Below are 72,089 nucleotides of genomic sequence, written 5' to 3'. Positions count from 1 at the left end.
TTCTGAGACCAAAACCAGTGACTATCCTAGAAAGCTGGGCTGCCAGCAGGATTCAGTCACTGGACATTGAAGAGGACCCCATATCAAAAGACTCACCATGTCCATTTGCTACTATGTTTTCATGGCAAAGAAACTACACACACAAAAAAAAAAATACAAAAAAATGGAGCCAGACTTTCTGCACAGATTGTGGGGCTTCCTGGGGCAAAATATGTGAATCTGTATTATACTGTAAGCAAAAGTAACAGTTTCAGGTGTAAAGATAAATCTCATTTTTTTCAAAAGCTGAATAAAACTAAAATTACTTGCTTACTTAAAAATCCAGTCAGACTGAAGGAGGGAGAAAGGACAGAACCCAGATTGAGTGGGGCCATGCTATGTCCAATGTGTGCCTTTTCTAATTTCCCTGGACATGAACAACAACCAACAGACTGGGGTAGAGGAAGAAGAATGCTTTATATGAGCCATATCAGAATGAGATGCCCCTTGCTTCTGCTCACATGCCCCTGAGTGTACACATTTCCATGGCTGACCTAGCTGCAAGAGACAGTGGAACTGCTGGGGATCATCTCCAAAGAATTAAAAGAATCATACCACAGTGATATATGTGCACCCATGTTCATAGCAGCACAGTTTGTAATAGCTAAAACTTGGAAACAGCCCAAATGCCCATCAACTGGAGACTGGATAAAGAAAATGTGGTGTTTTTATAAAATGGAGTACTACTCAGCCATACAAAATGAGAAATTAGAGACATTTATAGCTAAGTGGTGCACACTGAGGCGATACTCTTAAGTGAAATAAATAGGACACACATGTGTAAATACCAAATAGTTTCTCTGGTGTGAGAACCTGAAAGTGTAAATAAGGACTAAATGTATAATAGGTAATGTGAAATAGGAAGAAAAGGGGCAAAGGGGAAGGAAGTGGGAGGGCTAGGGGAAAGGCTAGAAGGGAATGGGATTAATATGAGAAAATGGAAAAATAGGAACAAAATCTTTGTAAATAGGGAGGGCTGGGGGGGTTGAAGGGAGGGCTGGGCAAGGGTGAAAAAATAAGAACCAAGAGAGACTATGTAAAGGTGCAAATTTCCACTGATGAATGTCATTCTATTGTATACCTAAAATGTACCAATGATTAGAATGAATAATCGATAATGTAAAATAGGAAGAAAAGGTCCAAAGGGATAGGGGTAGTGGGAGGGGCAGGGGAAAGGAAAGAAGGGAAAGGAAAAATGATGAGAAATGGAAAAAATGGAAATAAAGTCTTTGTAAATAGGGAAGGGTGGAGGGCGTGAAGGGAGGGCTAGGAATGGGGAAAAAATAAGAACCAAGATGCATTATGTAAAGGTACAATTCCCAATGAGAAATGTAATTGTGTTGTATACCTACAATGTACCAATAAAAGAATTTAATACAAAAAAAAAAAAAAGAGACAGTGGGAAGTGGAACTTGCTCTTTCTTCACCCATGATAAAGCTTATTTTAAAAAGTAGGTTCATTCAATAGGAAGGAGCATCCCAATTATCTTTTTCATATAACTGGAGCTTGTCCTTAAAATATTTTTAAATTTTATACACTTTGATAAAACTTCTCCTAAAATGCATAGTAATTTTCTTGCTTGAACAGGATGGCTCAGGATCATCACTAAGAATATTGGCTCTGTTACTAGTATTATCTTCAGGAACTTTCTGTGCGTGTGTGTGTGTCTGTGTGTGTGTGTGTGTGTGTGTGTGTGTGTGTGAAGCCAGGGCCTTTGCACTGAGCTACAGAACTCCCAGACTGTTTTTTATTTTGAGACAGAGTCTTGCTAAGTCACTAAATTGCCCAGACTGGGCTCAAACTTGCAATCCTCCTACCTCAGCCTCCTAGAATGCTGGGATTACAGATGTTCAACACCATTCCCTACAAGAAACTCTTGAGGAATTATTTGTTCTTTACCTCTCTACTAATGGATCTCTCTCTCTCTCTCTCTCTCTCTCTCTCTCTCTCTCTCTCTCTCTCTCTCTCTCTCTCTCTCTCATAGACCTTAGGAAATGGTTTATTCTGAATCCTTCTTTCCAGACTGGCATCTGTCACTTCAATTCCTTTCCCCCTCTATGTTTTGCTTCAACTGAAGGTTTATAGTAAGGTACAAAAACTGTGTCTAAAAGGTTGCAAAAATTTGGCCAGGATTGAGCCCACTTCTGAGCAAAGAATTTCTTTTGTAAGCCAGATATTTAGTAGTTTGGTTACTGCATGTTCCTCATAGTTTTGTTTTTGCAGTTCTAGGAATTGAATCCAGGGCCTCATGCATACTAGGTAAGTGCTCTACTACTAAGCTACACTCCCAGTTTCCTAAGAAGATGGATTTTTATCATCTGTAGTGTCTTTAGTTTAATAGCTATTTTGGTTATCAAATATAATTTTACAACTGTTTCAGCAGTTGTAAATAAACAATTATTTTATGATATGATCCTAGAAAAAAATTAAATTATGTCTCACAGAGAATCACTTTATATACAGTTTTATCTGTGAAGAAAATAAGAAAACCAAAAATAGAATATTGACTGTCAAGGAAAAGAGTCTGCAATATATTTACATAGAAAAAAATCAAAAGGCAACCTATAAAATGTCTATCAGGTAATCCATTTTTAAAAAAAAATACATGTTTATATACACATAGAAAAATCTGATGGAACTAGGAGTAGTTATTTCTGAGGTGAAAAAATATGGCCAGCCGTGGTGGTCCATGCCTGTAATCCCAGCACTTGGGAGGCTGAGGCAGGAGGATTGCCACAAATTCAAGGCCAGCCTAGACTACATAGTGAGTTCAAGGGCAGCCTGAGCTACACTGTGAGACCCTGTCTCAAAATAACAAAATAAAAGGCTGGGATTTAGCTCAGTGGTGCCACCGCCTGCCTCATAAGCACAAGGTCCCGAGTTCAATCCTCAGTACTAAAAAAATAAAAAATAAATAACAAAATTAAAAAATTTTAAAACCAGGAATACTGAGAACTTTTACTTACAGAATCATTTACTTACGTAATATTGGGCCAGGGATTTAGCTCAGTGGTTCTGCCGCCTGCCTCATAAGCACAAGGTCCCGAGTTCAATCCCCGGTACCAAAAAAAAAAAAAAAAAAAAAAAAGAATTTATTTATGTAATATTTTACTATTTTATAAGAAGCAGGTATCTGTAGACATAAAAACAATAAAATCTGAAAACAGTTCATGCTATCTTCTCAGAACATAAGCTTCTGTAAGTCATGAATGACAAATGAGCACTCCTCTATATACTGCCACATATAAGGAGCCTCTAATAAACACTGATCTTTCTAGACCAAAACAATATAGAATTCAACTCAAAGTCAACTCATAAACAAGGTAAGTTCCAGAAAAAGGATTGATAGCTTCTCACTTGGAATCCTTCTGTCTGGAAATCTGCTGGATACCATGTTTAGCAAAGTTTCAAGAACCAATCAAAGTCCTGGAAAGCTTATGATAACTACACCCACATTCTAACCTATGCTAGAATTACTGTACATTGAAAATGTACTTAGCTGGGAAGAATTCTGGCAACTATACTGTGTTATAAAAGCTCTTTAGAATCTACTTCATTTTCTAATGAAAACATTGATGATTCAATATGTGAAACCAACAGGCATTTATTAAGGTTTTTAGCTTCCAGAAGGGGATCCCACAAGACACCATTTACCTAGCATTTTCTCTCTACTCTGCATGGATCTTCATAAAACATTCACATAGTTTAAGGCATGAACTTCACACTACCCCAGTGTAAATGAAAATGCACTCACTGATTAAGTAACATATTGATTAAACATTACCACAAAAATGCTGCTTAACAGATTATCCTAAATTGAATTAAGTATTTATTTGCATGTTCATAAGTCAGCACGTCTGTCTGGAACAGCTCAGCTTCACACTACAGGTGTATGTGAATTATTTGGGAAGCTCTCCCCATGCTACTCAGTCTTCTGAAAATAGCAGAGAGTTGGAATATGTTCATAGAATACAGAACAGGAGGGCAAGACAAAACCCATAAACGTCCACTGATATCACGTTGGCCAGAGCATCTTACATGGCCAGTATTAACATCAGTGGGACAGGGAAATATACTGTCTCTAAGGAGAAGAACAACAAAGTCACATGGCAAAGTCACATGAGGAAACCAGAAGGGCTGAGAGTTGGGAACAATAATACAGCCTTCCAAAACTAGCATTAACTTGCTGTTATGCAATAACATGGTAACATTTTTGTTTTTCTATTTAACTGGTCTTAAAAGAAAGACTAAAGGAAGAGGATAGAAAGAAGGGGGAAAGTAAGATATAGAAATGTGTAGCATTTTTGGACATTACCTAGGAAGGAAGGGAAGAAGGAAAGGCTAAGGGAAGTGCCACTGTGGAGGTCCCTGGAAGAGAACACCATAAAGTAGAGCACCCTTGTGAATGAAACTCATTGATGAAACTTCAAAAATGAGAAAAAACAAGACAGCAGAAGATATAGATGCGTGAAAGAAAAACCCTGAGAACGACTTTAAGAAAGCTGTGCAGAGAAATGAAACTGTTCAGGCATAATGTATTTCTTCATTTGAAATTGGAATTTCTTATATGACCATCATGACTCTCTTATCTGTAGTTTATGATTTATAACCTCAAAGTGGCTGTGAACCCCTATGAGAATCTTTATACAAGAAAAAAAAGAAGTAAGTGCATATGTGCGTGGGTAAATCTTTTTTCTTCCTTGAACCAGACAGATCAGTGACTCCCTGGAATTTGAAACTTGAACCCAAAGAGACAAAACTAAATATGGTTGCCTGGAGGGGCTGTCCCATGATCACTGTCCCTCCAGATTCTCAGAATTGCTTCATATTCCTAATCCCTATGAAGTCATTACTTTCACATTTCCTTCAGCTCTGTGAATGTCTTTCACAGGTATACATGTTTGCCTAAATGAGCCAAAATTGATTTCTGCTGCCATTAATCAAAAAATTGCATCAAGTAAGGTCCCTTTATTTTCTTTGAGAGAGAGAGAGACAGAGACAGAGACAGAGTCAGAGACAGAAAGACAGAGACAGAGAGAGAAAAGGAAAGAAAGAAAAAGGTTGATAGATATAAAGTGTTATTATTACCTAATTTGCACTTCTCTTGCTACTGAGTATGTGCATTTTTTCTGTGTTAAGGGGGCATCTGTAATTTGCCTATCTGTGAATTGCCTATCTTTGCCCATTTTTTAAATTAGGTTATCTTTTGCTTGTCAGTTTGTAAGAATTCTTTATATATTATAAAGATTAATCCTGTAACTGTGTTACACATTTTTCCATAGCCATCAATTATTTCTTTTGTTTATATTCTCTTTGGGCGTACTGTACAAATGGTTTAAATTTTAATCAAATTTTTCTTAATAGCTTCTGGGATTCTGGTCTCAATTACAACCTCCTCTACCCTTGGCAGGAACAGTATATCCCTCAATTTTATTCTAGGATATTTTGCTTTCTTCTTTTAAAGCACACATTTTAACATTTTTTTTCTACATGGAACCTATTTTCATTAATGAGGTGAGATGCAGTCAAATTTTCAGATAGTTGTGCAAGGACTACTGGATATATAAAGCACAATTTTTCCAATTAAATACTACTTTTTACATGTTCAATTTCATATATACATCATTTTGTCCACAAGTCTTTTCTTAAGTTAATACAATATTTGTTGGAATTACAGTAGTGTCACAGTATGTTCTAAACCTAAGAATATATGCCCTCCTCACCATTACTCTTTCATAATTTTCTCAGGTATTTACTCTCCGATATGAAATTTAGGATATTATTCAGCTCCAAAACATATCCTCTGAGAATTAGAATTTGAAGCTACATTAAATTTATAAACTAATTAGGAAACACTTGACACATTAGTATACTCTTCAAAGAACGTGGTGTCTCTCCACTTGTTCAGGTAACATTTATAAATTTCATTGAGCTTTTACAGCTTTATTTAAATAGGTCTTATATTTTATTAAATTTACTGGCTTGATTTCTGAAATCCTTTTCAAAGTACTCTAGTAGAGAAAGGTGAAGGGGAGAAGACAAAAAAACCAACAATGGCAGAACACTGACAACTGTTGAAGGTGGATGATGGGTACTTTATTCTATGTGTTTTTGTGTATGTTTTGCTATTTTGAAATTATACTCCAAAGTATTTTAAGCTTTTATACTTATTGTAAATAAAATAATTTTCTAATTTCTACTTCTTCCTAAGTATCACTTATAGTTCCCTACAGGAAGATTAAGATAAGATGATAAAAGGTAAGATATATAAAGGATTTATTAAGAAGGCTTACAACGGCCACCTGTGGAATCAGGGATGGAAAAATCCAAAATCATAATGTGTGCTGGAAAGTTAAATGATCCACTCAAAAGTCAAAGGCCTGGGCTGGGGATTTAGTTCAGTGGTTTCGCCACCTGCTGTGCAAGCACAAGGACCCGAGTTCGATCCCCAGTACCAAAACTAAAATTAAATTAAAAAAAAAAAAAAGGCAAAGGCCTGAAGCTCACTGCAGAGCCCATGTGAGAAAAGCCAAATGTCAGAAAAAGCCCAATGTCAGAAAGTCAATATGTCAATATGTCAGAAAAGCCCAATGTCAGAAAGCCAAAGGGTCTGCGTTAGAAGGCTGAAAGAACTGGAGACAAACATCCAAAGGTGATGGCAAAGACCAGAGCTTCTCTGAAGAAGCAAAAAAGACTTCCTTCTTCTTTCCCTTTTTATTCCAGCCAGGCTATAAGCCTATTGATTGGTGCCACTGACATCCAGAGTGGGTCTTCCCTCCTCAGTTTGGCCTCCTTGTCCATCCTCCACAGACACACCCAGAACTGTGCTCCACCAATCCACTAGGTGTTTCTTAATCCACTGAAATTGACTTCACGGTGAACTATCACACACATACTGTTACTATCAGGAGAATGTGCTGCTAATAATCTTTGGGGAGAATATACTGTTAATATCGTTTTTGTATATTTATCTTGTATCTGTGTACTCCACCAAATCACCGTAATTCTTTTTTTTTTATACCGGAGATCAAACTCGGAACCTTGCACTTGCAAGGCAGGCACTGGAACCACTGAGCTAAATCCCCAGCCCTGTACTGTAGTTCTTAAAGTTTGTTGCTAGTTTCTCTGAGTTTTCTAGGTAAATAATCAAGTCATAGGCAAAAATAGTTTAATATCTTTATTTTCAAAGTTTATATCAACTATTTTATTATCTTATCTTACTAGACATTTATGACAATGTAGCATGATAATGCAAGTAGATATCTCTGTCCTAGTGTTTTGCTATTTAAAATAATAGTTGCTGTTGTGTTTGGAAGTATAGTCTTTATCTTAGATAAGTAGATTCTTTATATTCTTACTTAACTTTGAATTTTTATTAGGAATATACTGCAAACATAGGCTAATAAAAATTAAAACAAATTTATTAGGAATGGCTGTTAAGTTTTATCAAATGTTTCTTCAGTATATAATGATAGGATCACATGGGATTTGTTAATACTAGTGTAATAAATTACAGTGATACATGTCTTGTTTTGGGGGTTTTTGTTTTGTTTTGTTGGTGCCAGGGATTGAACTCAGGATGTTGCACTTGCAAGGCAGGCACAGTGCCACTGAACTAAATCCCCAGCCCAGTAATACATGTCTTGATGGTGAACCAGCTTCCGTTCCCTGAAATATACAGTACCTTCTTATCAGTGTATAATTCTTTTGCTATACAACTTAAATTTTTATATTTTATTTATATTTTTCCATCTATATTGTAAATGTAAGGGTATATAAAAAACTAAAGTATTTCTCCTATACTCAATTCCCACACAGTCACTCAACACTTCTGACACCAGATATGTGGGGGTTTTTCCAATAAACACACACACACACACACACACCAAGCAATTACAGAGATGATTCTACAGTAAACCTCAGCTGAGCATCCTCTAATTCAATTAAATTCTGACACTATCTACCTGAAGATAGCATCAGATCCCACTGGTTGGGGTCTCGGTCCTATAAGACTACCTCCATTTTAGATGTCAGAAAAAAAGCAAAGGTTATGGCCTGGCTTCTGGCCAACCTGCTATAAATCAATGTTCCCATGGCCTCCTCCTTGGGTTCAATTAATTTACTATAACTGCTCCCAGGACTCTGGGAAACAGTTACTTATGTTTACCTATCTATTAAAAAAGATATTACAAATGATATACAAAAACAGCTAGATGAGAAACATGCATGCAGCAAGGCATATGGGAAGGGATGTGGAGCTTCCAAACCCCTTCTTAAGAAGGTTTGGAAGTTCCATGTGCTCACCTATCAGGAAGCTCTTCCAAACCTTGGATTTTTATAATTTATTTCTCAGGCATGGCTGATTACATGATAAACTACTGATGATTAATTCAACCTTTACCCCCTCTCCATTCCAAAGAGGTTAGGAGGGAGGTGTCTCAACCTTCTAATTGTGTCTTTAGGTGACCAGCCCCATTCTGAAGCTAGTGAGGGATTCCCAGATACCAGTCACCTAACTAACATACAAACTGCACTCTTAGGCTACTAACATTCTGTTACGTCCAGCAAGAGAGAACCAACCAGAGACCGATACTAAATCCACACAGGAGTTTATTACCAGCTGGGACCCGAGCCAAGAATCGGACTCGAGCCTCAGCCTCGACTGGGGGAAGACAAACATGTTTTATACACCTTTGAGGCCAACAATTTCTAGGCCCTTCTATGGGATAGAACTAGTAAAGCAAGCAAAAGGTACAGAAGCGGAAAGTCCTGCTGTTAGAACATTTGTAAAACAATAGTTGATTAATTGTTATTTCTAAAGAGACTTTCTAAGGGGAGGAGGTTTTTAAGCTTCCTCCTTCTGAGTTCATCTAAAGGGCAAGCAGGTGGGTCAAGCAGCAATATGGAGTCTGTCTTGCTAACTAGGGTCCTTCAATTCAAAGGGTTTTAAGATCTTTATCAGTAAACAGAGGAGGAAGACAAATATGGCAATACATAATCTCAGAAAACCACAGACCTCTGATTTGTTCACTTCCATATTCCTTGACCCTGGAATGATAACCAATACCCCATAATAGTTCTCAGTAAGGGTTTTCTGCATACATATGCAAGGGAAATTGGTTTTTGTTCCCCTTTCTTTGCCTTGTGTTTCTTTGCATTCAGTAGGAAAGCTCCAATGGCTTCGTTAAATGAATCAAGGAGATATCCATCTTGTTCGTTTGCCACTCAAAGGGTATGGACCAATAACATCAGCATCATTTGGCAGCTTATGAGAAATAGAAAATATCAGATTTCATCCTGGACCCTTGAATTATAATCTACCTTTAACAAGATCCTCAGGTGATTCCTATTACAGTTTGAGATTCCTGTTATGGTTTGGTTTAAATAACATTGTATCATCTGTTTTTTAGTATATGTGCTGCTGAAGCGACCACATGTGTCATCTGTTTTTGAAAAGTCAGGTCTGAGATGCAAAATCATCTGATACTAGCTCTTTTTAATGATGCTGAAGAAGGACTTAAATAAAAACAAATTCTTCCCAGCCTTAGGCAGTCCCTCCCCACCTGCCCCAGCTCTTAGATCACCACCTCCCTCTCCTAAAGCTATAATTCCTTGTTCTGGTACAGATAAAATTGACAACTGTGTCCTGTAAACAAAGTTTATGACACTCTGTTCTCATATGATTCATAGGCTCTATCTTCTCTCAAGGCTAAGTTACAAAACCGGCTGTCCTTGTCCTATTTCTGTAAGCTCACTTGCTACATCACTAAAAACATCAACCCCCTTAACCCAAGCTAGAACTTCTCTTTTGTCCTCTGCTCTTCCTTTGGACATTCGTCTGTTGAGCTGGTGTTCATGTAAAATAAAGTCCTCCTGTTTCCCTTGGTCTCTCCTTTCTCTTGGATTCTGCAACATTTCTGGCAAACAAAAAGGGATTGGAAACAGAGTTGCTGTCTCCTTTGCCTGTAGGACCGAGAGGAGCCCAAGCTGCAGGAATTCTGAGACATCTAGTGTGACTGAGTGAGACTTCAGCTAGGAGAGGAAATCAGCCCTCCCCCAACCCAGAGGAACACCTCTCTTGACCAGCACAATGGAACTTGTTAGGATTCAGGATGATTCTGGAACAACAGCATGCTACAGGACCACAGGAAAGTTTTGGAGCCCAGGAAACAATCCATTCCTTTAGGACAGAAGGGGAGGTTGATCACTTCCCAGGGTGTACCAAGTAATCTGATGTGGATGGAGTCAGACAAACCTACAACCCCAAGAGGAACAAAAAAGCCCCATAGTGAGAGTGACTCCCAAAAAGGGTATGCCAAGTAATCAGGCTCAAGGGGAATCAAACAAAACCCACACCCAGGTTGAAATAAAAAAAACTGGAATGAAGTGCATGAGTATGTGTAAATAAATGAAATGAAAAGAGCTAGGAAAGCTCCAGAAAGTGCAAAATGAGATGAGAGGGGCATTCCCAGCTTCAGGAGCCCCAAGGCCAGCACTTGCTCAGCATCACCAGCCTGGTACTGCCTTCAGGCATCTAAAAGCCAGAGTAACTCCAGCCTGGAGCTAAATGGTCAAAGTTGAGGAGCTAGGACTGCATCCTGTGAAGCCTAAGTGAATATTATAGGAGAAATCAAATTACAAATTTTGGCTAATTGATAAATGTACTTTTGGTTTCCAATTCAAGTTGATATTTTTGTTTAATTGGTGTTCTTAAAGCATTTCTTGTACAATAAAAATTCTTAAATTATAATTACAGGGTTAACTTACTCTGCTCTCTGTTGGTTTAAGATAAGAACACTGATTCAAGGTTACTTCGATGTCTGTGGCAGGCAGTAAAATTTAAAATGTAATAATCTGAGAACAAAAAAAGGAAGAAAAGGATAATTTAAAACCCAAGCAGCTGCAACCAAATTTGTTATAAAAGGTTTATAGTGAGATGGAGAAAATATTAAAGCTGTAAGTATAAGAGATACACTTTTGATTTGAGAGAATTTTGTACGATAAAAGTTTTGTCCTGTTAGAAAGATAAAAAAAGAGACAATGACAAGACTGGAAAGCGTACATATGTCAAGGGACAGCTTGTGGAAGTAGTTTATCAAAGGAAATAGGTATTGGGCCAGAGATCTAGCTCAGTGGCACTGCACCTGCCTGGCAAGCACAACATCCTAAGTTTGATTCCCGGTACCAAAAAAGAGAAAAGAAATAGGTATGTTTGTTTGTTGGTTTGGTGAAAGCCCATGTGTTCCTTCTAAAAGCTCATTATTGCTCAAAAGACTCAAAAAATATGTTTGGTTGCTTGTTAGTTTGATGAAGCTCAGGTTGTTCCTAAAGCAAAAGTGCTTGAGAGAATGATTTGCATCACAACAGAGTAGATATGGGAAGCATCAAATCCCACCCCATGAGAATGTATGTTGGAACTATTTAAAAAGCTATATGGGGGGCTACTGAGTAAAGCTGACTCCCCAGAGGTTGAGAACTCTCCATGAAATAGATTGGGCCTCCTTTGGTGTTGGGTGGCCGGCCAAGGGGACAATTGACAGGGGACAATTGAACATGTACATAAGGTGATAACTGGGGACCAAGGATGACCAACATACCCAGACCAATTTCCCTACATTGATTCCTAGTTAAATATAGTCCAGACTCTACCAGCACTGCTTGGAGACATATTATAAGATACTCATAGCCTGAGCCAAGCCTGAAACAAAAGAGAGAGGGGGAATTAGCCTTACTGGGAGGCTCAACAACAGCAAAGACAAATGGGGACAATAAATACGGAAAAGATCTCAAAAATACTCCAGGGAGCAGATGAAAGTCCCAACCACTTTTATGAGAGACTGTGAAGCATTCTGGTCTATACCCCATTTAGCCTTGAGGCCAAGAGTATCAACACATGATAAATGCTGCCTTCATAGGGTAAGCCCAAGGAGATTTCAGACACAAACTACAAAAGTTAGAAGGTTTTACCGATATGAATGCAACCCAGCTCTCACAGGTGGCCACCAGGGTGTATATTAACAGACACCAGGAGGCAAAATGAAAGGCTAACCAGAGGCTGAAAAAGAAAACAGATTTGTTGGTGACAATACTCATGGAGAAAAAGACAAAGACCACTAAGGGGCAAAAGCACAGATACGGGCAAAACAGAAGCCAAACCAAGGCAGGATCTGCCAGTCAACCAAAGTTAGATTGAAATCTATGTATGCAATGTAAAAAGTATGAGCACTGGAAAAATGAATAACCAGAAAATGATGACAGGGATGATAAAAATTCTAAAACTAGGAGGCTGCCCTTTAAAGGCCATCACCTCCCAGGAGGAACCAGATGCTGGCCTCATTGGACTTATAAGAACTAAAGGTTATGAAGATTAGGCCAGACTGAGCTTCATCTCCTTAGGCCCCAAGAGCCCATTATCACAATGAATGTAGGGGGCTAATTGATGGACTTTATGGTAGACAGTGGAGCCAGGAACTTGATGATGATACAACCTATTGGGGCATTATCCAAGAAAAATGTGACTATTGTAAGAGGCACTGAAGTTCCAGAAGAGTAGCCTTTATGCCTGCCTAAAAGATGTGCTATAGGAGGACAAGAAGTCCAACATGAGTTCCTGTATCTCCCAAACTGCCCAGTTCCCTTGTTAGGGAGAGACTTACTCCAGAAGGTACAGGCTCAAATCACCTTTGGGCCACAGGAGATATGACTTTAAGCCTGGCTCGACCAAGAACCATGGTGTTAACCCTTTCTGTCCCACAGGGAAAAGAATGGAAACTGTATTCTGATAAGTCACAAAAGCCAAGAATAAATGAGCTACATAGACGGGAACATAAGATTCCCAAGGTGTGGACTGAAGACAACCCACCCAAGCTAACTGTAAATCAAACACCAATGATAAACGTAAAGCTGGGGCAACTCCAGTTCAAGCTCACCAATACTCCTTCCCCCAAGAAACCATACAAGGCATTCAAGAACATTTAAAGAGGCTCTTAAAACATGAAATCCTGGGGGCAGGAAGATGTTGGAGTGGTGAGTACCAGGAACACAGCTTCTCCAAGACAAAGTGCCCTGACTCTGGAAATCAACAGCCCAGAGAGGAAACAAAGTGAGTGAAGGGCACATGGGAACCACGAAGGAACTGATGGAGGAGAAAAAGAAGATAGGATCCATTACTACAGAAGAAATAGCTCACTGCTGCACATGAGACCAAGAGGTGCAGTGTAGCCATACTGTGGGGGAGAGAGGAGGGGCAGACTTGGATTAGAAGAATTTTATGTAATTAGAGGCACTAGTGAGAACACAAGACACTTTCCCGAGTGGCCCCTCCCAGAGTCAACAATTGGTGAATGAGGAAGAACAGAGTTCTGACACATCAGTCCTGCAGAGCAGCAGTGGTTGGGCGGGGTCGCCATCTTATTTCAAAAAGCTCCGGACTTGAACTCTAAATAGCCACAGGGACACTTCACTGCCAATGCCCCAGAGTGGAAGGAGAGAAGAGCTCTCTCACAGTAGACTGCCGACAGCTGGACACCAGGCTGGGAGAAATGCTGCTGAGAAGCAGGAACTGGAACTATTCAGATTAGCCCTAACCACTGAAGACCAGAGGTGTCCCCCTGCTGAGCCTAGAGGCTAGGGTAGGGCAAGTGCATTGGCAGGCGATGGGAAGGGGACACTCTCGCCCTACCCTGTGACCAGCAGCTCAAGTAGGCAAGCAACTTTAGCCAGCCACAGGACAAGGGCTTCCCTGCCCCGCCCCACAACGATGTGTGAAACTAATCAGCAGAGTGGAACAGAGGAAACCACAAGGTCCAGGAGGGGTTAACTGTGTACCAACCTAGGAGCAGCCTCAGGCTGGCTCCACCAGAGGGTGCCACAACAGCTGGGAGAGCTACGTGGAGATAACCTCAGTGGGGAGACATGGGTAAGCCGCCCAAGTGGTATCTGGAAAATTGCTGGCTGAAGAATGTCCACGGCCCCCACATCTGGAGGACAAAATCAGCTCTGTACTCAGCATTAACTGTAGTCATGGCTGGGTTACATAGCAAATTTTTGGGCTCTGTCAAGGACCCTAACAGAACTGTGGATACTAGAGGAATTTTATTATTTTTTGTGTGTGTTTGCTTGATTCACTCTCCTTTATCTGTCTGGTTGGGGTTTTGCGGGGGGGGGGGGGGCAGATAGGTTGGGATAGGTTTTTTACCTTTATTTTTGTTCCATTCTGTTTGTCCTTTTTCTCTCTTTTCCCAGCTATCTGTCTTGATTTTATATTTGCATGTGAATGAATAGTGTCTCTTGTCTCTGGTTTGCTTCAATATTCTTTTGCTTTCTCCTTCACTCTTTCTTTCCTGCTCTCTTCTCCAGTCTCTCAAAGCCTAGGTGTTCATCCTGTGTCCTCCAGCCTTGCTTCTGCTATATTTCTCTTCATTTATCTCTCTGTTTTGTCCCCTATCCCTCTTAAATTCACACACACACAGGGTAAAATCACTCACTAAGAGGAAACTCATTACATACAAGTACCTGGTTTATACTGGATTTTGTTATATAATGGTAGAGCTTGCTTATTTGGCTAAAGGTACAAAACTAATAATTACCACAGTTTGTCAGTTGCTAGGTTTATGTCTTTTTTTTCTTTTTCTTTTTTGGTACTAGGGATAGAACTTAGGACCTTGAGCTTTCAAGGCAGGCAGTGGTACCACTGAGCTAAATCCCTGGCCTGTCAGTTGCTAGGTTATGCTTGATGTTATTGTTATTTCTTTTTTTTCCAGAAGATATAACTGTATTCGAATAAATGTAGATTTTTATACATGAATAAATATAGATTGCTGTGCATGAAAAAAATCAGACAGCCCTTCTGGAGCAAATTAATATAAGACCGAGTCTTATTTTCAAGGAAGTATGGTATCCAGGACACATGGAAGCTTGTCTTATGGAATGAGGATGGTCGTTAGATGACAGAAAATTGATCACTGGGGTAAAAGCAAAACCCAGGAGCTTCATGTTATTGTTATCTCAAACTGTATTACTTTAGCCAGGATGTCATACCTGTTGTAATCAGTTGTTTTCCTTTATATGAGAACACTCTGATTGTCTGGGGTCACAACCATCACCATAGTCCAGTACCAAAGGACTAGGTGCTGGGCTAAATAGATAACCTTGAATCCTTAACAAATGGGAAGGTAGGATCATGGAATAGGCACAAAAATCAAGAACCACTTACACCTAGAAGACATCTCTGAGGAATAGACATTTCCTAGAGAACCCTCCATACTAGTGATAAAGCTATCTACCATAAGAAATCTACAAATAACAACTCAGAAAACAAAATTTTTTTAAAAAAACTAGAACGTGACAAGACACAGAAGCAAAATGCAATCCCAGACCTCCAGCCCACCAAGGATAAGTTCAGGGGACAATGAAATAGAGGAAATCAGAAGCTGTTACCTGAACTTTCTGAAATGATAGCAACAGAAGTAAAAAAAATAGATAGATGAAGCTATAGAGAAAATAATCTTTAAGGTAAAAAAAGAAAGGACAATCAAAATGAAGGACATACTCAATGAAGCTAGAGTAGACACATTTTAAAAAAAAAAATAGAAGAGCTTAGGAAAATGACAGAAACCATGAATGCCCAACATAGGGAAAAAAATGGAGTCCATGAAACAGATTCAAACAGATATCCAGGAGATTTAAAATGCCATACAAAGTTTTCACAGTCGTTTGAACCAAGGTGAGAATGGAATATCATCAGATCTGGAAAACGGGACTGTGGTTACTGACCATGAAAAGATAGACTTCTTAAAAATAGCAGGAGACTATGAAAAATTAATTCAACAATTGCAAGATGATACAAAGAAAAATAATATAAGATTGATCAGAGTCAATGAGAATGCCTGAAGCAGTCCAAACACCATACAAAGAAAAAATGGCAGAAAACTTCCCAAACATGAAAACAGAATTTGACATACAAATAAGTGAGGCATATAGAACTCCAAATAGCCATGACCAAAATAAATCCACACCAAGGCATATAATAATCAAGATTCCAGAAATTCAGCACAAGAACAGGATATTAAAAAATGTTAGAGAAAAGAAACAAATCACATATAAAGGAAAACCCATCAGAATCACAGCAGACTTCTCAATGCAAACCCTCAAGGCAAGAAGAGCTTGGAGTGACGTATTCCAAGCCCTAAAGGAAAACAACCTCCAACAAAGATTGACGTACCCTGCAAATTTTATTTTTCAAAATCAATGGGAGAAATAAAATACTTTCATGACAAAGAACAACTGAAGAAATTCACCAACAAACCAGCTTTACGAAGTGTTCTGAATAGCATTTTAGAAAGAGATAATGAAAATCACGATTCCAAGAACACCAGTAGAAGGAAGTCACCAGGCAGGGCAAGCAATTAAACAGAGAGGAAAGACAGGGAACCAACAGCAGGAAAACAATATAACAAGGATAACCCACTATTTATCAGCTATAACCATCAATGTAAATGGTCTCAGTCCACCAATCAAAAGAAACAGACTGTCAGAATGGATCAAGAAACAAGATCCAACAATACACGAGACACATTTAACTCAAAAAGAAATTCATAGACTGAAAGTCAAAGGATGGAAAACAAATGTTCCATGTGACAGGAACCCAGAAAAAAGCAGGGGTAGCTATAACTATTTGCAGACAATGTGAACTTCAGGCCAAGACTGATCAAAAGAGACAAAGAAGGTCACTACATACTTCTTAAGGGAAAACTTCAAGAAGAGATAACAATTTTAAATACATATGCACCAAATATCAGTCCACCCAATTATATAAAACAAATATTGAAGGACATGAAAAATCTAATAAGCATTAACATAATTGTAATGGGGGACCTTAATATCCCATTATCACAAATAGACAGATCAACTAGGAAAAAATCAACAAAGAAATATTAGAATTGAACCAAATTTGTGAACAAATGAACTTAGTAGGTGTCTACAGAGTGTTCCACCCTACAACAGCAAAATGCACATTCTTCTCATCTGTACATGGGATGTCCTCCAAAACTGATGACATATTAGCCCATAGAACATGCTTAGGTAAATGCAAATAAACTGAAATTATCCTATGCATATTATCTGACCATAATGCAATGAAATTGGAAGTCAACAGCAAAAAAAACCACAAGAACTTCATAAACACATGGAAATTAAATAACAGCCTCCTGAACAACCAATGGGTCACAGATGAAATTAAAGAAGAACTTAAACAGTATCTACAATTAAATGATAATACTGATACAACATACAGCAACTTATGGGATGTAATAAAAGCAGTCCTAAGGGGGAAAATTATAGCAGTGAATTCTCACATTAGGAAAACAGAATGACCTCAAATATCTCAAGCCTCTAGAAAAAGAACAACTCATGCCCAAAGTTCATACAAGGGAGGAAATTATAAGGATCAGAGCAGATATTAATGAAATTGAGATCAAAAAAAAAAAAATACAAGGAATCAATGAATTGAAGAGTTGGTTCTTTGAAAGATTAAATAAAATCAATAAACCCTTAGCCAACCTTATCAAAGAAAGACTCAAATTCATGCAATTAGGAATGAAAAGGATGAAATCATAACAGATGCTGAAGAAACCTTCTAGAACCTGTATTCTAATAAGATGGAAAACACAGAAGAAATGAACAGACTCCTAGATAAATATAAATTACCAAAGCTGAAATAAGAAGATACTAAAAATCTAAACAACCTGATATCAATGAAATTGAAAAGGTAATTAAAAACTTACCAACGAAGAAAAGCCCAGGTCCTGATAGCTTCACTGCTGAATTCTACAAGAAATTTAGAGAAGAACTAATGCCATGACTTCTCAAACTTTTTAATGAAATTGAAAGGGAATCAATACTCCCAAATTCATTCCTGGAAGCAAGCATTACCTTGATTCCAAAAGCAGAGAAAGACTCAACAGAAAAAGAAAACTACAGGCTGGGTGGCCGGGGATTTAGCTCAGTGGTTTCATCGCCTGCTGTGCAAGCGCAAGAACCAGAGTTCGATCCCTGGTACCAAAAAAAAAAAGAAAGAAAGAAAACTACAGGCCAATCTCCCTAATGAACATAGATGCAAAAATCCTCAATAAGACACTGACAAGCAAAATGCAGCAAATCATCAAAAAGATTATACACCGTGATCAAGTAGGATTCATCCCAGGGTTGCAGATGGGTCAGAATATGAAAATCAATAAATGTAGTACACCATATCAACAGAGCCAAAGACAAAAATCACAAGATTATCTTAATAGATGCAGAGAAAGCATCTGACAAAGTTCAAAACCTATTCAAGATAAAAACCCTACAGAAAATTGGAATAGATGGTCTTTATCTCAAATGATAATAGCCATCTATGACAAACCAACAGCCAACATTGTACTAAATGGACGAAAACTAAAAGCTTTTGCTCTAAAATCAGGAATAATACAAGGATGTCCACTGTCACCATTCTTATTCAATATAGTTCTGGAAACATTAGCCAGAGCAATTAGACAAGAGAGAGAAATAAAAGGAATAAGGATAGGAAAGGAAGAAGTTAAATTATCATTATTTGCAGATGACATGATACTCTACACAGAAGATTCCAAAAACTCCACCAAAAGACTTCTAGATTTAATAATCAAATGCAGTAACATAGCTGGATACAAAGTCAACACTCAAAAATCAATAACATTCCTGTACACAAATAACAAATTCACTAAGAGAGAAATCAGGGAAACAACACCTTTCACAATAGCATCCAAAAAAAATGAAATACCTAGGAATCAACCTAATGAAGGAAGTAAAAGACTTTTACATTGAAAACCACACTACTCTGAAAAAGAAGATTGAAGAGGATATCAGAAAGTGGAAAGATATCCCTGTTCTTGGGTAGGAAGAACCAGTATAGTGAAAACAGGCTGTCTGTGCCTTTCCAGCCCTAACCACCTGGCACTAAGTAAGAGTTTCTGGGGACAATAGGATTCTACCATATCTGGATCCCAAATTTCTCACTTATGGCTAAGCCCCTATATAAAGCTACAAAGCAGGGGGGAGCCCTTCCTCTAAAAAGCTGACTAAGACAGAGCCTTTAAACAATCAAAAAAGCTTTGACTCAGGCCCCAAATTTAAGACTGCCAAATATAACCTAGCCTTTCTTCCTATATGTCCATAAACAAAAGGAAATGGCTATGAGTCCTAACCCAGGTCATGGGATTCTGGGATCATCTGGTGGCATACTTGTCAAAACAACTAGACTCTATGGCACTAGGATGGCCTCCATGCTTCAGGGCACCTACTGCCTCTGCCTTGCTAATGCAGGAGGCTGACAACCTGACCTTGAGACAACAACTGACCTTTTGAGTACCATCCTCACTTATAACCTTGATGGAACAGGGAGGGCACCATTAGTTATCAAACTCAATAATGACCCAGAATCAAGAGCTCCTATGTAAAAATCCCCCCCATAACTCCAGAGACAATAAAAACACAATCCTGCTACCTTGCTCCCAGTCAAACTGGGAACCTCCTTCATGATTATGTGGAAATCATGGATTCTCAAGCCAGGCCAATCTCACAGATTACTCTCAGAGACCCAGATGTTGAATATTTCACAGATAAAAATAGTTTTGTGCTGGAAGGAGTCCAGTGGGCAAGATATACAATGGTGACATTGGACTCTGTAGTAGAGGCTCAGCCTTTGCCTACTGGAACCTCACCCCAAAAGATAGAGATAATAGCCTGACAAGAGCTCTTTTGCTAACAAAGGACAAAGAAGCTAACATCTATACTGATTCCAAATATGCCTTTGCAACATTCTATGTACATTGGGGCATATATTAAAAAAGAGGACTCTTGAGTGCTGGAAAAAAAAAATAAAACAAAATACAAAGAGGAAATTTTATAGCTGCTAGATGCAGTATGGGCCCCAGAAAAAAATCCTGTTATACACTACAGAGGACACCAAAAGACTGGGATGTTGGAAGCCAGAAGGAACCAAAAGGCATACAGAAAAACAAAACAGGCTGTTATGATGACTCCACAACCCAAAAGAGGGGGCCTAGCCATGCCCCTCATCCTGGAACCCCCTCTCTCAGAGATTCCAAATCACTTTCCAAATGAGAACGCCTGATTTGTTATAAATGTTCCCAAGAAGCTGGAACATATATAAAGGGGGGGGTGATAAAAGTTTGCTGATATCTCCAAAATGCTGGGAATGGCTACCCTAGTTTTTAAAACAATTCCATCGGGGGTCTCACATGAAAAAGACAGTATTAAAAATACATTGCAAATAGGGAAGGGTGGAGGGGGTGAAGGGAAGGCAGGGGAAGGGGGAAAAAATAAGAACCAACATACTCATGTAAAGATACAAGATCCCAATGATGAATGTGACTGTATTTTATACCTAAAATGTACCAATAAACTTAATGAGGGGGAACATTACTGGGCCAACATTTCTATGTGCCACAGCTCACTACCATCGCTCAAGCTGTTTGTAAGCAATGCCTAACCTGTGCCCAACATAACCCAAGCCAACAGCCCAGCCGGCCACTGGGTATCCAGGAAACAGGAGCTGCCCCATGTAAAACTTGCTTATGAACTTTACTAAACTGCCTCAAGCAGGTGTCTATCGAGATATGTTGGTGCTGGTCTGCACCTTCTCAAGATGGGTTGAGAGCTACCTCACCCGAACAGAAAAGGCACAAGAAGTGACCAAGATGCTGTTAAGAGACATCATCCCAGACAATAGACCAGTATTCATAGCCAAGATAGTCCAGCAGCTCACACAGATGTTAAAGATAAAATAAAAGCTTCACATGGCCACACAGCTCAATACTGGAAAAAAAAGTGATTTGTTTTATCAAGTTTGTTTTATTTGGTCCTAAGCTATAGTTGGTATCAGCAAAACGACTCTTTTAAGCCTGCTCATTGTTGTGTGGTAGTTCCTTAGGATGGAAAAGAAACCAAGAATTCAGATGAATAAACAGATTAAACCAACTCCACAGGAAAGTTGCCTTTGAAGAACAATTCATTGCCACCATCATATTTATTCCATGACCATCTGCCAAGAGCTTTACCCTCTTCCTTTCATTTAATGTTCACAGTAATCCTACAAGGTAGATAGTATTATGGTGTTTATTTTACAGGTGAAAAATCGGTGTTCAGAAAAGTTATTAAGCAACAGTCAGGCATGGGCTCACCTGTAATCCTAGCACTCTGAGAGGCTGAGGCAGGAGGATTACAACTTGCAGCCTGGACTGAGCTACTCTGCCACTTAGTGAAACCCTGTCTTAAAATTTTAAAAGGGCTGGGGATGTAGCTCAGTGCAAAGGCCCTGGGTTCGATCCACAGTTTGAGAAAAGTAAAAAGAGAAAAAAAAAAGAAAGAAAGAAAGAAAAGTTAAACAACTTACTCAGTTGTCTCAACGCTGCTAGGTGGATTTGAATCCAATGACTTCTAGTGTGCCCATCACCTGTAGTCGTTTTGTTTAACATGAAAAACAGGAAAATCAAGACTGGTCAGTAAAGGTAGAAAAGACGCATATAATTCCAAAGGAAATTCACTTTTAGGCTGGCTGCCTTAGAAGCCCTAGGAAATGATGGGTCTTTTTGTTCAGGCCCAGCTCGGGAGCACCAGCTCCTGTCTGTCAGCTGCGCTCCTCCCAGCTGACCAGCCAAGCCGGCTGTCGGTCAGCATTGTTGATCTGGTGGCGCCAGGATCGGCCCGCGGAAAGGTCTCCACACTTGCGCCCAGCTTTCCAGGGGACAGGAACCACTGTCAGGGTACAGTGCACCTGCTCCCTGCACCCTCCTGGCACCTTCCCAGGCAGGGGCATTCCCCCCACTTCACTCATTTTAGAGAGAGGAGGAAATCAAGCCCACGAGGCCAGGACCTGTGCTGGGTAGTTTTTAGATACTTTATTTCATCTACTTCTTGCAATATTAACCCAAGATCTTTACACTGACAGAAACTGAGATTTAGGAAAGCCACCAGAGCAAGGAAAATCCCCAAAGCTAAAGCTGCCCTACGTTCTTCTGCTCAACGGTGGCAAAGACTTTGATGGTGTGAGTCTGGTTTTATCTATACTTCGTCCTTTCTTTGTTAACATGGTTAAAACAGGACCACCACCTTCTGGAAAGAGGACGGTGCGCCTGGGCGCCACCGGTGCTTACGAGAGGGGCTAAGGAAAGAAGCTTGTTTTCCAAATAGCATGCGCAGCTATCAGTTACTCCTTTTGTGATGGAAATTCAAGGCGAGGTCACCAATTCAAAGGTACAACAGGGGGCGCCTGCATGTGGGAAGCATCCATCTCTGACTGCCAGATCCCCCACCTCCTACACAACCACTGAGTTGTAAATTCCTCAAGCAAAGTAAGGTATTTTGACCTTACTGCCAGGGTTGGTGACTGGCATAAAGGGAGCTCCAGTGCTGCTTAGTGACTTAATACCTGGCAGACTGTATTTCCTAGGGAGGGAGGGAAAAATTCATCTTCCAAGTTTCTATTTCTCTTGGCAGATGGAAGACGGTAGTTATTTTTATCCCCCAAAGAGCCCCTATCTCATTGTTCACCCTTATATCTGGGAGCCTACTACTCTTCATGTCCTCTCCCTTCCAGGAATGAGTTCCACCTCTTTCTCCAAACACAGGTAGGGCTCTGGTATTCCTTCTAGCTTTAACTGAGAAACAAACTGCCTACAGAGCATTGTGTTCAGCACGTCAGTCTAGCTCCTGCAAATGCAAAGCAGAGTTTTAAAAAGCTTACTGGAAGATTTGAGGTGTTTTGGAGAGTGCCTCTGGGCAGATCACACACTGTGACAAGTTCTTTCCAAACTGAGACAATTTAATCATGCCTTCTATGAAGGATGGACTTTTCACAGGGTAGCTGCCCTTGCTCATTTTCCCAAAAATCTCAAAGTGGGTTTAAGATTAAAACGCTGAAACAAATGCACAGCCCTCTGAACACTGCTCCCATTTCTGTGTAGCTTATACCCTGATAGCATGCATAGGCAGAAGACAAGGAGCCTCTGCTGTGTTGGTCAGCTTCCCACCATGTACTGTAAGAAATACCTGAGATAAACCAACTTATAAAAAAGAAAGACTTATTTTGGCTCATGGTTTTGTGGGTTTCAGTCCATGATTGCTAAATCCTGTTGCCTTGGGACAGTGGCAAGGCAGTATATCCTGGTAGCAGTATGTGATGAAACAAAGCTGCTCATCTCATGATAGCCAGGAAACAGATAGGCAGAGTCTAGGGTCCCAATATCCCCCTTTAAGGGCATGGGCATGTACCAATGACCAGATTTCCTCCCACTGGGCCCCACCTCTTAAAGGTTCTATCATCTCCTAATAGCACCACAAGCTAGCCACCAAGCCTTTCAAACATTTAAAGTTTTTAAACATTTAAAACATTTAAAATTTTTATATTTATTGTACATGTTTCCAGTACATAATAATTGCACTCATCATGGGGAGTTGGTACCTATACATAACACATCTTAATTCTTTTTACTTTCTCGTCCCCTTCTCTCCTACCCCCTTCCCTGCATCTCTTGGTTTCCTTCCCATTTGCAAAAGATCTGTCTCCTATTATCTCTTTTATTTTGCTCTTTAATTTATTTGTACTTTGGGTTTCTCATTTTTGCTTACACTATTTAAGCTTGCAATATTTAAGCTTGTGTATCTGATTTATTTCACTTAACATTATGGTCTCTTTCTGGAGTAAGACAGAATCTCAGTGTTGTTTTAATTTGTAGTTCTCTAATGGCCAGAAATGTTGAACATTTTTGCAGGTATTTATTGGCTATCTGTATTTCTTCTTCTGAGAAATGTCTATTCAATTTAGTTCACTATTATTTGAGTGGGTCTTTTATTTTGGTGGGGTCTAATTTTTCAAGTTCTTCATGTATTCTAGATATTAGTCCTCTAAAAGGTGTCAGGCAAAATTTTTTCCCTTTCTGTCAGTTGTTTTTTCACTCTGTTGGTTGTTTCTTTTGCTGTGCAGAAGCTTTTTTATTTGATATAATTTGATTCTTGATGTTACTTCTTATGCAATTGAAGTTCTGTTCAGAAAGTCTTTCCCTATGCCTATGTCTTTGAGAGTTTTACCTATTTTATCTTCAAGCAGATTGTTTTGTTTTAATATTTAGATCTTTGATCCACTTTGATTTTAGTTTAATATATGATGAGACATATGGGTCTAGAGTCAACCTTCTGCATGTGTATAGCCAGTCTTCCCAGCACTGTTTGTTAAAGAGGCTATCTCTCCTCCAGCACATATTTTTGTTCCCTTGTCAGAAGCAGATGGCTGAATGTGCCTGGAATTCTTTCTGCATTCTCTATTCTGTTCTAGTGATCCACAAATCTGTTTCTGTGTCCATACCATGATGTTTTTATTGCTATAGCTTTGTAATATAACTTGAAATTCAGGATTGTGATGCCTCCTACTTTGTTTTTGTTATCCAGGACTGCTTTTGCTATTCTGGATCTCTTCTGGTTCCATATAACACATGGGACTTTGAGGGACATTTAGCTAAACCATAATAGCTCCCTTGAAGTAAGAAGCCATTTGACACATCCTGCCCAGAGAAGGCAAGGGATCTGTAACCCTACCTCACTGCCAGCCATCAGAGGAAGAAAAACAGCTGAAGTATTGGAGGAGGTCTCAGACTCTAGTCTACCTAGTGTGCCTGGCTTTCTGCTACCAATTGTGTTATTTTCCCTTGAAAGTCTTTAATAGCAGATTTTCACTGTCAGGGAAATGGAACATTAATAGAGGAGGAAAACAATTCATGTTACAAAATTTTCCCATGGGGGTAATGCTTAATAAAAAGTGGACATTCACAAAGATGAACCTAGACACAGAATGGACCCCAGAACTAAATGTAAAATGCAAAGCTGTAAAACTACTAGAAGATAACATAGAAAAAAACCTAGAAGACCTTGAGGTTGGCAATGATTTTATAACACCACAAGCATCATTCAGGAAAGAAAAATTTGATAAGTAAGACTTCATTAAAACTTTTAGTTGAATCATTTAATTGAAGACAAAGCTTTTTGTTGTACAAATACAGCTGAAATGCAAATTCTGTCTGGAAGAGGTACTATTGAGATATAAAGTCGTACAACTCCCCACAATGAATGTAATCATTATATATTGCAAATATGTACTGATAAAAATTAAAATTAAACAATATCAATTATTTCAATCTATGAAAAAATCATACTAAGGTAAAAAAAAAAAAAGACTAATGGGATACCCTTGCCTAGGTTAGATTATTCCATAGTTGTGGTGGGGTTAGCAGAAGAGAAAATAAGGGTAGCATTCTAATACACATATAAAAAAATAGGAAGAAAAATGTTTGTGAAATGTGCAAGGAACTAACCTACCCTAAGAGTAAACATGCCATTTCCACTTTAGCATTTTAACATGTGACTTCTCTGATGGACACAAAGAAACTTGATGGTTCAGGTCATAAAACTAGAGTAAATGTATCTTTGTTGAAGACAGCCAAGGCAGTCCCTGTAAGTCTCAGGTCCAACCCAGCATTCAATTTACAATCTTAAATCTGTCTATCTATTTATCTTTTCTTCCTTTCCTTCCTTCTTTCTTTCTTTCCTTCTTTCTTTCTTTGACATTGGGGCCAGATCATTTCTTTATTTTTTTTCTTTTTTAACTGGGGATTGAACTCAGGACCTTGTGCTTGCAAGGTAGGCACAGTGCCACTGAACTAAATCCCCAGCCCTCATTTATTTTTTAAAAATAAAGTCTTTAATAAAAAAAGATAATGTTAAAGTATGTTAACTCAGTGTTTGCCTCAAATACTTAGAAAAATAATAAAGCAAGAGGAAAGAAATAAAGTCAAAAATAATTACAAAGACAACCATGAAAGTAACTAATAAATCTACTTTTCTGAAAAATAACATCTTATAAGCAAATATTCAGCAAATAAAATTTTAAAAAGAAAGATAAAAGGCATGAAATGTGGGAATAATAGCAATAGAAATCAAGTCGTCCCCCCCAATATAATCTTTTCTTGCACCTCTCAAAAAAAAAAAGGTAAGAGATTCAGATCATACCCAAGAGAACAACTCTTCTAGAAACTCCCCCTTCCTCTTTTCCCTAACTCTTCTGGAGCACCCCACCCCTCATTCTTCCCAGATGCCCCATGGCTTCCCCCAAACCTTCACCTCTTATACCTTTTCTAGTCTTTTTCCTCCCTCCTTCTTCATCATGTGTAGGAACCAGCCTATGAGTTTATATCCCCAACCCAGGGGGTGAACAAGGATTAAAGACAAAAGACACAAAGATAGTTTGGAAGAGGAGGACCAGGGGACTCTCTGCCTCTAGTCAACAAAGAGCACAGGGAGTCTGGAAAGTCTTGTTTTTATTAATAGAACAAGGCAATGTAGCAAATGTGTGATTCAAGGAAGAAAGAACTGCAGATGATTACCAAGGAATATAACAACCCCATACCCAGGTATGTAATTTTCTTTGTTTAGCCCTCAACTGATGTTGTTCTGCCCTGGAGGTATTGCAGGGGTCAGCATCCCTGTACACAAACAAGGGAGGAGGCAGCCTCCCACCCTCTCTCCTATCCCTGGGAGAGGTCAACAAGTCCTCGGTATATATAGCTGGTCACAGAGCCCTGTCTCCCACAGTCATGTACAATGGTTTAGTATCTGACTTCTTTTTGTTTCCTTTCCACTTCTCCCATTACTTCATTTCTCTATCACAAAAGATATACTGGGAACTGATCCAGTAAGCCAAAATTCTAACCATTTTTCAGATTTTCAAGCTGCATCTGTTCTTTTCTGTCTTCTGATATTGATGTCAGAACCTGGTGACTGTATACAAAAAACAACTCAAAATGGATTAAAGACTCAAACAGGAGGTCTGAAAGTATAAAATAACTAGAAGGAAACATACAGGAAACACTTCAGGACATTGGAATTAGAAAGACTTTTGGGAGTAAGACCCCAAAAGCATAGACAACAACAGTAAAAAAGAGAAAAAAAAGGAATTACATCTAACTAAAAAGCTTCTATACAGCAAAAGAAAGAATCAAGAGAATGAAAGAAAAGCCTATATAATGGAATAAAATATTTGCAAATTATTCACTGACAAGAAATTAATCCCAAGAATATATAAGGAACTCAACTCCACAGCCAAAACAATGAATAAGCTGACTTTAAAATGGGCAACAGACCTAAATAGACATCTCTCAGAAGAAGTCATATAAATGGCCAAGCAGTATATGAAAAAACACTTACAATTGCTAATCATTAAGGAAATATAAGTCAAACCTACAATGAGATATCACCTTGCACCTGTTAGCATAGCTATTACAAAAAAAAGAGTGTTGAAAAGAATGTGAAAAAAGGGAACCCTTGCACACTGTTGCTGGGAATGTAAATGAATAGAGTTACTATAGAAAACAATATGAAGAATCTGCAAAAAAATTAAAACTAGAGCTACTATATGATCTAGTAATACCACTACTGGGTATAGATCCAAAGAAATGAAATCAGTATATCAAAAGGACATCTGCATTTCTATGTTATGTGCAACACTATTCACAAGAGCCAAAAAATGGAATCGACCTAAGTCCCCATCAACTGATGAATGAATAAAAAAATATGGTACATCTATGCAATGGAATATTACTAAGCCGTAAGAAAGGGTGAAATCTTGTCATGTGAAACAACAGGAATGGAACTGGAGGACATTGTGTTAAATGAAATAATCCAGACACAGAAAGACAAATACCATACAATCTCATTCATGTAGAATCTAAAAATTTATCTTATAGAAGATGAAAGTGGGGCTGGGGATTTAGCTCAGTGGTTCTGCCGCCTGTCTTGAAAGCACAAGGTCCTGAGTTCGATCCCTGGAACAAAAAAAAAAGATGAAAGTAGAATAATAGTTACCACAGACTGGGGCTAGGGGTGAAGGTAGGGGAGAAAGTATGGGGAAAAGTTGGTCAATGGGAACTAAAAACAATGTACTACTACTGTGTATTTCAAAAAAGCTAAAGAATAGATTTTGAATGCTTTCACCACAAAAAGGACAAATATTTAGAGAATTAAATATGCTTACCCCAATTAGAATATTATACATTGTATCCATGTATCACTCCATAAATATGTATAAATTTTATGTCAATTTTTTAAAGTAAAAAAAATCTGGGGACCAGAATAAAGCATTCACATATAAACCAGCCTACATATTTTATCCATCCTCCTTACCCCATCACAAATGTTTGAAAGAGTCAAAGTCAACATTGAAGGAGTAACCCTAAGGAACCAAAAGGGCTTATCCACAGAAATTAATGGAGGTTTAATATTTAGAAACATTGTAAAATGTCACATCAACATAACACACAAGGAAAATCAGTGTTCCAAAGGGTACTGTCTTAGTTACTTTTCTTGTTGCTGAGACAAAATACCTAACACCCAAAGTTAAAGGAAGAAAGGTTTATTTCAACTCACAATTTGTAGAGTTTTCAGTCCATAATTGGCTGGTTCCAAAGCAGGGTGGCATGGCAGAGGGGCATCACAGAGGAGAAACAGTTCATTGAAGGCAGAAGGCAGCAAAAGCTGCAAGTGACAAACAGCGATAACAGCAGCACTCTTTCTGCCCCTTATATTCTATCCAGGCTACCTGCCCTTAGGGTGGGTAGCACTCACATCCTACCCTTAATGGTGGGGCACCCTTAATCCTAGCATTGCACAATGAATCAATCCCAGCATCACATCCTTAATCCCAGCATAACCACTCTAGATCCAGCCACCTTTGAAAGGCCCCACCTATGACCCCATGAGGCTTTGAGGGGACATCTAGATATAAGTCATAACAGGTGCTGAAAGGCATTTGTAACTCCAATAGGATATTGCTATGGATAACAATTTTGAATAACTGAAATGTATTTAGTATCTCTAAGAAACAGGCAAAGATTAAGGTTAGAAGAAACAGAAAATCTACTAGTTTTCTAGATCTAGTGATAGGAAAATCAGATGCAAGATATGAATTATTATCTTCATGTGTGTCAGACTTCATTAGATTTGGCCTTGAAATTTGGTTGTCAGATGATTGACTCTAGAGAGTGGTCATGAATGGAACTGACATGACTTACACAAATTACTACCCACTTTTTGTTAATCAGTTATTAGAATTAATAACTGTTAACTGAATGTTAATTGCATTCCTTTGTGATCTATTACTTCTTCAATAAAACTTGGGAGTTTTTTCACATTCCCAAATATGTATTCACTATAGCTAACTTAGAAATATGCACAATATAACAAAATTTAAATTATATTCTATCTAGAGAGGTTCACTAACGTTTTAGGATACTTTCTTTCAGCATGAAATTTGGAATGTAAGCACATTTGATGCTTAATAGGGATAAAAGTTTGTTGCTCTATTATAACAACCACTTCTATGTTCCTTCCTCAAAGGGTATTAGTTGCTACTAGAATTTTGACAGATTCTCCAAGCAAGAGACTAAATATTTGTCACAATTCTCTGGGGATGATACCTTGCCACTGGTAGCAGAACAATTTTCTGTGTGTGGTTTAGAAAAAATGCCCTACTAGTTTATTCAAAATAATCAGGCCCTATGGAATATACACACACACTCACACACTAGTTGAGTACCTGCCTACAATGTCCATGGATAATTCATCTTTGTGGTGCTTCCTTTGAAATTACATGCAAACTGTATGGGGATAAGGTCTATAGTTTTCACCAAATCCACACGATTTATGACTTCCTCAAATTGTCAGGAGCTCTAGTGTATAAAGTCCTGTCCTGCTTTAATATTCTGGTACTATATAGGATTGGGACATTTATTCTTCCTGCTTTGAAAACAGAAGACATCTATGCAGGACAGAGACAAAGGCAAGTTATTCTATCAAAAGGAAGGTTTGTGGAGAGCTGGGGATGTAGCTCAGCAGCACAGCACCTGCCTGGCAAGCGTGAGGTCTTGAGTTCAATCCCCAGTACCAGAAAAAAAAAAAAGGATGATTTGTGAGGAACTGGCCTATGGAAAATACAGACACACCCCTCTACTTTCTCCATGTATCATTTGTGTTGCTTTGACAGTGCTTTCAGTAATATCTGCTTATTACCAATTTAACAGCAAATATATCTACAGAAAAGTTGTACCAATTTTCAAGAACATACCTGGGAGAAGTATCTTCTCCCAGTGCTATTCTCAGGTATTCTTGGGATGGAAAAAAGCATCTCTAACTTGGGGCCAAAGCAAAAAAAAGGGGGGGAATGACCCAGCATACTTTCAATGCTTATCCTACATGTGACATGCCCCCAAAGGTCCTCATCTAGTGAATGCCAGAATCAAGCCTCAACTCTAGCTCTCAGCAACTTTAAAGTCCATTTACCTCCCTGCAAAATTGCCACCCCTATCATTCAAATGTGTATGCTCTGTATTCTTATCTACACATTGGTTTTGCCTCAAACTTCTATCTCAATATATCAGTTAAATTACATCAGCCTTATTTAAATCCCCTCTTAAGTATTTTATTTTGAAGCACTGATTCTAAAATGTAAAAGAGTTATATAAAAGATCTTCCAAAAAAAAAAAAAGCTTTGGACAAAATAAAACAAAACAAAAAAAGCTTTGGATTAGAAAATAAATTAAAACTTTATTGTTCAAATGCTGCCATCTGGTGGTCAAATATGTCAAATCCCAAATTAGACCTTTCATAGAAAACTCCCAGGCCAAGAGTTGTTTCCTAAATGCTTCAAAAGTATGATGCACAGATTCATTCATACAATAATATTTTATTGGGCTCCTATTATGTTCCAGATACTCTGAATTTCATTAACTACATGATGGAAAACCAAAAACACTATCTTTCCTAAAAAACATTTGAGAAACAACCCCCACCTTGCCCCACAAGGTTGTGAAGTTGTGCTCTGTATGGGCCTCAGCTTCAGAAAAGCATAAGCTAAAAGCTCCTGCCTGTAGGGGCACCTTTTTCTCCTCACATAAGTGGAACATACAGACTACCATCTTCGAAGGGGGCAACTCAAGCAGATGCAGAACTGGGGCCTCTGTCCAAAATTTGGGATTTCTTCCCAAGATTTTTCCCTGGCCAGCTGGAAGGACTGCATTATACCATTTGACCTATTTCTTCTGGCTCTGCCATGGCCATTTTTTCTTTGTCCTGTTTCATCTTTTTTTTTGGTAGTGCTAGTGACTGAACTTAGGGATTCTCTACCATTGAACTACTTCACTACTTAACTACTTCCCTAGACTTTTTTTTTGAGACAGAGTCTCACTAACTTCCCTAGTGTCTGAAATTACAGGTGTACACTACCATATCTGCCACCCTTTATGGGTTCTTGAGGTAGAAAATAATTGTTTCCAATTCCTAGTCATTGACCAATGTATTTGTAACATAGAGAATGCCTGTGACAGTGCAAATGCTGTCAGTAGTTATAAGAATCCACCTGCTCAGCTAGCTCTTCAGGTATTCCCAGAAGCCTCCTCTCCCCTGGGCTGGTTGCAAAGGCTGGTAGTCTGCTGGTGACCATGACATATAGAGGTGTCTCATGACCATGGCAACTCCAAGCAGCATCCTAAGAATACCTCCTATAATTTCCATAGACTTTCTGCAAAAAGTCCTTGGCCAGAGGCCAGATGTGATGGTGCACACCTGTAATCCCAGCATTTGGGAGGCCAGCCTAGTGCAAGGCCAGCCTGAACTACATACTGAGACTCTGTCTCAAAAAAAAAAAAAAGTCCTTGGCCAATAACTAATCATTTGAATAAATGATAACCGTCTGTCCTCTAACCAATCTCAAACAGTACAGGCTAGGGCCAGAGGCAATGAAATGTGTCAACTTTCAACTTGTAGCTACCAGAAGTACAAGGTGGCTGTTTGTCTTCTTTCCCTTAGATCCTATGACACCAGCACGAGGCCAAGGGCACTATCAGTATCTTGTGATCATTATGCGTGCAGTCCACGTAAGTTGTGAACAGCCATTGTTCTGAAAACCACTCCTCCTTGCTCTGTGTAATTCTAGTGGGGCCACAAATCACATAATCCTCCCTACTGTACTTCAAGATTGTCCTGTTACTCAAGATGGCCAGATTATGCTGTCCTCCTAAGAGACACAGGGATTAGTTCAGAGATGCATGTGTGGCCATGAGGAACAAGGGTAAGAGAAGTGGGGAGAAAGGATTGTGCTCTCTCTCTCTCTCTCTCTCTCTGAGGCCCCTATTTTTGCTACCTTGCAGAGAGCCAACACAGGAGATAGAAAGAGTCCTAATGATGTCACCTCCAAATTCAACTATGCCCTTCATTCCCCACCAGGAGTCCAGAGTCAGCATAAAGAGGGGCAGATGGCTCATCTATGGCTCCGCTTCCCAGATAATACCGGGCTTGTATTTAAAAACCGTGTTGCTTTTGATGTTTTGTTTGCTTGGTTGTGATACTGGGGGTGGAACCAGGGCCTCAACTTGAGCTCCATCCCCAGCCTTTTTTAATTTTTTATTTGAATTAGGGTCTCACTAAGTTGCTAAGTTGCCCAGGCTGGGCTTATACTTGCGGTCCTCCTGCCTCAGCCTCCCAAAGTGTTTGGATTACAGGATGCACCACCATGCCCAGGTTGCACTTTTGATCCCGTGAGCTGAAGATTTTAGGCAGCCTTGGAGTGGGCAGTGGCCTTGATGGTTCAGTTCAGCTGGCCTGGATTATATATTTCCTTTCATGCTACATTAAAATAATTCAACTTATTTTAATAAAACTGCAGTGATACCTGACCACAACGGGGCAGTTATAAAGGGTAGCCCCCAATCGAGGAAATAGTATGAATTGATATCCCAAACATGTTTACTTGCTTTTGGTCTACCTTTTCACATTAGTACTCCCTACAACTTCAAAAGATTCCACCCAATCAATTGTAATGCAGTAATAAATCTGGGTTAAATAGGTGCAGAAAAGATAATTTTTTTCTAGTGATAATAGCCCATGTAGGAGAGGGGATTATGGTACATATACCATATACCAGATCTCTCACTTCCTTCTTCTGGACCTTCAAGTCCTTATTCACATTTTTTTCTTCTAAAAACATCTATTTTTCAAGGTCACCGAGTAGCCAGGCTTAACAAAGAATGCAGAGGTGGTCACCTCACTCAAATTTTCCTTCATTACATCTCACTTATCACACTGTCTGATACAGTGTCTTTGGTTGCAGTTTCTAATTATTCATTTTAACTTTAATATTGATATGCTAAACTATTTAGCATTGTTAATAAAGTGGCAATTAAATTTAATGTTCTTACAATATCTATTTTTAAAAGGCACATTCGGAGAACTTTATCTGAAGTTTGATTAAATTTGTTCTGTAATTCTCAAGAGCATTGGCTGGGGCCTCAGTTAAAATCTCTGCCTTAAGCTACACACTGCTATAAGCTGTCTTCAGTACAGTTTGTGCTTAACATACTGTACCCAAGTACTGCCACTCCCACTGTCCTGAGTCACAGTGCAGCTGATTGTATCTGTGCAGATGACGGATAATTGTTTTCCCCTTCACATTCATCCTCCTAAAGACTGAATGCCTTTATAAACACTTTATGAAGGGTCTTCCAGCCAGGGTTTCTGAATCCCTCAGATCCACTGAGGATTTCCTTGGGTCCCAAAACTCCTTTTGACTGTGGAGGATACACTGGAGCCAGCATACTGGACCTCCATCTTCAACTGAACCCACAAGTTGTCCACACATTAAAGGGCTGAGAGAGGAGCACCAAGATCAAAGAGCATCCCAGAAACATCCTGAAGGTGAGATCTATCCCGTCACCCATCATGACCCCAAATGCCCTGAACATCCAAATTTACAGTGATGACCCTTTTCTCTAGAGCTTTTTTGAGGTTCACAGACCCAAGGAGTCTATGGAAGCACCTCAATGACTTAATAAACTCCCTAATATATACAAAATGTAAATATACATTATTCTGGAAAGCAGGCTTCAAGGCTTTCACTATGTTCTTTAAAAATTTAGTTTATGGTAGAGTCTTCTGAACTCTGTGAAAGTCTCCAAGAGCTGTGGGGAGCACAGAGAAGCAGTCCAACTCTGACAGGTAAGTTCTGAATCTCTGATATTCAGCCATGTCCAGTGTGAGACTGAATGCCAGATGGCAGCCTCTAGGGAATGTCCCTGAAACTACAGAGTTCTTTAATGATTGTCTCAAGTTTGATCTGATCCCTACAAGAACCATTTGTACCTGAAAACCTGAGAGACAGACCCAGAAGAGGAAAAATTGCTTATGCTGAGCCTAAAGCTGGCAGCGTTCATTATAGGTCCCAGGCTCAGCCACTGGACTGATCTCTGGTCATGAAGAAAGAATGAGAGCCATGGAGAGGAGCAATCATTGGTCCAGACCTGGCCCTCAAGCGCCTGGGATCTCAGGAGCTCCCCCTAACCCTTGCAGAAAGGAAGTGCCAGTCCCTATACTCAGGCTGAGATGACCCTGCAGAGTGAAGAAAAGCTTGCAACTGGTCCAGGCAGACAACCAGACAATGGCATGTGTCCAGGTAAGCCACAGACAAATCTGAAAGTTTCAGAAGTCCAAGGCTTTTAGAAGCCAAGGGTTCACTGATGTTTTTCTCAAATCATCCTCAATGCTTTAAAATGTATATTCCTAGGCCCTTGAGATTGTAACTCAGCAGTTCTAGGGTAGATCCCAGATGTTTACATTTTTTTAAAGGGAAATCAATAATTTTATTTTCAGGAATTCATATATGTGTAGAAAGTTTCTAGGGTACTAAAGAATCAGATATAGAAAAACAGTAGGTAAACCTTCCTTCCCAACTGCCACCAAAATAAAAGCAGAGGCTCCCGGTTACCATTTATAGTGTCCTTCTCTATACCAGATACTCTACACTAAACCCTACATGGATTATTTTTAACCCTTATAGCCCAACTCTGTTATGTCCATTTCCATATGTGAATACTGAAGTTCAGAGAAAATAAGTCACTCTTCCCCAAGATTTCTCAGCTCTGAGCAGCACAGCCAGGGCTGGGACCCAGCTCTGAATCCAGATCTGTTCTTAATTAATCTGCCTATGATTTGACTTGGTGCTAACAAAGGAGAGACTATGAACCCACATGCCCTCTGCAGCTGGGCTAAGGAAGAGACCCACAGGCCACAGGGTAAGTGGATAGCCACTGCAAGAGAGGCTCAAAGGTACAGGGTCAACCCAGAGAGAAGAAGCTATGGACAGATGGGCTGATGAGGGAAAGATGACATTCCTGGAGTACAGAAGGGACAATGGACAGATATGAAAGATGGTGGGTAATGAGAAATGGACAAGAAGGGCTTTGAAGGAAGCAGCTGGCCTCAGGGAAATCAATAAAATGCTATAAAAGCTTTTGACTAACACAAGCCCAAGGCCCTCAGTTCTATGATACCTAATGACTAGTCCTTCACTTTATATGTTGAACTCACAGAGAAAACAATGAATGGATGTATCAGAACCAAGACCCTTTGGAGACCAGTACCATTAACAGAATATTAGATCCTTATTCGTTAAAGGGGCTTAACAATAGTACCTATCTCACAGTTATGTTTTCTTTTCTTGTTTTTGGGGTTTTTTTGGTACCGGAGATCAAACTCAGGTCCTTGTGCTTGCAAGGCAGGCGCTGGAACCACTGCGCTAAATCCCCGGCCCAATCTCACAGTTATGTACAGTGAGAATTACATAATTTAACTGGCTGAACTCTTAAGAATTGGTAAATAGCAGCTCTACAATCATTAAGTACTACTAATTACTACTGTACCCAAGCTCAGCAAGCAACCTCTGTGGCATTTTGTGACAGACAATGAGGTCAAATGGGTCTCTATGGATTGAGGTTTTCTCTCCAGAGAGGTTAAGGTTCTTTTTATTTAAGAGCTCACAAGTGAAAATCAAGGTCAGAGGTGGCAGTAAACAGTTGTAGTCCCAAGTTATTTGGAAAGCTAAGGCAGGAGGACACAAGGTTGAAGGCAGCCTAGGCAACTTTACAAGACCCTGTCTCAAAATAAATTTTTTTTAAAAGGCTAAGGTTGTAACTCAGTGGGAGAGTGCTTGCCCAGCACGCATGAAGCCCTGCTTGGTTCAAACCCCAGGATCACAGGGGGAAACAAAGTGAAAATCATCCCCAAATACATCAACAATATAATCAAAAACAACCTTTATTTTTCCCTTTACCTTTAGTTTGATATTGCCAAAACAACCAACTTGATACAGCTGTTTGATTCAAATTTGTTCTTTTTTTTTTTCAGTGCTAGGGAGTGAACCCAGGGCTTCATGCCAAGTGCTAAACAAGTGCTTTACCACAAAGCTACACCTCCTAGCACATCCAAATGTGTTCTCAGTGAAAAATAAACCTGTAGTTCTGTACATTTTCATGCATCAAAACCAACCCTGTTACTGTCAACTGAACTTCATTTTCAACTACTTTGGCAAGATGCCTCAAACAAATGGACTTTATTAGATCCAAGCAGGCCTCACCAGCCATGACGATAATGGAACAAAACTCCACCTTCCAAAGTCTCATCTAGCCTTAGTGCCCACAGTGAAGAACTGACTAGAACTAACTTCCTAAGAAAGCATTTAGGTCATCCTGGATGGTAAGAAAAGGGACAGAATAAACCAAGCCTCCCTATGAAAGAGTGAAGAAGACTATTACAGAATATATTAAGATCAGAGAACTTTAGGCCCTCAGAGCCTTCAGGATAAACAAGAGACCATTCTAGCCACTTTGATAAAAAGATATCACATGCCTCTGAAGAAGGAGGATAAACATAAAGAACAAAAGTATATAACAAAAAAAAGAGAAATTTTTGCTTTTATTTTTGTTGAAATTACTTATTAAAGGCAAACTTTCAAAAACCAAAAACAACATATAATATATATATAAAACATATATAGCTCGCTGCTTCTATATCCTGCACTATCAGGTGAGTCTGAATGTGGCCTTACTTCCCCTCCCATTAGACCTGACATGGGTCCTGGACATGGTGCTCAGGTATGTCCCTGCCACCCTTATCAGAGAACACATCCATGGAAAATCCAAATTCCTAATTCCTGAGTTATTCTGAGTCACCCTACATTGTGGACACTTAAGAATAAACTTTGTTTAAAAAAAAACAAAAACAGCTGCATGTTTTAATTCAGGAAATGAGTAGACATTCACAAGCAACCCAGAATGGATGCCAGCAGTTCACTCCAATTGGCTATGCTTGTGGCATTAGTTCAGGCTCTGCAGAGTCACTTCATCCAGTGCTTCCTGAGATGCTCTTTCAGCTGAGGAATGGAAGGCAGCAGCTGCTGGCACTCATGACAATGAAGGGGCAACTTCAAGAGCTCAGATGTCCCTTCTCTGACAGTCACTCTGCCAGCCTCTTGTACCATCTGGATCACAGCTGCAAGAAAAGAAGAAAAGCTCAGATCGTAGCTACTTCAGAAAGCCAATGTAAGATAATCAAAAAGAGAAGACATGACTCCAATTAATATGCCATTTATCCTAAAGCTAGTAAGCTACAGGTTAGACTTCATATTAGGAACATGGGCTTGATAAGATTCTAAATCTGAGCAACATATCTCTGAGATAATAACATTCGGGACACACTCTATATTACTTTGTCAGGGCTTATCACAGTACTTCACCCCTTGTTGGCCATTAGTAAATAGCAGCTGCCATCATTAACATCTCAGCACTAAGTTCCACAGTTTACACACCAGGAAATGCTTCCTCTAATTATAAACAGATGTCCTCTGTTCATTACCCACCCCCAAGATGAGACAGCCCCCAAGCTCTGCCCAACCAACAGCAGAGGAGACAAAGAATTGCTCGCGCCTTCTCATGACAACCTTTAGGTCTCCTGTTGCCACAATGAAATACAGTACCTTTTATCCCTAACATAATAGCTTACTAGGTCCTTCAAGAAGGGTGCTCAGAGCAGTGGCAATCATACTACAAGCCAAATATTCCAGTTTCTTTTAATAATGCTCTCTTTAAAGGGAATACAAAGTTATAGGTGGGTTTTTGAGGCCACGTTGTTATTTAGGGAAATAAATGAATTAAGTATAAGAACAGCTGAGAAAACAAAGCAAATGTGAAAATCAAAGAATACAGTTTACCTTGTGATTCTAGGAAGTATTCTGTATTGAAAGAATTCCAATGCTTTTTGCTTTTAAGGCAAGGAGAATCAAAATCCTGACTGATTACATGAAGGTGTACATGACTAGTTGAAAGAAAAAAATTGAACATTAAACTCATTAAAAACTATAGCTCAGCCAAAATGACAAAGTATTGGTGCACACAATATTGCTAGTATGTCCATTTAATTCAATGCATTCACTTATTAATAAATGAAGGAAAATGGATGGATCTTAAGACCACAATACTAAGTGAAATAAGTCAGACACAGAAGATTAACTATCACACGGTTTCTCTTATTTGAGAAACCCAAAATATAAATAAAAAGCAAAATAAAGGAGAGATGGTAGGAAACAAGAGATAGATTTTTTTTGCAGATGAGAAAGGGGATCAGAGAAAGGGGAAGAAGAGTAATGAGAGGAGAAAGGGGATCAAAAATGCACATATATATTTTCCCCCTAAGTTGAATGTAATTATTATGTATCAAAAACATATACCAAGGGCTGGGGATTTACCTCAGTGGTTCCACCACCTGCCTCACAAGCACAAGGACCTGAGTTCGATCCCCGGTACAAAAAAAAAAAAATACACACACACACACACACACACACACACACAAATAAAAAAGAACATTTAATGCTCAGTAAATACTAGGGTCAAGTACTGTTCTAGGTACTGGGAATTTAGCAGTGAACAAAATGGGAAAGGCTTTGCCCTTATAGAAATTACAGACTAATGAGGAAAAACAAATAATAAACAAACAAGGAAAATTCAAATAGTTAAAATTGCTAAGAAAAAAAAAAGAGGAAAATGGGATAGAGAGGCTACCTCTTTAATTAAGCGTTCAAGGATGGGTCTACCAGGCAGTGATTTAAGCTGAGAAAACAGCCAGGCAAATGGACTGGACATTGATTTAGGACAGTGCCACTTACTAAGATGAAGAAAATTAAGGGAAAAGCAACATAGAGGAATAAAATCAGATGTTCTCACTGGGTATAGTGGCACACACCTGTAATCCCAGCACTCTGGGAGGATGAGACAGGAGGGACTGCAAGTTTGAGCCCAGCCTGGGCAACTTAGTGACTTAGCAACACCTTGTCTCAAAATTTAAAATTAAAAAAGGGGCTTGAGGTATAGCTCAGTGTGATGATCCCAGGTTCATTTCCCAGTACTGGGGGTGGGGAGGCGGAATTAGGATTTTTGACTTGTTAAAACAAATAGAATGCCTTTTTATTACCTTTCACTTTTAGATCACTAATATTTCATCTTCCCCAATAAATAATCAAAATCAATCAGTATATGCAGAGAATCCAAAATGGAAAAATAAGTAGCAAAAACCAAATATACTTGTATTACAAATGTATACAACAACTACACTTTGGAAAACAATATTTTGACTAAATATTATAAAGCTAAGGACAAAAAAACTATATACAAAATTATACACTAACTGGTAACTGTCTTTCTGACAGGAGATGGGTTAGCAACTCTATAAGCATTTTATATGAATACTACAACTAAACAAGTAAGCAATTTATTGTAACTACTAAAAGTTAGGTTGCTCATTATAGGAGAAGAAACTACAAAAAAAGGAAAAGAGAAACAATAAAGAATTTTGTAGAACTGCAGATGGAATGAGAGTTATCAGTATGAATTCATGGTTTTCTATGTATATGTATAGGTACATAAATACAGAATACAAGATGTGTCTGTAGGTTATTGATTCAAACATATATTTCCTGGCTCTATTTGCTGAAAAGACTTAGAAGAAACATCTTCCTAAAAGTAACCACTTCTCGCATTACGGAACCCTAGCATCCAAGTCTTGGTTAATAAATGCCATCATCAGGGGAAAAAAAAAAAAAAAGACCAAGGCCTTTTTGGAGATATGATTCATTTCAGGGCTGAGACATGAAAAACACAAGATAAGCCTGGAACATCTTCTGGGGCCAGAAAATAAGGAAATGCTAAAAGAATGTTGGGGAGCATGTCAAAGTGACAGAAGGGGTCCATCTAAAGGAGCTTATGATGACAACTGGAACAACTTAAGCAACAAACTAAATAACAACAGTATTGAATTATAAGCCACAGAATAAACATCCATGAGTCTATATTAATAAATAACTGGATAAATAAATAATGAGGGTGAAGGAAAGCCTCTTCCATACAGAAGAATTTCAATTAATAAATTAAAGCCAAATGTGGAGGCTTGCAGCTTTCATCCCAGCACTCTGGGAGGGTGAGGCAGGAGGACTGCAAGTTCAAGTCCAGGCTGGCAACTTAATGACTTAGTGTGATTTGTCTCAAAATAAAAAATTTAAAAAGGGGATGTAGCTCAGTGAAAAGGCCTTGGATTCAATCCCAAATTAATTGATTAATTAATTAGTGAAGGCATAAAGTCACCACTGGAAAAATACCATAGTAATAAACTATTGCAGGCAAGATCCACCAACAGATGCTACAATCATTCAGTGTAAATTTGAGAAAAAGGATAGTAGCATAGTACTGGATTACAAAAGAAAAATAGTAACTTTGAGTGCAGAAACTTGGCAGTCACCACCTTAAAATGATTAAGGTTAAATCACCAGTAATAAGTCATACCTGATAATACAGGTATTCTCTAATATGACTGAGGACACAATCAAAAATATCAGGCAAAAAATCTTTAGCAAATAATAATACCTTTAATATAATCATTTTTTGTTTTGTTTGTTTTTGGTAGCGGGGATCAAACTCGGGTCCTTGTGCCTGCGCAGCAGGTGGCGAAACCACTAAGCTAAATCCTCAGCCCTAGTATAATCATTTTTAAAAATTAGACAAATGAAACTGAGAGACATCCTGCCAAACAACTAGCTAGTGCTCATCAAAAAATGTCAAGATCAAGACAGCCATGGTGGTGCATGCTTGTAATTCCCACTACTCCAGAGGCTGAGGCAGGAGGATCACAAGTTTAAGACCAGCTCGGGCAACTTATTGAGACCCTGTCTCAAAAAGAAAAAAAAAAAAAGTAAAAGGGCTGGAATGTAGCTCAACACTAGAATGCTTGCTTAGCATGCATGAGGTCCTTGGTTCAATCCCTAGTATCTCAAAAAGGGGGTGGGAGCAAAAATCACAAATAGCAGGAAAGAAATATGAACTCTCAGGGGAGATTAAAGAGAGACAACAAATAAATACAATGTGACATCGTGGATTAGATTCTGAAGCAAAAAAAAGATGCTATGGGAAAAATGGGTAAAAAAATGTCTATTCTACAGTGTAGCTAGTGGTGGGTATTATAGCAGGTCTTTGTTCTGCCTCATACTTTATTTCTGTATTTTCTAAATTGAAAATATTACGTTTACAGAAAGAGAAATTACTGCTTTTCCTATCACATTTATTCAAAAATTTTACATCATAGTGATCATAAAAGAGCATTTAAGTGGCAATTTTCCTTCCCATTCATTCTGCTTCCCTGACACCCGACCACAGCACTTGCTCTTGGCATTCTCCTTAGCACAACAGCAGTCATTACATGGAAAAGGTACGGATATCATGATTTCTATCTGAAAAAGGGTCAGTGGCCAAGGACTCAGTCATTGGCTCTGCTGTGTTAGAGAAATAGGATTATAGGTGAATTTTGTACCAAAAATTTCAATAAGGTTTTAACAATAAATAATATTTACTTCTTGAGGCTGGAGATATAGCTTAGTTGGTAGAATGCATGCTTAGCATGTACAAGGCCCTGTGTTGAATTCTCAGCACCAAAAACAAATAAATATGAGAGACTTCTTTAAATGAAGTACAACATGTATCTACCCTATGATCTAGCATGTCCACTTCTAAATATTTACCCAAGAGTAAAAAAAATAAAGTATTTCCACGGTATATGAAATTTCAAAATCATTATGCTGACCAAAAAAGCCAGACAAAAACAGTATGCACTGTATGAATCCATTTATGTAACAAAAACTATGCTAAAATCTTCCGACAGTATTTATGGTAGACAGAGGTCTGACTGGAAAGGGGTACAGAAGGACTTTCTGGGATTAGACAATAAACATGTTCTGTATCTTGATTAGAATGATAGTGATTATATATATATATATATATATTTATACATGTCAAAGCTGATCAAACTATACATCTTATTATACACTGTATTGTGTGTAAATTATGATTAAGTTTAAAAGAAAGAGTACTGATGGGCAGGCAGAGGAATGTGGTTCAAAGATTTCATTTGGTTAAAGTAGGCAGTTATCTAAGTAATAATTATCCACCTAAATATAATGTCAGTATTGGTGGTTAAAAAAATAACTGATGGAAATCCTATCACATGCTACAGTATGGATAAATCTTGAGGATCTTATGCTAAGTGAAATAAGCCAGTCACAAAAAGACAAATGCTATATGATTCCACTTATATGAGGTACCTATAATTCTCAAATTCATAGATACCAAAAGTAGAATGGTGGTTGTCAGAGACTAAGGGGAGCAAAAGTGGAAAATTACTATTCAATGAGTACAGAGTTTCAGTTTTTAGATTTCACAATAGTCAGATTATTTTGGGGGAGGTATCCATAGTTAGTAAGCTGTGGTATCCACTGATCAGTCAGGAGATTCTGAGCCTTCAGCTTAACAAGGGAAAGCTCAGTAATACCTTAAGCAAATGGGCAGATCTAAAAACTTACAAAGCACTTAAACAGTGTTTGAAGGTAATTTATCCCAGCTGACCTGGGTAGGAGTGATTTGAACAGTATTTCTGACCCTTCCAACTATACAGTGGATATCCCTAGTATCTAAACATAACAATAAAATCTTTGTCATTTTTGTGGCATTAGACATTGAACCCAGAGCCTTGTACATGCTAGGCAATCACTATACCGCTCAGCAACATCACAGCTTATTTAGATTTATTTATTTATTTGTTTAGGGTTTTGTTACATTGCCCAGTTTGGCCTCAACCTTGTGATCCTCCTGCCTCAGTCTCCCGAGTAAAAGATGAAATAAGCTGGAGATGGACAGTGGTAACAGCTGCACAACAATGAGAATATGCTTAATGGCAATGTACTGTGCATTTAAAAGTAGCTGAAATGTAAATCTTATAAATAAAAAAAAAAAGCTGGGGCTGAGGGTGTAGCTAAGTAGTAGCAAGTGTATACTTAGCATCCACAAGGTTCAATTCCCAGGACCAAAAAAAAACAGCTAAAAATTTTGAAAATCCCATTATCTTACTGCATAGACCAAAAGAACCACAGAGATATGCCTGGTTTGCATTCTTTGGAAAGAATCAGTCATTTCTTTCCAAATCATTCTGGGTATAAGCCAAAAGAAAACAGTATGTACACTTTTTCCCCATGGTATTTTAAATCTTATATCTACTAAGCTGTCATTACAGAATTCTCTCAGACCAAATATCCTTAATCATTTTAGGGTAACAGTTTTTTGTTTGTTTTGGGGTCTTGGGGGTTTTTTTGTTTTGGTGTTTTTGAGACAGGGTCTCACTTTGTAGTGCAGGCTGGCCTTGAACTCACTGTGTAGCCCACACTGGCCTTGAACTCACAGTAATCCTTCTGTCTCAGCCTCCCATGTGCTGGGATTATAGGCGTGTGCCACCTCATGTGGCTTGGTTCCAGGTGATCTTGAAAAATCTAACAAAGCCACTGACAACAATTCTTCATGTGAGGGTAACAAATGCTCCCTCATCTAGTTCATGTTAGACTCTCAAAGGTCTAAATTTTTAGAGGAACAAAGAACCACATGGAATTGAATTACAGGCAGAACAGGAACTCACAGGTTGGAAGCAAGTCAGGCAGAAGGGTGGAAGCTTCAGCCCACCAGCCTTGGAAACATCTCACCCTGCTTCACTGTGCCTCAGGTATCAGCACACTCAGCAAGCCCAGGCCAATCACCTGCACAAAACCAAGAGGCACTAGCACTACCCACAAGACTTACCTCATGCTGGGAATGGCATGGTAGCCCAATCGGAAGGGGAGCTTGCTGGATCCAGCAAAATCTGCCATCACCTTTTCTCCTACAGTGTGCATATGTTTGAGGAGTTCAAGATGTTCTCTAGTCACAGCCTTCAGACTGGAAATGGAGGCCCATGGTAAGACCAGCCAGTGGTAACGGGCCTTAGGGTATTTATCCTTAATCACCACCACATGCTCATCTTTGTAAACCTACCACAAGGGCACAAGAAAAAAGGAAACAACTACTAAGAATCTTCTGTGTCCCGGGTGCTGTCATATTCATTAAGTCACTTATTTCCCACAGCAATCTTGGGCCAAGATTTCAGTATCCCAATTTTAAGATAGGAGGGCACTGAGACTCAGACAGATTGGAAGGCCCAAAAGAAATCACACAATTACTAAGTGGAAAATCTACAATTTCAATTCAAATCAAGTGAATTCCAAAGTCTGTGTTTTCCACCACCACACTATAAGATACACAGAAGATGCATGGTACAAAATAGTGCCCATGGACCTGATGTTAAAAACCTGCAGGAGCTGGGGATGTAGCTCAGTTGTTCTGCCGCCTGTCTCACAAGCGCCAGGTCCTGAGTTCAATCCCCTGTACCAAAAAAAAAAACTACAGGAACCCAGGCACAGTGGCACATGCCTATAATCCAAGCTACTTGGGAAGCTAAGGCAGGGTATCAAGTTGGAGGCCAGCCTGGACAACTTAGCAAGAGCTTGTCACAAAATAAAATGGGCTGGGGCTATAGCTCAGTGATAGAACACTTGCCTACCATACACAAGGCCCTGGGTTCAAGCCCCAGTCCTGAAAAAGAAATCCCTGCAGGCATGAATTCAAATGCATCCATTCTAACATATCAGACAATGTGGCACACGTGTATGAGTTCTGAGGAGCCTAATAGTACTGGCCCCTTGTCACCCAGGATGTAATTGAAACAGACCTCAAAGGGTCCTCAAAGGTGGCTATTACTAGTCCTAAGATAGTGCCACACTACAGTTAAAATACAGTATCTGATACTCCCTTGAAAAGAACCGTGCAAACGTTAACACAACTTCCCTTAATAGTACCCAGAACTTTAAAAGGGAAAAGGTACCACCATGAATGTAAACATTATGTACTGCAAACATGCACTAATAAAAATTAACGTTTTTAAAATAAAAAAATCTGTATATAAATAAATGAAAAGGGAAAGGGTAGAAGGGATATTCTTTTGAAGAACTTAGCTTCTCTCCAAAAAACTCCAGTTGCTATCTTACTGCTTAAGGGAAAAGCCACTTGTTCTCACAGAATAGTCCAGTAAAATAAATCTCACTTGGAAGAACTGATATCCTGAGATTTCATTAATAATCATGGTCTCTGTGTAGTGATCCTGTAAACATGAAGTGTACTTAAACTTCAAAATTTTATTCTGACCTGCATTTTGGGGTCCTGCATAGACGTCTTCAAGCCTTGACTCCAATGGCTCAGTGGTTTCTAAAAAAAAAAAAAAGCAATGTAAATTCTAAAATCCCAATAATTAAATACGCTATTAGTTAATACTATGTGGGAGGGCAACCCACTTTTGGTCCCCCGTCTATCTTTCTTAGGCAGAAGCTTTCTTTCTCCCAATAAATTTTTCCCACTCTTAACCTCCACTGTTCCTAGAACTCATTCTTCAATTTTAGAGAACACAAACTGGCATTTTGGATAGCTAGTAGGTTTGGGAGTTACATCTCTTCCCCCTATATCATTCTGGAGGTTCTACCGAGACTACTGATCAGAAAGAATTCAATTCAACTGGCACCTTTCAAGATTACTTCATTTACACTTTCAGTTTCTCACACCAGAGAAACTATTCGGTATTTACACATGTGTGTCCTATTTATTTCACTTAAGAGTATTGCCTCAATGTGCATCCACTTAGCTATAAATGTCTCTAATTTCTCATTTTTTATGGCTGAGTAGTACTCCATTTTATTTTTAAAAACCACATTTTCTTTATCCAGTGTAAAATGTATAATAGGTAATGTGAAATAGGAAGAAAAGTGGCAAAGGGGAAGGAAGTGGGAGGGATAGGGGAAAGAATAGAAGGGAATGGGATTAATATGAGAAAATGGAAAAATAGAAACAAAATCTTTGTAAATAGGGAGGAATGGAGGGGTTGGAGGGAGGGCTGGGCAAGGGGGAAAAATAAGAACCAAGAGAGACTATGTAAAGGTGCAAATTTCCAATGATGAATGTCATTATATTGTATACCTAAAATGAACCAATGATTAGAATGAATAATCGATAATGTAAAATAGGAAGAAAAGGTCCAAAGGGGTAGGGGTAGTGGGAGGGGCAGGGGAAAGGAAAGAAGGGAAAGGAAAAATGATGAGAAATGGAAAAAATGGAAATAATGTCTTTGTAAATAGGAAAGGGTGGAGGGGGTGAAGAGAGGGCTAGGAATGGGGAAAAAATAAGAACCAAGATGCATTATGTAAAGGTACAATTCCCAATGAGAAATGTAATTGTGTTGTGTACCAATAAAAGAATTTAACAAAATTTTTAAAAAATGAATATTACTTGAGATGCCCACTTGCAACCAGGAGCCAGTGAGGACCCCCCAGGCATGCCCACCAGCTGCCCACAGAGCCACATGGCCCCCTACAACAGAGCCCCCCACCCCGCCTCTGGCCTCTTGGCTGTGCAGCCACCTGGTTCCACGCTACAGAGGCACAGGGGGTCATAAAGGCCATTGTCCTGGGCTGCAGAAGTGAACAACAGAGAGAGGGCCTCGCTCAGGCTCCCTAATGAAAAACTGAAGCCCACTGGAAAAGTGAAGAGAATCTCTGCAATAAAGGCACACCAGACCACCATACTTGGTAAGTTGGAGGGCTCATCACCTCCCATCGGAACCTGGACTGTCTTCAGGGGAAAGGCAGCTGGAACCTGCAATAGAACCTTGCACAGTTCAACCCTGCAGGAGGACAGGGAGCTCAGCTTGGGACTTACAGCCAGAAATCTGCCTGAATCTAATGGGTCTGGCTTACTGAGACTCATTGACTTATAACCACACTGCTGCCCATGTTGTCTATTGTGACAGCAGAGACATACCCTGAAGGAGTCCCCTCACTTTTATCTTTTATTTGTTACTTTCAAAATTACCACTATTATTTTTGCTCTTATTTTTAATTTTTAATTTTTTTCTTCTTTTCCTACTTTTAAAATTTTTATTTTTCTCTTTTTTCTTTCTTTCTCTTTTCTTTCTCTCCCTCTCCCTTGCTCTCTGGCTGTCCCACATTGTTCTTCATTTCCCTTTGTGTTCCTGTACTGGATCTAATTCATATTTTTTCTTTATTTTTCTTTTCTTCTCTTTCCTTCTCTCACCTGTGTCCTCAGGCCTCACTGCTAACCTTCCCCTATCCTTCTACCTACCTATCCCTCCCTCCCCAACTCCTTCTAACTCCCCATTCTGAAGGGTAAAGTTGCTACATTGAAGAGTTTATTCACTATAAACATATGTTGGGTTGGTCCTTGATTTTGATCTAATTCACACAGTTAAAGGTGATAGACTAATAGCTACCACAAATTGTAATTTTCTAAGAGGTACTTGATGCTATTGTGTTGCTGATTGTATCACTTGCGCTAAGGTGTTGTGATTTATCTAATCAGTTGTCCTTCCTGGTAAAATGAAAATGAGACAGCCTCAGAGCCATTAAGAGACTCAAATCCTAAAGACCAGCTATATCTAGAAGACACCTCTGAGAAGCAATCATTCCATAAGGGTTCTAAATACAACAACAAAGATACTTATAATAAGCAACTTCAAAGTATCAATCCAGGAATTAAACCAAGGACAGTACTAAAAACAAAAATGAGAAGACATTTAAGTAAGGCACAAACTCAGACTTCCACCCCACAAAAGGTAAATTCTGGGGGAAACGAGGTGGAGAAGTCCAATAATCAACCACCTGGACACCCTGAACTGACAGCACAGGAAGTAACAAAACAGATGAATGAGGCTCTACAAAAATTCAAAACAGAAATAATCTCCCACATAACTACAGAGATGGGGAGCAGAGTGAAAGACATGATTAGAGGCTCTAGAAAAGAAACAGATAAAAAAAAATAGATGAGCTCAGAAATATGCTGGAAGGCATGAATGCCCAGCATAAGAAAGAAATGGTAACCATGATCGACCAACATAAGAAAGAAATGGAATCCATGAAACAGATTTAAACAGATATTCAGGAGATTAAAAACTCCACTGAAAGCATGCAGAGCAGATTAAAGGAATATGAAGATAGAACATCAGATATAGAAGACAGGATTGAGGCTAATGACCATGAAAACAGAGATTTCTTAAAAATAGTAAAGGACCAGGAGAAATCAAACCAGCAGCTGCTAGATGATGCAAAGAAAAATAACATAAGACTGATAGGAGTCCACGAAAAAGCAGGAGAAAGTACAATTGACATAAAAAAAATCTGTTCACAGAAGTAATAATAGAAAACTCCCCAGACAGAGGTGGAGAATTGAACATACAGATAAGTGAGGCATATAGAACTCCAACTAGCCATGATTAAAAAAAATCTACACCTAGACATATAATAGTCAAGATCCCAGAAACTCAACAGAAGAAAAAAATCCTACATGCAGTTAGAGAGAAGAAACAAATCACCTACAAAGGAAAGCCCATCAGAATCACAGCAGACTTCTCAACACAAACCCTCGAGTCAAGGAGAGCCTGGAGTGAAACACTTCAAGCCCTAAAAGAAAATAACTTCCAACCTAGACTGTTCTATCCTGCAAAATTATCTTTCAAAATCCACAGGGAAATTAGATACTTCCATGACAAAGAACACCTAAGAAATTTCATGAACACCAAACCAGCACTCCAAACAATTCTAAGCAATAGCCTAGAAAAAGACAATGAAGGTCTCAACTCCATGAGGCCCAACAGAGGGAAGCCACCAGGCAAGGTAAGACACTAAAGGGAAAAGGGGAAAAAAGTAAGAAATAAAAGAGCCAACAACAATAAAGCATCACAACAAGGATGAGTCAATATCTATCAATTATAACTATCAATGTTAATGGCCTCAATTCATCAATCAAAAGAAATAGACTAACAGAAAGGATTAAGAAGCAAAATCCAGCAATATGCAACGTACAAGAAACACACCTAACTCAAAAGGAAATTCATAGACTGAAAGTAAAAGGATGGAAAACAGTTCTCCACTCGACCGGAACCCGGAAAAAAGCAGGTGTAGCAATCTTATTTGCAGACAAAGATTTCAAACCAAAACTAATTAGGAGAGACAAAGATGGTCACTACATCCTTTTGCAGGGAACAATCCAAGAGGAAGAGATGATGATCCTAAATATATATGCACCAAATATGAATGCCTCCAACTATACAAAACAAATATTAATGGGCATGAAAAACCAAATAAGCACTAGCACTAATATAGTTGTAGTGGGGGACCTCAATACCCCACTATCACAAGCAGACAGATCATCTAGACAAAAAATTAACAATGAAATTCTAGAACTGAACCAAGCTATTGAACAAATGGACTTAATAGATGTTTACAGAGTGTTCCACCCCACAAAATCAGAATACACATTCTTTTTGGCTGCACACAGGTCATTCTCCAAAATAGACCACATGCTAGCTCATAGGACATGTCTAAGTAAATATAAAAGAACTGAAGTTACCACCTGTATATTATCAGATTATAGTGCAATAAAATTGGAGATCAATAACATAAGAAACCCCAAAACTCCCACAAACACATGGAAATTGAATAACACCCTCCTGAACAACCAATGGGTCACAGAGGAAATTAAAGAAGAAATTAGACAGTTTCTACAAGTAAATCATAATGCCAATACAACATACAGGAATCTATGGGACACAATGAAAGCAGTTCTACATGGGAAATTCATAGCAGTGAATGCCCATATTAGGAAAACAGAAAGAACTCAGATAAATAACCTAATGCAGAACCTCAAGCTCCTAGAAAAAGAAGAGCACAACAAACCCAAAGCTCATACAAGAGAGGAAATTATAAGGATCAGAACAGAAATCAATGCAATGGAGTCCCAAGATGGCAGCCACCAAGAAGGCAGCTGCAAAAGATGTCAATATTACTTTCAAAGATCAACAAAAGATAAATAAATTTGCGTGGAATACGAGGAGAATCACAGAGCTAAAGGAAGAAATAGAAGTAAAAAAGAAACAACTCCAGAATTTAGAAGATGCTTGTGACAACATCATGCTCGCAGATGATGACAGCTTAATGATAACTTACCAGATTGGTGATGTTTTCATTAGCCATTCTCAAGAAGAAACACAAGACATGTTAGAAGAAGCAAAGAAAAATTTGCAAGAAGAAATTGATACCTTAGAATCCAAAGTAGAATCAATTCAGCGGGTGTTAGCAGACTTGAAAGTTTAGTTATATGCAAAATTCAGCAGCAACATAAACCTTGAAGCTGATGAAAGTTAAACATTTTATAATATCTTTTTTAATTTGTTTAATAAACTTGAATATTGTTTAAAATAAAAAAAAGAAATCAATGCAATGGAGATTAAGAGAATGACACAGAAAATTAATAAAGAGTTGGTTTTTTAAAAGAATAAATAAAATCGATAAACCTTTAGCCAACCTTATCAAAAAAAGGAAAGAAAAGTCTCAAATCCATGCAATTAAGAATGAAAAAGGTGAAGTCACAACAGACCCACCAGAAATCCAGAGGATTAGCAATACCTACTTCGAGAACCTGTACTCTAATAAAATGGAAAACACAGAAGAAATGGACAGATTCCTAGACACATATGAATTGCCAAAGTTAAATGAAGAAGATATAGAAATCCTAAACACCCAATTACAATGAGTGAAATTGAAAATGTAATAAAAAATTTACCAACAAAGAAAAGCCCAGGTCCTGATGGCTTCACTGCTGAATTCTACAAGACATTTAAAGAAGAACTATCACCATTGCACTTTAAACTCATCAAGGAAATTGAAAGGGATGCAAGGCTTCCAAATTCATTCCTGGAAGCAAGTGTTACTTTGATTCCAAAACCAGGGAAAGACCCAACCCAAAAAGAGAACTACAGGCAATCTCCCCAATGATTGATCACAGATACAAAAATCCTCAACAAGGTACTGGCAAACAGAATACAGAGGGTCATCAAGAAGATCATACACCTTGACCAAGTCGGATTTATCCCAAGGAAGCAAGAATGGTTCAACATTCACAAATCAATAAATGTAATACACTATATTAACAGAGTCAAGGACAAAAACCATATGACCATCTTAACAGATGCAGAAAAGGCATTTGACAAAATCCAACATTCGTTCATGATCAAAACCCTACAGAAAATTGGAATAGAAGGTCTTTATGTCAAGCTGATTAAGACTATCTATGAAAAACCAACAGCCAACATCATACTAAATAGTCAAAAACTGAAAACTTTTACGCTAAAATCAGGAAGAAGACAAGGATGCCCACTGTCACCACTTCTGTTCAATATAGTTCTGGAAACAGCCACAGCAATTAAGAAAGAGAAAGAAATAAAAGGAATAAAAATAGGAAAGGAAGAAGTCATTATTTGCTGACAATTGACAGATTCAGTACAGTAGCTGGATATAAAGTCAACACTCAAAAAACAATAGCTTTCTTATACACAAATAGCACTCACTGAGAGAGAAATTAGAGAAACAATTCCTTTTACAATAGCATCCCAAAAAATGAAATATCTACAAATCAATCTAACAAAGGAAGCAAAAGATCTCTACACTAAAAACTACAGCACTCTAAAAAAGGAGATTGAGAAGGATATAAGAAAATGGAAAGATATCCCTTGTTCCTGGGTAGGAAGAACCAATATAGTGAAAATGGTCATACTTCCAAAACTACTATATAGATTTAATGCAATGCCGATTGAAATTCCAACAATATACTTCACAGAACTAGAGAAACAATCGAAAATTTTATTTGGAACCAGAAGAGACCTAGAATAGCAAAAGCAATTCTAGGCAACAGAGACATGGCTGGGGGTATCACAATCCCCAACTTGAAACTATGCTACAAAGCTACTGTGATAAAAACAGCATGGTACTGGCAAAGAAAAAGACCTGAGGATCAGTGGAATAGATTAGAATATGCAGAAACAACTCCAGACATACTCAGCCACCTCATCTTTGACAAAGGAGCCAACCACCATCATTGGAAGAAAGATAGCCTATTTAATAAATGGTGTTTGAATAACTGGATTTCAACCATGCACTAAACTAAGATCGAAGTAGATTATAGATCTAAATATTAAGACAGAAACATTAAACTTGCTGGAAGATAAGTTAGGTAGAACTCTTGAAGACACTGGCATAGGAAAAGACTTTATGAACAAAATCTCAGTAGCATGGGAACTAGCACAAAGAATCAACAATTGGGATCTCATCTTATTAAAAAGCTTCTGCACTGCAAGAGAAACCACCAACAGAGCTAAGAGACAACCTACAATGTGGGAAAAAAATTTTAGCAGCAGTACCTTAGACAAAGGACTACTATCTAGAATATATAAAGAACTGAAAAAAATCAGACCGCCCAAATTCAAAAAGTCAACTCAAAAATGGGCATCTGAAATGAACAGACATTTCTCAGACAAAGAAATAAAAGCAACAAATAAATATATGAAAAGATGTTCAACATCACTGGTCATTTGAGAGATGCAGATGAAAGCAACACTGAGATTCCACCTCACCCCAGAAAGAATGGCTGCTATCAAGAAATCAACCAACAACAAATGCTGGCGGGGTGTGGGGAGAGAGGAACCCTTCTCCATTGTTGGTTAGGGTGCAGACTGGTGCAACCACTGTGGAAATCAGTATGGAGATATCTCAAAGAACTAGAGCTAGAGGTCCCATTTGACCCAGCTATTCCCCTGCTGGGTATCTTCCCAAACGAATTAAAAGAATCATACTACAGCAATATATGTGCACATATGTTTATAGCGGCACAATTTGTAATACCTAAAGCTTCAAAACAGCCCAAGTGCCCATCAACTGGAAACTGGATAAAGAAGATGTGGGGTTTTTTTTATAAAATGGAGTACTACTCAGGCATAAAGGAGAAACTAGAAACATTTATAGCTAAATGGATGCATATTGAGGCCATACTCATAAGTGAAATAAATAGGACACACATGTGTAAATACCAAATAGTTTCTCTAGTGTGAGAAACTGAAAGTGTAAATAAGGATTAAAATGATTAAAATGAATAATTGATAATTTGAAATATTAAAAGATCCAAAGGTGTAGGGGTGGTGGGAGGGGAAGGAGAAAGGAAAGAAGGGAGAGGAAAAATTATGAAAAAGGAAAAAAACTGGAAACAAAATCTATGTAAATAGGGAAGGGTGGAGGGGGTGAAGGGTGCCCAGGTAATGAGGAAAAAATAAGAACCAAGATACAACATGTATAGGTACAAGCACCCAATGATAAATGTAAATGTATTGTATACCTAAAATATACCAATAAAAGAATTTAAGGAAAAAAATACGATGTGGTAGTTTTTTTGTTTTTGTTTTTGTTTTGGTACTGGGAATCAAACTCAGGACCTGGCACTTGCCAGGCAGCCATGGTGCCACTGAGCTACATCCCCAGCCCTAGTTAATACTATGTGACAGCAAAATCCAAACAAAATTAGAAATAAGATCAGTTTTTGAGAATTAAACTAAACCTCCTTTTCTTCAATCTATTACCTTTTGAAACCATAAGCCATTCCAACTGTATTCCTATATTCACACCTGAGCATCTGGACAGAGATCAGAAATGCCAGAGTGTGAATCACATCTTCTCTGTGCCTGTCATACTCCAGCCTGACCAAGTTTCCACTTTAACATCAGCACATGAATTTCATAACATACGAAAAAGCATTCCTGTGCTAACCTTCTATGGATATATAAACAACTAACCCATTTTACTTGTTCAGTGTTTAATACACTGCCATTACTGCCCCACCTTCCTTCAAGTGGCTTACCTCAAGAATTCAAAAGAAAAAAATATAAAAGGATGTTCAACCAAATTTTCATACCACAAACATGTGAGTCTTTCATCATGGTTAACAACCCTCATTATGACTAATAACCCCCCATATGTATCTGGGCTTTACAGTGTACAAAACAATTAAGCAGTCATTATATCTCATTTAACCACCACATCATCTATCAATCACACTACCCTTACCTTTTTGGTAGATCCATCTTTCCCCTTCTTTGGGGCCACACAGCATTGGTTGGGACTGCTCTCAGGTTCCAGCCCTGTCCCAGAGGCAGCTTCCTGAGCAGCATCCCTTTCTATAAAATCTCTGTTGCTTAACCTCTTTCTCTTCCTGTGTGTTTCTAGGCCAGGGCTCTTTGTCTTTTCCTCGAACTCTATAATATACGGATAAAGTTCATTCACCATGTGGAGAACCTGGCCAGGCTGCAGTTTCATCTCTTGGTCCTTTCCAATTATGACTGAGTCAATGCTGGTGGGATTGACCCCTACCTATGGAATAAATAATCAGAAAATAATTATAACAATAGCCATGATACATTAGTAATACAGCTGCCAATATGTTAACTACTTACTGTGTCAAGCACCGTGCTTGATGTTCAGCTATATTACTCCATCACTTCTACACATGACACAGAAGCCTTTATTGGCTAGCACAGACATTCTAAAGGCAACACCACAACAAAACCATTAAATACAAAAAGGAAATTCAAGTTACCCACATACCTGCTTTACTTTGACGTAACCTTTGTTACACTCTGCTTTCAACTGTACTGAAAGAGATAAAAAGTTAATCACAAATGCAACAAAAACCAGACATTCGGTCCTGTCCTCTCTAAAGGACAATGAAGCTACACAGATCATTCCCCCAAAGACCTAGGAGCAATTGTCTGATATGCAGGTGGTGGAGGCTCCAAATTCCATTTTGTAAGAGCTTCAAATGCTTCCATAGAATGTCCATCAGTGTATGGACAACCTTTAGCTGGTGCTAGTATCCTCCCAAGTTTCTCTGTTCCGTAACTCCTGGCTGACTCAAGATTACAGACTCTCCCCACAGGAGGGTGCAAGCACCTGGCTCAGGATTAAATCAGGCTTCCATTATTATTAAAAAAACAACAATCAAGCTGGATGTATACCTGTACACCTGTGGTGTATACCTGTAGTCCAAGCTAGTAGGGGGGCTAAGAAATAATCAAAACCCAGGTGTTCAAGACCAGCTTGGGCAATACAGCAAGACCTTGTTTCAAAACAAAAACAAAATCAACTATCAGATGCCTTCAACAGAGAAAGCGGTAAAACATGTTCCCAGAAAACACAAGTTCAGCCAGCCCTGAGTGGAAGAAATGGAAAGAATGTTCTAGAAAGAGCAGTGCATGGACAGAATAGTCTGAGCATGTGTGAGAAGAGGTAATATTATTAAGCACTTCTGTTCAGATAAGTGAACAAAGTATGTAGGGCTGACACCACAGCTGTGCACCAGGGAGGACAGACAGAGGGCAGACTGATACATACATGTCTCTACAGTTGCTGGAAAGAAGTGGTGGCAGCTTCTATGTCTTGGGCCTTTCCAGGTCAAGCACAGCTTTTTATTTTTCCTTCCACTTGGACTAATTCACATGGGAAAGTCCATAACCAGTGCTACAGACTCCAGATCTCTCTAAGTCCAGAATCCTGATCTATGGAATCACACTAGATGGCAATGAGCATGCCCAAAGTTTACAGGAAAAAATGAAGGACTGTACATACATCCTGAAAGTAAGGACTTTCATTAAGCCCTGTGAAAGGGAAGAGTTGGATGCCATAGTCCTATAAAGAGATGACCCTCTGTGTGAGGCAATGAGTAAAGGATGCACCACCCCATTGCTTCTCAGACATGGCTTCAGCCTAGAGACTCCAGAATTTATCAGTCTTGCTGCCCAATGAGCAATCTCCCTAGCAAAGCAAAGCAAGTGCAGGGCTCAACTCCACCACCCCATTGTAATAGGATGGAATCTGCCTGCTCCCAACCATCACCCTAACCTGCCCAGAATGGGAGGACAGAATCAGGAATAAATGAGGCCCTAGTATTGGCTAAAAAGCTGAGTTCCTGAGTTTGGGATGCTTTTTTTTTTTTGGTAAATAAGTTTTTTCTTCAAGAGCATCTGGGAAATGTGTATATTTGGTTATCACTATCTTCCAAAACATGGTAATCTCCACATTCTTATGACCAGTTACCTTGCTGTCGAGAACATTTCTTATCAGTGATCTTGGTTTCTGGGCCACGCCCAATCACAATTGCTTCTGAATGTGGAAGTTTGATTCGCTGGTGCTGGCTGTCCTGTCTCACCAACCAGCACACCCGCATCATCGCTCTGAAAGACAAAACAAGGAAACTTCTGGAAAAACAGATCCATTAACACAAGTCCTCCAGGGATATGTTCTAGTGCCACCATGTATGTAATTTACCAACTGCTCATCTTGAGGCAGGTGACCTCACTTCCTTAGTCTCAATTTCCTAACCTATAAATCTGATAATGACAGGACTCAAGAAGCTACTGTGAGGATTAAATGAGATGATAGGGTACATATTTACCTCCCTGACTGAATCACGCTAAGCAATTAAATATTTGTTACACATTTATTGATATACTCTTTGTGGGGAACATTAATCTACATGCTGAAAGTCTCCCAGGGATTAATAAAATATTGTCCCTGTACTTGTGCAGTACAGACTCAAATACTGATTGTTACAATATAAATACTCTTAAGAAGAGGGTAACAAAATATGGCATTAACTCAATGACTATCACTTGAGGAAAGTATTTTAAAAGATTTCATGAGGAAGGGTATTTATGCAAGGTTTTGTTTTGTTTTGTTTTGTTTTGTGACAAGGTCTAGCCATATAGTATAGCCTGGCCTTGAATTCACTATGTAACCCATGATGGCCTCAAACTCACACCAATCCTCCTGCCTCAGCCTCCCCAGGATCACAAGCATGTGTTACCACCCCAGAATTATGCAAGGTTTTAAAAGATGGGAAGGTTTTAAAAGATTTTAAAAGATGGGAAGGAGTTTGCCTGCCAGAGAATTAGGACATAAGAATAAGAATCTTCATAAGAATGACAGTGTTGGGCTGGGGATTTAGCTCAGTGGTTTTGCCGCCTGCTGCGCAAGCGCAAGGACCTGAGTTCAATCCCCGGTACCAAAAAAAAAAAAGAATGAAGATGTTTTTTGGTTCTTAGGTGTGTTTATGTGTATTAGGTTTTCCTTTTTTAATTGAAATATACCTCTGTTAGAACAATACATTTTACTCCCATCTGCAATAGTGAATAGGCAAATCTACAATTTCTAACGTGTGACTATGACACCTTTGTACAATATACAACCTGCACTACAGTGGAGGTGCTGACGTGCTCTTGAAAAACAATCTTTATGGCTAGGTAGAGTAGCAGAAGAGAAAGAAACAAAAAGTTCAGAGGAGAGATGAGGCCTGAACAAAGTTAGGAGCAAAGTGGATGGGAAGGAAGAAGACCCAAGAGAAATCTGGACAATGGATTTAATTCATGACATTTGGGGAATGACAAAGGATTAAAGGGAGACTCTAAACAAAGGTTTCTAATTTGAAAGATGCCCATTAACCAAAATGAATATACAGCATTAAAAAAATTCAAGAAACAAATGAATATACAGGAAGACATTTTATGATAGCAGTGAAGAAAGATCAATTTCCTTGAAACACAATTAGTTTAAGTTGCCTGTGGAAGAACCAAGAGTCAAGCTGAAATATACAGGCATAAAGCTCAGAAGGAATGGACTGAATGTACATATTTGACAGGTATCAATATGTCATAGAAGCTGAGGCAAGGAGAGAATAAGGATAATTATCCTCTTATTTGGGAAGACTGAAAAGGGAATTACTGTATGGACAAGGCTGGGACTAGATCTTTGAAGTGCCTCCTTCGACTCTAGAATCCTATCAATGCTCAGGCTTCTAATACCCCCTGTTATGGCTTATATCTAGATGTCCCCCAAAGCCTCATGCAATCTTGGTGGGGCTTCTGGGAGTGACTGGATCATGGGTGTGTGGTATTAGATCAGTCCACTAATTGGCTTAGTATAGTTCTGGGTGTGGGTTATGAATTCACTGAAGAGAGAAGACTCACTCTGGTTATGGGTGGCACCAACCAGTTGGTTTGTAGCCTGGATGGAATAAAAAGGGAAGGAAGAAGGAAGTCAGTCCTGCCTGCCCTGCCCTTCTGCCATGCTGTTATGCATTGCAGTCAACTGACTATGGACTAAAACTTCTACAAACTGTGAGCTAAAATAAACTCCTCCTTTAACTTTTGGCTGTCAGGTGTTTTGACTCAGCAATGAGAAAGTAACTAAGACACTCTCTAAAGGAAATCCTGCCTATCATCGAGATAGCACCTATGCCCTCTGTATAAGCTTTGTGTTCATAAACAAAGAAAACATATTTTAAAAAGTCAGCTTCATTACCATCTGCAAAGACAAGACAATACAAGACAGAATGAACAGATGAGAGCTGAAGAAGTAGGAACTGTGTTAGTGTAAGCACATAAAAGCTAAAGAGAGCCAAAGTCCTGTATTAGTCAAGAAAGGCTTCCCGAAACCACACAGCTGGAGAAGGCCAGGAACCGAGGGAATGATAAGGAGGGAAAGGAGGAGAGTGTATTTCATTTTTAAAAGCACAAGTGATGGCACTCAACAATGGTAAGCCACAGGTCAGGGATAAAAGGCAGACTTCACTGGCTACAGCAGAGGAGCTGCCCCACAAAGTCACCAAAAAATTTTTAGATTCAACATCGTCAATACGAGACAACTGCCAAGGGTTTGTGTTTCAAAACAAGATGAAATAACAGAATTCAAAGAATACTATGTCAACAACTGTGTGGGCAGGCTAGAGTGGAGAAAGCTAGAGTTAGACACTAGTCAGAAGGCTGTCAATATAACCTAGGCCAAAATCAGCTCAGCGAGTCTCTGAGAAAAAGTTGATGCAAGAGCACGAAGAGTCAGCTGTAAATCTAAAACCTACACCTAGATCACCAAACAATGATGGTGCTACAGGCAGGCCCCACTTTGAAATGCTGTATGTTCCAAAGGGTACTTGTTTGCACTTGCTAGAAATTGGTAAATGATCAGGTAATGGACTGAAAAGTGATGCATGTCTTCATTATGCATTAGGAAGTAAGTCATGTGGTGACTGACTACTCCTGCTGACAACAGAAGCCAGAGGAGAGCACAGTTTGACAGCAGGGACAAGGAGGACTAACAGACAGCTAGGAGGATGCCCCGCTGTTGCAGGATGGTGAGAACTACCTCTCCTGCCCTCCACAGGTAAAATACACACTTTATTCTCCCAGAGTTCTGAAGTCATGATTTTTCTACTTTCTACTCCAAAAGCTGATGCAATGACTGCACAATGATTATACAACTATTATGGCTCATTTTAGCCTCCAGACCCAATTTTTAGGAATGAAGTTTTAGAATATGAAGAATGCTGAAGGATGGGTGTTTTGAATCTTCAATTCAGTTCTTCAAGTTAAACTCCATAAACTGCAAGCTCTATAACAGCAGAGATCATGCCTATTTTTTAATACTATTGTTCAACTAGTTTTGGCTTTTTGTCTGTTTGTTAGTTTGTTAAGAAGGGTATTACTATGTAGTTCAGGCTGGACTTGAACTCACTATGTAGTCCAGACTTGCCTCAAACTCAGTGACTGTCCTGCCTCAGCCTCCCAAGTGCTGGGATTCTAGGTGTGTGCCACTACGCCCAGTCATCATGCCTATTTTTGTTTATCAATATATCACCAGTATTTAATACAATGCTTGGCATACAGCAAGTATAAACATTTGCAAATGAATGATCAGATGATAATCCCTCCCATCCAAGTGTTCTCATATTTTTCTGCTCTCCCCTCCTTCTCTAGCTTTTCTTCTAGCGGTAGAATGCTCTGCTCCTCATATGAGATTCCCCAGAGAGAGAAGCTGAGGATTTACCATCCTCTGTTTTTCAGCTCCATACCTTTCATTGCAGAGTTGTGGGGATTGGTTGGAAAGAAATCCTGAGTCAGGCATAGTATTGCCTGTCATACCAGCACTTGGGAGGCTGAGGCAGGAAGATTGCCATAAGTTTGAGGCCAGCCTGGGCTACACAGTAAGTTCAAGGCCAGTCTGAACTACATGTAAGACCCTGTCTCAAAATAAAATAAAATTTTATTTTACACACACACACACACACACACACACATCCTAGAACACTGGTCTTCAACTGAATTTTCTGCAGTGATAGATGTTCTAAACCTGCCCATCCAAGTAAAGTAGCCCCTGTGTGATGATAGAGCACATGAAATGTAGTTAGTACAAAAGAGAAACTGAATTTTTATGTTAGGTTTTTTTTTTCCACTTAATCAATTCCCAGATCCCTCAAGCTTGAAATTAGAACCCTCAGACTCTAACCCTCCAGAGGTTACTTGTTTCACCTCTCTCTTTTTCACAGCCCCACTTACCCATTCCTCTCTCTTCCTTCCCTCAGACACAAACATATCCTTGCAAGTACATCATTCAGGTATGTACTGAATCATGTCTCCCAGAGAAGTAATTCTATCCTTTTTTTCTTTTCTTTTTTCTTTGTTTCTTTTCCCACAAAGTAGGAACCCAGAGTCTTCACACTGAGCTACATACCCAGTGCTTTTTTATTTTTAGAAAGGGTCTCACTCAGGGCCGGGGATTTAGCTCAGTGGTTTCGTCGCCTGCTGCGCAAGCCAAGGACTCAAGTTCGATCCCCAGTACCAAAAAAAAAAAAGAAAGGGTCTCACTAAATTGCTCAGGCTGGGTTCAAACCTGCCTCAGCCACCCAGAGTGCTGGGATTACAGGCATGCACCACCACACCAAACTAAATCATTCTTAATTTGGTCTCCTGGTATTGGTTTATAATCTTTCCTCCTTTCTAAAAACCCAAATCTTAGTCAACTTTCAAGTTTCACCTCCTCCCTAAGGCCTTCACTGAGCCATCTTCTCTTCTATACATCTTGTCACGGGATATGGAAGAACTACCTTCACAGTTCTGAGTGCTTAACATGGATTTAATTCTACTTTCCAAATGAGGTTATAATCCTGGGATTATATCACCATATCACTCCCTACCAATTCAGGAAACATGGAGGGTCTCTGGAGATCACTGCCTTGGGCTAGCCCTGTCTTATACTCCAGGATCCCCTGGTATTCGGCATATGTTTATTAATTATATATCACAGGCACTGTGCTAAATTTCTCACACCATCTTGTTCTAATATTCACAACTTTCATTCTAAGGAAGAGAAAATTAAGGCTTAAACAAGTAAAGTAACACATTCAAATCACATAGCCAATGTGTGCCACAGCTAGGATTTGAATTAATTTCAAACAATGAATTCTTAACCACTGCACCATATACTTTTTGACTTCACTCATTTGATCATTCAATCAAAATTACTGCATTCCTACTATGTGCCTTGTGCTATTCTTACACTGGGAATTAAGAGATAATACATAAGCCTTGCTGTCAAAAGACTCAAGAGTCCGAGAGAAAACTGACATGAAAACAATTATAATAAATGTAGTATGACTGGTCTATAAGAGTGATGGCGAACCTTTCAGAGACGAGTGCCAAATCTGCAACCAAAACTCACTTGTTGCAAAGTCCCAACACTGCAATTAAACCCAAATACTGAGGTTTTGGTTTAAAAAAAAACAATTCATACATTCACACCTTTTGTGTCAATATGCATGCCACTGGTTTGCCACCACTGATCTATACAAAGGATATTATAATGGGAAGACAAAGCTGGAGTACTCAACTCAAACGAGGGGAAAGGTTTTATGGAGAAGGTGACCCTAAACTGAGTCCTACATATTAACTGGGTTAATTTGATGAAAGGGAGCAACCTAATTAAGTGAGGACCAGGAGGTAGAGGAATTAGAGAAGATAAGGATTACCGAACCAAAAGGCACTGAAGAGCAAGGGCAAATGAACAAAGAAGAAACATCACAGTGTGCATGAAGAAACAGTTCAGTATTCTGGAACCTAGAATAGGGTGCAGAGAAGAGGCTACAGATCCAGGTAAGATCCAGATGAGGCAGACCTCTAAGAAACTAAGAAACTCAAATTTTGGAAGTTACAATGGATTCTCCAAATCAACAGACATAAATGTTTGCTGAATGACAGAAAAGAACAGATATATGAACAAATAAATCTTTAAAGATTAAACAAGAATTTGAAACATGTGTTTCCAAAGGCCATTTGCAGAGGTACAGTAGTATAAAGAACACGTGGGTACCCGGACTAGGGGCAGAAAAGCCAGGTAGACAGCCATCATATTTCAGGTGAAAGATGATAAGGCCCAAAGTAAAACAATAGAGTAATCTCTCTTATCTGTAATCTCACTTCCTACAGTCTCAGTTACCCGCAAACACAGTCTGAAAATATTAAATGGAAAATTTCAGGCATAAACAACTCATAAGTTTTATATAACTTTTATAATAGTGTAATTATAATTGCTATTATAGTTATAACAGTTACTGTTATTAATCTTTTTCTGTACCTAACTTATAAACTAAACTTTATTATAGGTACATATACACAGAGAAAATATATATGGTATAGATAGATTTTGGTACCATCTGCAATCTCAGATATCCACTGGAACATACCCCAGAGATAAGGGGGACTACCATGGTACAGACACAGATAAAAGCACAGATTTGAAAAGATTTAGGTGGTAAAATCAGGACTTAGTGATGGGTAGGATGAGTAAGTTGAGTGAGTGTACTGAGTTCAGTTTCAAGCTTCAAATCTAAAGTGTCTATGGGACTCAAAGGCAGAACTCTCCAGGAGGGTACTTAGATGTGAAAGTGAATCTCAGAAAAGAAGGCTAAGTTGACAACTTCAATTTGGGAACATGTAGTAGATAGCTGAGACAAAAGTAATTGGTATGTTCAATATGTACAGAATGAAAAGTGCAGAGGGCAAAGTCAAAGCACTGAAACATCCAACATTCTAGGAGAGGAGGAAAAAAGACTATTCACAGGAGGAATGAATGGTGAACAAGGCACCAGAGAAACAGCTACACTGTAAGAGGTATGATCAAGTTTCAAAAGCATCAAAGGGATCCAGTAATGATTGAAAAACATCTATCTGGTTTGATATTCAATCACTGGTACCTTAACTGAAATTTCAAGAGAATTATGAGTCTTCAAGCTAGACTGCACAAAGGACTGGGAGGTAAGAAAACGGGGACAGACTTTAAAATACTCTTTAAAACAGTTTGGTAATAAGGGGAAGAGATTTACCAGGAGACAGCAAAAGGAAGATGGATCACCAAAGATTTTCTTTCTTTGGTTGGGATGGAGTGTTAAGGAAGATCTGAGAAAACTGACCTTGTTTTTTCATGAATGGAACACAGAAGGAGCAGAAATGACAAATGAAAATAAGGTTTCATAAGTGAAACCATAAAATAAAGGTCAGAAGCAAAGATAAAGGGATGTTCTTTGACAACTCACCCTTTTAAGAATAAAGGAAAAATAAAGATTGAAATCCAAATACTTTCTTTTTTACAGCAAATCAATTTCAGTGTTTCCATATCATCAGAAAGAATGATTTCAACCTTCCTTTTACCTACATAAAACCACTCAGGTGACTGTTTTTAAAAAGGAAAGCATCGGCAAAAATTGGAGGGAAAGTATGTCTCATGATCTTAATGTTCTCCATAAAATAACAGGTAACAACAGAATGATGTACTCAAAAATTTAATGAACAGCTGAAAAAAATCAACATAAAGAGTGATGAGCATCGAGGCCTCTAAACTGGGCTGCTTGAATTCAACTTTGATTCCCCCACCTACTCACTGTGTGACTTCAGGCAAGTCACTTAATCCCAACACTAGTATCACTGCTGTTAATAGGAAGGGTAGGATTAAAGCAGGAGCTACTGAATGTTAAAGAAAAAGAAATCATTCAAAAGTGATGACTTAAGGCGAAGGGGCACAAATTTATGTCTTCTACCCACATAATCCTGTCTCAAGTATTTTACGAAATTCCCAAAATAACTCAAATTCCCAAAGGGCTCCAAACCTAGACCACATTAATTCCATTTGGAACAGAATTCCAAATATCCCTGTTTTGTTGAACTGCTTCCACTGGTCTGTATGGGGAAAGGCTTGCTTCTTCTGGCATTCCTATAAATTCAAATGGGAAGGGGAACAAGCGATGGGGGAGGGGGAGGGAAGGAAAGGAAAAGAAAAAAAGAGACTAGAAGGAAAAAGTAGAAACAAAGCTTTTGTAAATGGGGAGGGGAACAAAGGTTGAAGGGAGTGAAGGGGCATGGGGGAATAAAAGAAAAATCAAGATATATTATGTACAGATACAAATTCCCTATGATAAATGTGATCAATATGTATGATAAATATATACAAATAAAAAATATAAGTTTTTTTAAAAAAAACTACTGACTGACTGTGAAGGAGGGCTCACATTCCTCTCATGCAGCGTTTTTGGCAAAAACACCGTCATTACCACATGATGAGCTGCCTCTTTGGGATGGTCAATGCCCGCTAATATTTTTATGCCTGCCTTATGACCAAGGTAGGTACAGGAGTCGTAGGCACACGTGAACAAACTCAAAGTAGGCCAGAGACCACCATGAGCGCCCGCTGACACAAGCCAATGGGACCAGGAGAAGATGCCAAGAAAGAAGCCATGAAAGGGCCATTCCAGACACATCACTCACGGATACCAGCAGCCAGAGCCTAACGCCCACACTGGCTTTTCAACCCAGAGTGCCAGCAGACAAGGTAGGCTGACCACTGCCTTACCTCAAGTGATAGATCCTTGCATGCACGTTACTCCGTTTGTACAGCACCTCTTCCGGCGCCTCTGGATGACGTCGTGATGAGCCTCAACGAACCGTCAGTGACGTGCAACGTGTCTCTGAGGATTGGCTAAAAGCACCGGACCCTGTAGGTCCCTCGCTAACCCAGGCAGTTTCGGACACCCGCGAGATCTCTCTCAACGTCTCCCTACTTCACCTGTCACTGCCTCTTAGTCTGAGTTGGGAGACATCAGGCAGTAATCTCCTGGTGGCCTTTTTACGCAGCCATGCAGCTTCTTGACATTCCCTAAGAAGAGGCTTACTACATTTAAGACATCTTTTAAACTACTGGCAGGACCTGCTAGAGCGATGCCGCCTCTTTCTAAAATACACTCAGCTTTCTTCCTTTACGAGAAAGGAAAGACTGGAGAGGAAAGAAGCAGAGGGAAACCTAAGACTTTTTTAAAAAAATTCTGTCTTCATTGAATGAACTGAGGGACAATAAAGGAGGAGAAAAACAGAAGGCTGCAGTGAGATGTGTGTACCGATTTTACAGCAATTCCGGGACGTTTTACTAAGAATCATGTATTGCAGTTGTTCAAAGGCATCTTTCCATCCTCACGAATTAAACCATAATATAAAGTTTTTCTCAAACGCAAAAGAAGCTGACTTAGGGAGCCCATTTCTTGATCAAAATGGAGCATTTTTTCCTTCCGTGGAAAAGCAGAGTCCAATGTATGATGGAGCTATCGTAGCTATCAAAAGGTGGGAGGCTCCTCCAGGAAACACAGAGAGACTTGCTTTTGTTAGAAGAGAAGGTGCAGGTTTATATTAGGATCACACCAAGAAGTGAGGAAGCACAGGAAGCATCTCAGCATTCACACAGCCTCATGGCCGAGGAATGTGGTTCACAACTGCATAAGAGGCAGTTCTAGTGACCTAACCAGTTTTGTCTTTACCTTAGAATTAAGATTCTTTTAGATTCTACTTCTACCTGGCCTGCCTTTGTGTGTCTTGCATCTAAAAATTGGATTTGGTCATTTTAACTGTATTTCATTTAATATGGAAAATTGAGCGGTTTTCACATCTGGCTTTTTAGGTCTAGCCCATTGTTTATAGTGTATCAGTAACCAGAAAAGCCAGATCACATTGCACAAGGCACAAGGCAGGAAGTTAAAACTTTCACTGACTTCAAGCCGGGCATGGTAGCACATACTTGTAATCCCAGCATTTGGGAGGCTGAAGCAGGAGAATCACCAAGAGTCTGAGGCCAGCCTGGATTACATAGCGAGTTCAAGACCAGCCTGAACCACATAGTGAGACCTTGTCTCAAAAGAAAAAAAAAAAAACTTTCACTGAATTCATGCTGTTGTGCAAATAATCTCCAGAACTTTCACCTTGCAAAATTAAACTCATCAATTAAACAACTTATTTTCCCAAACTCCCCTATCGCTGACAACCCCACTATCCTATTTTCCAGTTCCATGAATTTGATCACTACAAACTCCATCTAAGTAAAATCATACAATATTCGGTTTTTTGTGACTGGTTTATTTCAATTAGTATAATTTCCTAAAGTTTACAGTTTCAGTCACTGTATGTAGCATGTGTCAGAACTCTTTTTCTTTTTTGTGGTACTGAGCTCTCACACAGGCAACTAAAGCATTCTAGTGCTGTTATATCCCCAGCCTTTTTTCTTTATTTTGAGCCTGAGTCTTTTTTGGGGGGGAGGGGGTAACGAGGATCAAACTCGGGTCCTTCTGCTTGCGAGGCAGGGGGCAGAACCACTGAGCTAAATCCCCAGCCCACCTGAGTCTTGATAAATTGCCCGGGCTAGCCTTCAGCTTCTGAGCCTCTTTTCTCAGCCTCCCCAGTAGCTGGGATCACAAATGTATTGCATAGATATATTCTGAATAATATTTTTACAAAAATGGATGAACAAGTACCATTTTAAAATCTTGCTTTTACGGTACCAAAAAAAAAAAATCTTGCTTTCAATTATGCTGGGTATACACAGGGAAGTAGGATTTCTGGGTTGTATGGTAATTCTATTTTTAATATCTTGAAGAACTGCCATAGTATTTTTCATGGCACCTGTATCATTTTAAATTCCCACCTATAGTGCACAACAGTTTCAGTTTTTTCCACAACTTACTAATACTTGTTACTTTGGTTTTTGTTTGGTTGGGTTGGGTTGGTTTTGACAGTAGCCATTCTTGCTTACAATGAGGTAATATCTCACTGTGGATTTAGCGAGCTTGGGGACTATTTTGCTTGTTGGTTGTTTGGTTGGTTTTGGTTTTTAGAGGAAATGTCCGGCTATGTAGCCCAGGCCAGCCTTGAACTTCAGATCCTCCTGCCTCAGCCTCCCGTGCTGGGACTATAGGCATGAGCCACCATGCCCAGCTCTCACTGTGGTTTTAATTTGCATTTCCCTATTGATCTTTTCATATGCTCCTTCCCCTCTTGTATACATCTTCTCAGAGAAATGTCTATTCAATTCTTTTGCTTATTTTTAATAGGTTATTAGTTGTTGTTGCTGTTGTCACTGGTGTCGTTGTTGTTGTGTGTGTATGTATGTATTTGTTACAAGTTCCTTATATGTTCTGGATATTAACTTTTTTTTCTGGGTATTAACTTCTGATCAGATATAAGATTTGCAAATATTTTCTCCCAATTTTCAGGTTGCCTTTTCACTGTGTTGATAGTATCCTGAGATGCACGTGATTTTTTATTTTTATGTATAATTTACATAATTTACCTATAATTTTGCTGGTTTTGGTGTCATAACCAAAAAAAATCATTGTCAAACCTGACCTAAACTTTTCCTCTGTTTTTTCTAAAAATTTTATAATTTAAGTCTTACACTTAGGTTTTTTATTCATTTTATTTTTTAGGGTACAACTTCATTCTTTTGAATGAATACCCAATACCATTTGTTGAAAAGACTGCTCTTCCCTCATTGAATGGTCCTGTTATTCTTGCTGAAAATCATTTGACCATATATCACTGCAATTTCTATTCTATTCCATTGGTCTGTATGTCTGCTTTTTGCCAGTATAACAATGTTTTGACTACTCTTATTTATTTTTTAAATCAGCAAGGTGATATCTCCAACTTTGTTCTTTTTCTAATTGTTTTGGCTGTTCTCTGGAATCTAAGAGAAAAAAGGTCTCATATAAAATCTAGCAAATTCTGGCAACAAATATCTAGAATTGTGAACAGCTGACATATGCTCCCCCGGTTTACCATTGTCTGTTTATATAACCCGCTGGACTCACTGAAAACCCTCTTTTCTTTGAAACTTTGAAACGTCAAGATTCTTGGTCTAAAGAAAAAGCAGCTTGAGACTGGGAATTAGCTCAGTGGCACTGCGCCTGCCTGGCAAACACAAGGCCCTGAGTTCGATTCCTGGTACCAAAAAAACTGCCTGGCAAAAAGCAGTTGGATCCAGGGGATCTACCTGGCCTAAGGGAAAGACAGATGGAGCCAGAGACTATGGTGGTCTGGTCCAACAACTTGCTCAGACAGAAAGTATGGAGTTCTGGGAGACAGTATAGCTGGGAAAGTATGCTTTGTTTTTGTTTTGGGGAGGTTGTTAGGATTCTCCAGAGAAATGGTAGGGTAGGAGGGTTGAGGAGAGTCAAGAAAGGCCGATCTGAGGGAAGGACAATCAAACTGCATCCAGCCGGGTGTGGTGGCACACACCTGTAGTCCCAGCACTCGGGAGGCTGAGGCAGGAGGATCACTGAGTTCAAGGCCAGCCTAGGCTACATAGTAAGTTCAGGGCCAGCCTGAACTACAAAGGGAGAGACCCTGCCTCAAAAATAATAATAATAATAAACTGCATCCCAGAAGATGGAAAGGAAGTAGACAAATGAACACGATGGAAAAATATTTTAGGTCTATGATCCAAACCAAGTAAAGAGAAGGTGCAAAAGCCCTACAGCATGGCTTTTAGAATATTCTTTAAGGCATAATAGAAGTCCAATCCAGCTAAAAGTCATATGGGTTGGTAGTGAAAGGAAAATGATGAGATCTGATCAAAGACCAAATAGTAAACCACTTAGGAGCTGTATGTAGGTTCATGTTCAATGAAAAACCCTTGAAGAGTCAGCTGGGGAGCGACATAATTTGATTTTCATTTTATGAAGATCACTGTGGCTACTGTGAGGAAGAATGGACTAGAGGGGAGTGAAAGATCAGAAAGGCTGAGAGCCGAAGTTTACTGATGTAATGCAAAGGATCTTGGCAGCATGAACAAAGGGAGAGAAGTGAACTGACTCAAGTGAGATTTTGGAGGCAGCATCATGTACAAGACAAAACATATTCTTTATAGCCAGAGCTAGGTCAGATGCCAAATCATAAAAGTTACTTACTGGTAATAGGACCAAAACCTTCTGAAATATAAATTTAGTTGCATGTTTCTTATATCCAAAAACTTCTCACTTCAAGAACTGATGTTGGCTGCAAGCTTCCTCTGGCTCCAGAGCCTTCTCTTGACCATATCAAGCTAAAAGTGAGGGAATCTATGCCTCCTGGGGACAGCAATGAAAATGATGTAAAGAAGTGAATGAATAAACATTTCCTCACCCCTGATGAAATGACTTTGAAGCATGCACTAGGCCATCTCCCAGAGGCTCCCCAGCCAGAGTAAGCCCCAGCTGCCCAGAGAGGTAGCCTGCACATTATCCAACCCTGTACAGGCTTCTTTCCGGTACTTCCCTTCTACTGAAGGAAGGACGATTAAACTGCATCCAAAAAGGTGGATACTTCTTGGAATTATCTCTAACAAGCTACTAACACCTAAATCCTTGTGTCACTGTCTGCTTCTGGGGAAGTCAAACTAAGGCACTCTACCTGATCATTTTCTAATGATATCGTTTTATCTTTTTTAGATATGTTAACTCCTACTGCTTCCCAACATTTTTATGTTGTGGCACAAAGATATAATATTTGCCAAATACACTGTGATAAGCTTGAGATGGTTTGAGGAGGCCTAAAATGAACTTGGTGACATTTTTTAATTGTATTTTCTTTACAACTGAATATAATAAGAAAGGTTTTAAAACAATACTTGTGGAATGGAAAATAAAAAGAATTAACATGTTCCAACTCATAATAAATGTAATCATTATTTACTACAAATATGTACTAGTAAAGATTAAAAAATGAAAACAGTATTTGGGGGCTGAAGGTGTAGCTCAGTGGTACAGCACTTGCCTAGTATGCACAAGGCACTGGGTTATATCCCAGCCCTGCAAAATAAATAAAGCAATTAATTGATAATAATGGAATATTTGGGGAAATAATATTGATTTGGTTGAATAGCAAAGTAAAATATTTTTAAATTTTATGAGAAAGTTGAGCATTTTTTTGAGAATATAACCTGTATAACGTTAGGTTTTGTGATGAAATAGCTAAATAATTTGATAGTTTTTTTAATAACATTTTCAAATTCTTGGCAGTCATACCTATAATTGGCATGCCAGTAGAAATATTCTGTCTTTAAATATGATGATGTATCTCCATAAGCTATACTGTAAAATTTACTTTAAAGTCTTCTACCTATAATTTACACTTTTTGTTTTCAACTCCTGCTTTCAGGACTGGTTAACTTCTTCCACTATGTGCTGTTTCCATAGCTTAACTCCCTCAAGAATCTAATCTCTAAGAGTTTAGGAAACAGTCACTGTAATCCCAAGTACTGACATTCATACCATGATGGATCATGTTAGGCTTTTATTTCAATTTAGCATACTTAGTTGTGTAAATCACAGATACTGTGCCCTGAAATTTTTTTATAAACATTAGAAAGAGAGGAATACCTTCTGACTTATCCTGGGTTACCTTCCACGATTTCTTCATTCCTAGGCTTGTATCAACAATACTGAACTTTCTACCCTTCTCCCCACCCAATACATCCATCTATTGAATTTCTTGATATTCAAGCTATTCCTTCTGGAATGTTCTTCTTTCTTCTCTAATTCACTTTTGGCCCCTCCAATACATTCATACTGCAGCTGGAGAAAATAGTTCAAAACAGAAATCTGATCATGTCTCTCCCCTGCTTAAATCTTTTTATGGATTTCCACTACACACCAAATTAAGACTACTGTAAACTCCTTGTTTAGTCTGAGTTCTTTTTTTTTTGGTACCAGGGATACTCAGGACCTTGCACTGGCAAGACAGGCGCCGGAACCACTGAACTAAATCCCCAGTCCCTAGTCTTAGTTCTAAAAAAGATCTTGCCCATCTCTCTAATCCCATCTACCACATTCTCCTTGCCTATTGACATGCCCTAACAAAAGCTTTCTTTTTTTTTAGTCTGAATAATATTCCATTGTGTGCATATGTATATAGATATAGATATATAATTTTCTTTATTCAATCATCTGTTGATGGGCATCTAGACTGGTTCCATATCTTGGCTATTGTAAATTATGCCACAATAAATCTGGGTATGCAAGTGTCCCTATAGTATGCTGACTTTAATTGCTTCAGGTATACATCAAGGAGAGGTGTAACTGAATCAAATTACTTTTGATTTTCAGCTTTACTTTTAGTTGTTTTAAGAACCTCAATATCCATTTCCATGGTGGCTGTCCTAATTTACATTTCCACCAGTAGTATAGAAGAGTTCCTTCCCCCATCTCACCCCCTTCCTCACCAGCACTTATTGTTTTTGTATTTTTGGCTATAGCCATTCTGACTACAGTGAAATGAAATCTATTGTAGTTTTGGTGTCCATTTCCCCATAGGGGCTTTTTTTTCAAGATTCTTGAGTTTGAACCTAGAAAACTTCCCTGGCTACCTTAAAGATTGAGGGGGTTGCCTTCTGTACCATTCCCAAACCACATTAATCTTGTACTCTCCAGGCCTCAACCTCACAATCACAGGCAATACTAGTTTCCAGAAAAGGAGAACATGGCAGCTCTTGGCATGGGCAAATCAGCTGTTCCTGCTTGTCTACTTGTGGGGACACGGCTACAGAAGTTCACATGGATGTCTGCATCCCACACTCTCCAGG

At 38.9% G+C, this 72,089-nt stretch overlaps 1 protein-coding gene and 1 pseudogene across 1 annotated transcript; one reads left to right on the top strand and one right to left on the bottom strand.

The window, feature by feature from the left end:
* Positions 1 to 36,892: 36,892 nt before the first annotated feature.
* Aptx (aprataxin) lies at positions 36,893 to 65,172 on the bottom strand. The gene is made up of 8 exons (XM_004838390.3): positions 65,064 to 65,172; positions 56,430 to 56,566; positions 54,942 to 54,988; positions 54,405 to 54,707; positions 45,601 to 45,660; positions 44,164 to 44,390; positions 38,214 to 38,317; positions 36,893 to 37,495 (listed from the first exon to the last, which is right to left on the bottom strand). The coding sequence occupies exons 2-8, from the start codon at positions 56,560 to 56,562 to the stop codon at positions 37,341 to 37,343; spliced, it is 1,029 nt and encodes a 342-aa protein (XP_004838447.1). The 5' UTR covers positions 56,563 to 56,566; positions 65,064 to 65,172; the 3' UTR covers positions 36,893 to 37,340.
* Positions 50,259 to 50,660, top strand: LOC147825860 (prefoldin subunit 4 pseudogene; annotated as a pseudogene).
* Positions 65,173 to 72,089: the final 6,917 nt, after the last annotated feature.

Source organism: Heterocephalus glaber, unplaced genomic scaffold (genome assembly GCF_053883595.1).
Source record: "Heterocephalus glaber isolate CG9 unplaced genomic scaffold, H.glaber_assembly_v1.0 deba00001481, whole genome shotgun sequence".
In the NCBI taxonomy this organism is placed as follows: domain Eukaryota; kingdom Metazoa; phylum Chordata; class Mammalia; order Rodentia; family Bathyergidae; genus Heterocephalus; species Heterocephalus glaber.
This window is presented reverse-complemented; position numbering and strand designations above follow the sequence as displayed.

Bases quoted from the DNA above. Each gene is read 5' to 3' on its own strand.
- Aptx (XM_004838390.3), bottom strand. From the start codon at position 56,562: ATGATGCGGGTGTGCTGGTTGGTGAGACAGGACAGCCAGCACCAGCGA. The intron at 45,661-54,404 runs GTAAGGGTAGTG...TTTTTTTTTTAG, and splicing joins AAGATGGATCTACCAAAAAG to AAACCACTGAGCCATTGGAG. The intron at 44,391-45,600 runs GTCAGAATAAAA...CCCTTGTGGTAG, and splicing joins TGCAGGACCCCAAAATGCAG to GTTTACAAAGATGAGCATGT.